The sequence below is a fragment of the Hemitrygon akajei genome, unplaced genomic scaffold, assembly GCF_048418815.1.
Source record: "Hemitrygon akajei unplaced genomic scaffold, sHemAka1.3 Scf000034, whole genome shotgun sequence".
NCBI lineage: Eukaryota > Metazoa > Chordata > Chondrichthyes > Myliobatiformes > Dasyatidae > Hemitrygon > Hemitrygon akajei.
The window spans coordinates 5,783,248-5,855,336 of record NW_027331920.1 but is presented as its reverse complement, the minus strand read 5'-3'; the positions used below and the strand labels follow the sequence as shown (position 1 = coordinate 5,855,336).

At 45.9% G+C, this 72,089-nt stretch overlaps 1 long non-coding RNA gene across 1 annotated transcript; it reads left to right on the top strand.

The window, feature by feature from the left end:
* The first annotated feature begins 37,927 nt into the window (after positions 1–37,927).
* Positions 37,928–40,178, top strand: LOC140720021 (uncharacterized). Its single transcript, XR_012097082.1, has 3 exons — positions 37,928–38,137; positions 39,950–39,972; positions 40,060–40,178. It is a non-coding gene; the product is annotated as an uncharacterized lncRNA (long non-coding RNA).
* Positions 40,179–72,089: the final 31,911 nt, after the last annotated feature.

The following is a 72,089-nucleotide window of genomic DNA, read 5'->3' as shown; positions in this document are numbered from 1 at the left end:
GAGCAAGTATGGCCACTCAATTCTATCGAATGCCTTTTCTGCACCAAGAGCGATAACACATTCAGGTTGCTTAGATAATGCAACCTGAATGCCCGTTTAATAAAGCCCGTTTGGTCCATGGAGATGATTTAAAAAAAAAATTTCCAAGCGTTTATCCATTATTTTTGAAAGAATTTTTGCATTCACATTTAATAGCGAAATTGGTCTATATGAGGAGCATTCAACAGGGTCTTTAGCTTTTTTTAAAAATATTAAGGAAATAGATGCCTCATAAAAAGAAGGTAAATTACCCTTCTCAAAGGATTCATAAAATATTTCCAAAAGATTCGGAGAAACTAATCTTTCAAATTTTTTGAAAAATCCCACCGAATAACCATCAAGTCTGGGAGGTTTACCTGATTGCATTGATAAAATAGCTTTCTGAATTTCATGCTCGGTAGTTGTAGCATCAAACATCTGTTGATCTTCATCAGAAATTTGTGGAAACTTAATCTTATGTTAAAAATTTTCCATTTTGGAGGAATTTGCTGATAATTGAGATCTATAAAGATCATAGTAAAAATCTTGAAAAGTCTTATTAGCATCCTCATAGTTACTTACTATATCTTCATTGTTTTTACGAATCGTTAAAATTTGCATTTAGCTCTAACTGCTCTTAGTTGGGAAGCTAAGAGCTTATTATTTTTATCCCCAGAAATATAAAACTGACTTTTCAATTTAAGCAAATATCCTTCAATAGGATATGTTAGTAATAAGTTATACTGTGATTGTAGTTCTACTTTCTTTTATACGAAACAACATTTGGAGAGATTGCATTAATGTTATCTAATTCTTTAATTTGTTTAGAAATTTTATCGAATTCCATTCTTGTTTGTTTCTTCAATTTAGGTATATACGATATAATTTGACCACGTAGATAAGCTTTTAATGTCTCCCAAAGTACTAACTTGGAGACGTTTCCTATATTACTAAAGAGATAAAACTCTTTTAGCTGAGTTTCAATAAACTCATCAAATTCTGCACTTTGTGATAAATGTTCTGGAAAACGTCAAAATGGTCTGGTAGAAACAACATCTTTAAATTCAAATATTAAATTTAAAGGAGCATGATCAGAGATAGCAATCGCATCTTACTCACATTTCTGAACATTATAAAATAGTCAATTCTCGAATATTTATTATGAACATGTGAGAAAAAGGAATATTCTCTATCAGTAGGATGCGTATGCCTCTAGATCTCAAATAAACATTAATCAATTAAAAAGGAATTAATAAGTGATGCAGAATGGTTTGGAAGTTGATGTTTTGGATGATGACATATCCATTAAATCATTTAAGCAAGTATTAAAATCATCACCCATTAATAACATATATTCATTTAAATCAGGTAATAGAGCAAACACTGCTTTAGAAAATGAGGGATAATCAACATTTGGTCCATAAATATTAACCAAAACTATTTTCTAATTACAAACTATTCCTTTAACAATTAAAAATCTACCATTACTATCGGCTATAATATCCTCCTGATTAAAAGGAATATTAGAGTCGATAAAAATAGAGAAGCGTCTAGTTTTACTCTGGGAATTTGCATGAAATAGAGGACCCTTCCCAAATTTAAAAAATCGATTTTTATCACATAACCTGATATGCGTCTCTTGAGCAAAAATTATATCAGGCTGGAATCGATTTATAACTTTAAATGTTTTCTTACGCTTAATAGGGTGATTCCAACTGCGGACATTCCAAGTTAAAACACTTAACTGTTTAGATGTCATCATGAAACTTTGTATCTAAAAAAAGTAGTTTGACGCATGTCAGGATAAAGTGATCGAAAATGGCGGAGATGAACAACAATAAAAATAATTAGCGTATACTCCAGGATTCCATAATTGGGATAGAAAAAGGAAAAAAGCACCCAACCTACAAAGCCCAGAAGCAAGTCGATGTCAAATGATGCAAGCCCCAAGAAATGCATTGACGCGAGTACAACTCCGCCTAGCTGAGTAATAAAAAATAATATTAATAAAATAATTTCTATCTCCCTCTACCGAATATAAATCTCATTACAGTCAACATATATCTCAGTATAATTAACCTGGAAGGATAGTGTTTTTCTTGTGAAACCAAACGACCTGCAATTTGAAAGTAACCTTCATAATATTAGATAAGGGAAGAAAAACACATCCAAAACAATTCTTGGAATATTTGCACAAAAGAAAAACAATCGCCATCTTTAAATTGTCCAATCTGTCTTTAAAACACAAGGAAATCCAAATAATTAATTTTTAAAAAAACTTCAATAAAGCATACGGAATAAAAAAAAACATCTGATTCATTTAAATACTGCAAAAAAGGTTCTAGACGTTCAAACTTAACTACAGCCTATCAACAGTTCTCGCGCTATATTTCCGAAGATTAAAAACCCTCCAATCCAGTTTATTTTCAAAAATAAGAATACATGTTAAAATAAAGACTTTCTGTGACCATCAAATCTTCCAATTTTATCAGCCTTTATGTCGCGAACACTCAAACCATTATAAGTCATTCAACTTCAGGCTTCAAATTCGTCGTCATTGAAATATTTGCACAGATCAAAAAAAGCCGCCGTCTTCAAATTGTTCAGTCTTTCTATAAAACGTAAGAAAATCCAGATAATTACTTAAAAGAAACTTTTCAAAAGATACGAAACAAAAAAAAAACAGTTGGTACATTCAGATGCTACAGAAAAAAATAAAGTCTAGATGGCTCAGAATTATCTATGGCCTTTCAACAGTTCTCCCGCTATATCTTCGGAGGTTAAAGCCCTCCAAACCAGACTTTTTCGGAGATAAAAATACATTTTAAGGTAAAAAAAAACTTTTATAACCATCAAATCTTCCAATTTCTTCACTTAACACCACGAGACCATCAAGGTATTATAAATCATTCAATCTTCAAACTTCAGATTCGCCATCGGCCTCGTCAGACAAAGAGTTAATAAAACGCAATGCTTCAGCTGGATCATGGCAAATACGATTTCCAGAATTTTTAATAATGATCCTTAATTTTGCTGGATACTGTAATAATGGAAAAAGCTTCTTTTGATAAACAAGTTTCACAGAAGGAGCAAAAGCAGCGTGTTGCTTAACAATTTCGCATGGGCGGGACGTCACTTGATGACGTAAGATCGACAAGTGGAAATCTAGCTCTCCCGTAAAAACCAATAAAACAAAGTTTAAGTGAAGAAGAGTTAATAAATACCTTCTAGAAACTACTAATAAACAATTCAGGATTATCTTTAGATATGCCTCCTAAACAGAAACAGAAGAGAATTACTACTTTGAAGACAGCGCGAGTTGGCGGGGAAAGAGGCCCAGCCGTTTTGGCGGAGCCTCGTACTCAAGTTGGATCTCTTCCCGGCGAAGTACCTGTCGCTTCCGTTGGTGCAGGGCAGGAGGCTGCGGCAATATCAACGGTCTCTAAGAAGAAACACCGGGAGCTGAGCATGAGTGAAGAAACGACTATGCACAAACAGGTGCAAACAAAACTACAAGTTCCAACTGCGACTGGAAGTGAAAATGAAAGTGAATCGGAAGTAGAATCAGACTCTCTGGGAAACACAGATCAGGAAATAGATGATGAAGAAGAAGAAGAACAGGAGGAAATTAAAGGTGGAAAACTTTCTGGATACATAAGAAAAGCCCTCATACAAATAATGCATGAATTAAAAGTAATAAAAACAGATATTAGAAATGTGAAGATTACGCTTGATAAGGTGGTGGAAAAACAAAAGAAGATGGGCAAGAAAGTTAAAGAGTTGGAAGAAAAAAATGGGAGACAACACTGAAAGAATGGACAAGATGGAAGATAATATCAGAAGATGGAATATCCAAAAGATGGAATATAACGTCAGAAAGAAAAACGGTTGTTGGAAAAAGTAGATGTGCTCGAAAATTTCAGCAGACGAAACAATGTTAAGATTGTTGGTCTTAAAGAAGGTATAGAGGGAGAAGATTAGATAAAATTCTTTCAAGAATGGATTCCGGAAATCTTGGAAATAGAAGAGGGAAGTCAGTTAATTGAAATCGAAAGGGATCATAGAGCTTTAAAACCAAAGCCCTAACAAGATCAAAATCCACGATCAATCTTGAAAAAATGTTTGCGATATCAAGATAAAGAAAATATCTTGAGGGCGGCTGCTCAAGGTGCCAGAAAGAGAAATGGGGCATTGACGATAAGAGGGAAAAGAGTTCTTTTTCTATCCTGATATAAGTTACGACCTATTGAAGAGGCGGAAGGAATTTAATAAAGTGAAAAAAAATCTTATGGGAAAACGGTTATAAATTTTATATTGAGCTACCCAGCAACACTGATAATTTTTTTGGATGACGAAGAAAGAAAATTTTTTACTGATCATTAGAAAGCGGAGGAGTTTCTACGAGAACTTGCTAATATTCGCGAGATGCGGTAAAGAATTATGGAAATGAAATGGATTGAAGATGAAGATTGAGATAGGGATCGGATCTGATGGACATTTATGTGTAGAAGAATATACAAATATACTTTAATTATATGATAGAAGGAGAACAAGAAAAAAAGAATGAGGAATATTAATTGGGAGTAGAGATTTCTTTCTTCTTCTTCACTTATATGTATCTTTTTTTTGTTACGGGGGAGCTGGAGGAGCTTCTGATCGCTTTCTGCGGGATTCACGTGTGTAATCATGGCGATTGCCATGACCCGTAAAACGGAGGGGAGTAATGTTGTGTTTCTATTCATGCACGACATCAGTGGGGGGGGGGTTATTTTGTTATGTTTTTCTTTAATATCTATCGTTCTTCTATTTTTCGTTTTTTGCCTGGATGATTGGGGGGTGGGGGAGACACATAGCAACATGGAGAATTTTAAAGAGATTCCCCAAGGTATTATGAATGAATAATTTACTTAATTTTTTAAAGTTTTACTGTTAATGGGCTTAATGGACCTGTGAAAAGAATAAGAGTTTTAACATATATTAAGAAAATGAAAGGAGATATAGCTTTTTTTGCAGGAAACACATTTAACAGAGTCAGAACATCAGAAATTAACGAGAGATTGGTTATGACAAAATATTAATAGGTGGAGATTTTAACTTTTGTTTAGACCCAGTTCTAGATAGGTCAACTAAGGCTGTTACAAAATCAAAAGTAATAAAGTTAACTTTATCATTGACGAAAGACTTAAATCTGATTGATATATGGAGAAGAATTAATCCAAGAGAAAGAGATTATTCATTTTATTCAAATGCACATAAAATTTCAAGGATTGATTTTTTCCTATTATCAATGAATATTCAGGATAGAGTGAAGAGTGTGGAATATAAAGCGAGAATACGATCAGATCATTCCCCCTTGATTATGACAATGATAATGATGGATAAGGAGGAATTGATTTACAGATGGAGATTTAATTCAATTTTATTAAAACGTCAAGATTTTTGTGATTTTATGAAAAAAACAGATGCAATTTTTTTTTGATACAAATTCATATGCGGTTGATGATAAATTTATATTATGGGAAGCGATGAAAGCATATTTGAGGTGTCAGATAATAAGTTATTCTTCTAAAATTAAGGAATATATGGTAGAAATAGATCAATTAGAAAAAGAGATTACAAAATTAGAAAAAGAATCCCAAAGATATATAACAGAAGAAAAACGAAGACAACTTGTCAATAAGAAGCTACAATATAATACACTCCAGACATCTCGAACAGAAAAAGTAATTATGAGAACGAAACGGAGAAATTATGAATTAGGTGAAAGATCACACAAAATTCTTGCTTAGCAGTTGAAAATAGAGCAGGCTTCCAAAACAATAAATGTAATTAAAACAAGTGCAAATAAAATTACTTATAAACCTTTAGAAATTAATGAAACTTTTAGAAAATTTTACTCCGAATTATATCAATCAGAATCACAAAATGAAGCTGCAGAGATAGAATGTTTTTTTATCACAAATAACTCTTCCAAAATTGAATTCGGAAGAACAGAAAGGATTAGATATGCCCTTTACATTAAAAGAGGTTGAAGAAGCTTTAGGATCACTCCAGAGTAATAAATCCCCAGGAGAAGACGGTTTTCCGCCTGAATTTTATTAAAAAAAATAAAGATTGATTAATCCCTCCTTTTATGGAGCTAATATATCAAGCGGAAAGAACACATAAACTTCCACAATCTTTTTCGACAGCGATCCTAATAGTATTGCCAAAAAAATATAAAGATCCTTTAAAACCAACATCATATAGGCCTATCTCTTTGTTGAATAGGGATTATAAGATAATAGCAAAAATTTTATCTATTAGATTATATAAATATTTATCAAAATCAATAATGTAACTCGGTTACTTAGCATAATTCATCTGGCACAAAACAAGGAGGAAATGAGTGTGGCAGTTGCTTTGGATGCAGAAAAAGCATCTGATAGATTGGAATGGGACTTTTTATTTAAGGTATTGGAAAAATATGGGTGAGGAAAATCTTTTATAAAATGGATTAAAACCTTAAATTCTAGTCCCAAAGCTAAAGTAGTGACAAATGGTCAAATTTCAACATCATTCCACTTAACGAGGTCAACTAGACAAGGCTGTCTATTATCACCTGCCCTATTTGTATTGGCGATAGAACCATGAGCTGAATTAATTATAATGGATCCAGATATTGTGGGCTTCAGAGATAACCAGGAGGAATATATGATTAATTTATTTGCTGATGATGTTCTGATTTATTTAACAAATCCATTGCATTCGTTGCATAAATTTCTTTTAGATTGGAAGAATAAGGGAAAATATTAGGGTATAAAGTAAACTGGGATAAAAGTGAAATTTTACCCCTTACTAAAGGAGATTATAGTCAATGTCAATTAGTAACTCAAATTAGATGGCCGACAAATGGTATAAAACATTTAGGTATATGAGTCGATAATGATATAAAGAATTTAAATAAATTAAATTATTTGCCATTACTGAAAAAAAATGCAAGAAGATCTTGATAAATGGATGATGTTACCAATAACATTAGTAGGTAGAGTTAATGCTGTAAAAATGATTATATTTCCCAGATTACAATATTTATTCCAAACATTACCAATACAACTGCCCCAGAAGTTTTTTCAAGAGCTGAATAAATGTGCGAGGACGTTTCTTTGGAAAGGTAAGATGTCAAGAATATCGTTTGAAAAATTGACATGTAAATTTGACCTAGGAGGGTTACAACTCCCAAATTTTAAGAATTATTATAAAGCAAATCAACTTAGATTTATTGCATCTTTTTTTGATGAAGAAAAACCGGCATGGATTGGAATAGAATTAGATAAGATAGGAGGAAATATACCAGAAGATTTTATATATAAATGGGAATCCAAACGGATACGGGAAAAGAAAGAATCTCTTATATTAAAACATTTGATTGATTTATGGAATAAGGTATTAGCAGAGAACCCTAATTCAAAACAAACTTATTCCTTTTACAATGGACAATCAACTTTTATACAACTGATTTCAAAAAGGGATCAGATATATAGGTGACTGCTTTGAAGGAGGTATATTGATGTCGTTTGATCAATTAAAGAATAAATATAAAATATCAAATCACACTCTTTTCTGCTATTTTCAATTAAAGGCCTATTTAAGAGATAAACTGGGTCAAACAATGTTAATGCCAAAACCTGATGAAATAGAAACATTAATTCCAAAAGGAAAAATTAAAAAAATACGTCTTGTATGTATAATTTGATTCAAAATCAGATAATTAAACCAGGAATTCATAAGTCAAGACAAAAATGGGCAACTGATTCGAATATTAAAATTGATAAAAAAAATTGGTCAAGACTATGTCTTGATAGTATGACAAATACAATAAATGTCCGACTTAGATTAGTACAATACAATTTTTACATCAATTATATATTACACAACAAAAAATAAATAGATTAAACCCAATTTTATCTGACCAATGTTTCCGATGTAATCAAGAAATCGGTACTTTTTTGCACTCCACTTGGTCTTGTTTTAAAATTCAAACTTTTTGGATAAATTTAAGACTTTTACTGGAACAAATTATTGGAATACAACTCCCACATAGCCCAATATTATTTTTATTAGGCGATATTGAAGGGATAATACCGAAACCTAAATTGGATAAATATCAGAAAAAAATGTATAAAAATTACATTGGCAGTAGCCAAAAAAGCTATTGCAGTTACTTGGAAATCAGATTCATATTTAACTATGGACCGTTGGAATAATGAAATATATAGCTGTTTCCCACTTGAAAAAATTACATAATTTAAGAAATGAATATGATATATCTTTGAAAATTTGGCACCCCTATCTACAAAAGATAGGATTAAATATATAGGTCCTTTGAAGATAAAATTATTAGTTATTTGTGGGAAAAAATAAAGATATATAGTAAAGTTATTTTGAACTCCATGGAGCATGCGGGGATCCTCCGATATCCAGGCAATCTTTCTTTCTTTCTTCTTCTTTCTTTTTTTTTCTTTTTTTCTATTTTTTTAGATAGCGATCTTAAGGGGGGGAAGGGTTAAGGGGAGAGGGAGGGTTAATATTAATTTTTCATTATTCTATTATTCTATTCATTTTATGTAATTCTCTGAAAAATGTAATAAAAAATGTATTTACAAAAGAGATAGTTTTGTGAAACAAACTCCGTACATTAATTAGAGATGACCCCGCAACCCCCATATCAGTTTGGAATCATAAATTGGATCTTGGAAACATAAATTAGACCCTGGAAGCATAAACTGGAAATAGATGTTCTCAGGGAAACGTACGGAAGAAATGTGACAAATGTTCAGGGGATATTTGCGTGCGGTTCTGAGTAGGTATGTTCCAATGAGACATGGAACGGATGGTGGGGTACAAGATCCGTGGTCTACAAAGGCTGCTGTAAATCTAGTCCAAACGAAAAGAAGAACTTACGAAAGATTCAAAAAACTAGGTAATGATAGGAATCCAGAAGATTATAAGGCTAGCAGGAAGAAGCTTAAAAATAAAATTAGGAGAGCTAGAAGGGGCCATGAGAAGGCATTGGCGGAGAGGATTAAGGAAAAACCGAAGGCATTCTGCAAGTATGTGAAGAGCAAGAGGATCAGACGTGAGAGAATAGGACCAATCTAGCGTGACAGTGGAAAAGTGTGTATGGAACCGGAGGAAGTAGCGAAGAGAGATCTAGGAATAACAGTGCATAGTTTCCTGAAGGTGGAGTCTCATGTAGATAGGGTGGTGAAGAAGGCTTTTGGAACGCTGGCCTTTATAAATCAGAGCACTGAGTACAGAAGTTGGGATGTGATGTTAAAATTGTACAAGGCATTGGTAAGACCAAATTTGGAATATTGTGTACAGTTCTGGTCACCGAATTATAGGAAAGATATCAATAAATTAGAGAGAGTGCAGAGATGATTTACTAGATTGTTACCTGGGTTTCAGCACTTAAGTTACAGAGAAAGGTTGAACAAGTTAGGTCTCTATTCATTGGAGCGTAGAAGGTTGAGGGGAGATTTGATCGAGGTATTTAAAATTTTGAGAGGGATAGATAGAGTTGACGTGAATAGGCTGTTTCCATTGAGAGTACGGGAGATTCAAACGAGAGGACATGATTTGAGAGTTAGGGGGCAAAAGTTTAAGGGAAACACGAGGGGGTATTTCTTTACTCAGAGAGTGATAGCTGTGTGGAATGAGCTTCCTGTAGAAGTAGTAGAGGCCAGTTCAGTTGTGTCATTTAAGGTAAAATTGGATAGGTATATGGACAGGAAAGGAATGGAGGGTTATGGGCTGAGTGCGGGTAGGTGGGACTAGGTGAGATTAAGAGTTCGGCACGGACTAGGAGGGCCGGAATGGCCTGTTTCCGTGCTGTGATTCTTATATGGTTATATGGTTATATGGTACTTAATGCATACGTTGCTTCAGTATTCACCACGGAAAAGGATCTTGGCGATTATAGAGATGCCTTGCAGTGGACTGAAAAGTTTGCCCATGTCGATATTCAGGAAGAGGATGTGCTGTAGCTTCTGGAAAGCATCAAGTTGGATGAGTGACCGGGTTGGGCGGGACGGGCTGTGACCCAGGCTACTGTGGGAAGAGAGGGGGGAGATTGCTGACCCTCTGGCAGTGATCTTTGCATCATCAAAGAGGACGGGAGAGGTTCCAGAGGATTGGAGGGTTGCGGATGGCATTCCCTTGTTCATGAAAGGGAGTAGGGATGGCCCAGGAAATCATAGGCCTGTGAGCCTTACTTCAGTGGTTGGTAAGTTGATGGAGAAGATACCGAGAGGCAGGATTTGTGAACATTTGGAGAGGCATAATATGATTATAGTCAGCATGGCTTTGTCAAAGGCAAGTCATTCCTTACGAGCCAGATTGGATTTTTTTGTTGATATGACTAAACACATTGATGAAGGTAGTGCCGTAGATGTAGAGTATATGGATTTTCGCAAGGCATTTGATAAGGTACCCCATGCAAGGCTTATGGAGAAAGTAATGAGGCATTGCCTTGTGGAACCAGAACGGGTATGCCCACTGAAGGCAAATGGGGTTGTAGTCGGGTCATATTCTGCATGGAGGCCGGTGATCAGTGCTGTGCCTCAGGGAACTTCGGGGAACCCTACTATTTGTGATTTTTATAAATGACTTGGATGAGGAAGTGGAGGGATGGGTTAGTAAATATGCTGATGACACAATGTTGGGGGTATTGTGGATAGCGTGGAGAGCTGTCAAATGTTACAACGGAACATAGATACGATGCAAAAATGGTCTGAGAATTGGCAGATGGAGTTCAACCTAGATAAGTGTAATGCGGTTCAGTTTGGTAGGACAAATATGTTGGCAGAATATAGTATTAATGGTAAGACTCTTGGCAGTATGGAGGATCAGAGGGATCTTGGGGTCCGAGTCCATAGGACACTCAAAGCTGTTACGCAGGTTGACTCTGTGGTTAAGAAGGCATTCGGAGCATTGACCTTCATCAATCGTGGGATTGAGTTTAAGAGCCGAGAGGTAATGTTGCAGCTATTTAGCACTCTGGTCAGACGCCACTTGGAGTACTGTGCTTAATTCTGGGCGCCTCACTACAGGAAGGACGTGGAAACCATAGAAAAGGTGCAGAGGAGATTTCCAAGGATATTTCCTGTGTTGGGGAGCGTGGCTTATGAGATTAGGTTGAGTGAACACGGACCTGTATTGTGCTATATGTTTTTATTCTATGTTTCTATGAGGAGGTGGACTTCGAGATGCATAACTAATCTAATCGTTTATTGATGTCAGTTGTGGGAAAGATGCTGGAGTCAATTATAAAGGAGGAAATTACGACACATTTGGATAACAGTAGAAGGATCAGTCCGAGTCAGCATGGATTTATGAAGGGGAAATCATGCTTGACAAATCCTCTGGAATTTTTTGAGGATGTAACTATGAAAATGGACAAGTGAGAGCCAGTGGATGTACTGTACCTGGACTTTCAGAAAGCCTTTGATAAAATCCCACATAGGAGATTAGTGGGGAAAATTAGGGCACATGGTATTTGGGGCAGAGTACTGACATGGATTGAAAATTGGCTGGCTGACAGGAAGCAAAGAGTAGCGATTAACGGGTCCCTTTCGGAATGGCAGGCTGTGACCAGGTGGGTACCGCAAGGTTCGATGCTAGGACCGCAGCTGTTTACAATATACAGTCATGATATAGATGAAGGGATTAAAAGTAACATTAGCAAATTTGCCGATGGCACAAATCTGGGTGGCAGTGTGAAATGTCAGGAAGATGTTATGAGAACGCATGGTGACTTGGAAAGGCTAGGTAAGTGGGTGAATGTATGGCAAATGCAGTTTAATGTGGATAAATGTGAGGTTATCCACTTTGGTGGCAAGAACAGGAAGACAGGTTACTATCTAAATGGAGTCAAGTTAGGAAAAGGGAAAGTACAACGAGATCTAGGTGTTCTTGTACATCAGCCAATGAAAACAAGCATGCAGGTACAGCAGGCAATGAAGAAAGCTAATGGCATGCTGGCCTTTATAACAAGAGGAATTGAGTACAGGAGTAGAGATGTCATTCTGCAGCTGTACAGGGCCCTGGTGAGACCCCACCTGGAGTATTGTGTGCAGTTTAGGTCTCCAAATTTGAGGAAGGACATTCTTGCTATTGAGGGAGTGCAGCGTAGGTTCACAAGGTTAATTCCCGGAATGGCGGGACTGTCATATGTTGAAAGGTTGGAGCGACTGGGCTTGTATACACTGGAATTTAGAAGAATGAGAGGGGAACTGATTGAAACATATAAGATTATTAAGGGACTGGACACGCTGGAGGCAGGAAGCATGTTCCCTCTGATGGGTGAGTCCAGAACTAGAGGCTACAGTTTAAGAATAAGGGGTAGGCCATTTAGAATAGAGAAGCGGAAAATCTTTTTTACCCAGAGAGTGGTGGATATGTGGAATGCTCTGCCCCAGAAGGCAGTGGAGGCCAAGTCTCTGGATGCTTTCAAGAGAGAGTTAGATAGAACTCTTATAGATAGCGAGGTCAAGGGATGTGGGGAGAGGGCAGGAACGGGGTACTGATTGTGTATGATCAGCCATGGTCACAGTGAATGGCGGTACTGGCAAGGAGGGCCGGATGGACTAACCGGGCACCTACTGTCTATTGTCTATTGTTTACTGAGTTATTTATCCTCCAGTTTGACCACTTTTGTGGCACCAAACCAATCTGAAAGCACGAAGGAAGTGTGAGCATTCCCCATACGGGAAAGATTATTGAATTGAACAATCAAACGAAATGCCTTCCTTAACCTCAGAATCTTAATGCGCTTCGCCTATTGTGACTATTGTTGATTATTTGAGGGTGATAGTCCACCTTGTAACGATATTGAGACTGAGGATTATTTCATGTGAAACGCACCAACTCTGTGTCAGAAAATTGTCATACAATATATATAATGTACAACGTTCTCGTTTGAAGGTGTGAATAAACAGAATTGAACATAATTGTTATTTTGTAATTCTTCCAAGAGAGCGATTTTCATTGTACGATGACGCAATTCATATAAATAGCTTACCTCAAGTGTTTGTTTAGTGGAATGCCACTGATGTGACTAACCACGTGGGATGATTTAATTGTCAGAGGACACTTTTCCTCACCTGAATAAAAACTTGCAAAGCAATCAACAGTAGCGATCAGTATCTGGACTGCTTTCAACTGATCACCAACTCACACAAAAAATGGGACATCCAGCAATTTACTACATTGCGAGAATTTACTATCCTGTACTGGCAGCGATTGGTATCCCTGGTAAGTAACTGGAATTGGCTCCGACTGTATGCGTGTGTTTTGCTCTTGTTGCATTTGTTACAGATGGTGTCTCCTCCGGTTCAGATTTAAAGTTATATTTTATGTTATTCTTTAATTTTGCCTTGGAATTGTTGCTCTTTTCTCAGGTCCGATCACTTTGTCAATATTAACAATTGATCGAGTGTTAATATTGATAGTGTTCCAGCATTTTACCTTTCTCGTCTTTGCAGCTTTACCATCACGTGTTGTTCCAAATCTGATTCTACATCGATACAGAATCTCAAATGTTTACTAAAATGAAAACAAATCCTACAGCATCGCCGCAGCTCTCTTTGCCAGCACCCCGGTTTTTCGGCAACACCCAGTTCCTTTTTTCTCCGTCTCAATGTCACTAGAAAGACTTCTTGTCTGTTTATTTATTGACATGTCTCTGAAATTGCTACGATAAGCTGAAAAACTCTTTTATTTTACCGTGTCCCCTTAGGCCCAGTTTTGATTTAAATAAAAATTTACTCCATTTCTTCCATTCAATATACAACATGAGGGAGCAAAATTCCTTATATTGCTTCTCAGTCGCAATGTACAAGATTGAAGTTTATTTGCCACCTGTACATCGAAACGCATTTAGCCGTCCTGTCCCTCCACTCCAAATGTCATCTCCCTGAGTCCATTTTATCCCTGCAATATATAAAACATTTAGCATTCTCAGCTGTCTGGATGAGTGAGTCGATAAGCCGTTCACCGATAACTTGCCGACAACTGGAAAGTTGCGGCTCAACTGTTACTCGGGTCCGTCGTTATCATCCAACCGAAGGACAGTGACGGAGCCCGTACGAAGAACATTTCCGCTCTCGGAGTTGAAGCCTGTCACACCCGAGATATGATCAGATGTCTGAGATTCACTCAATCCGATGTAACACATTTCTATGCGTGTATTCCAAGCTAACATGATCTGGGTGTCTGCGCATGAACCTAACTCTTCTTTGCTTCCTTGCAGTTAATTTAGTGGCGATTGTGATCCTGTCTCTGGGAAACTGCGGACTCTCTAAATGCATCTCCCGTTACCTGGTGGGAATGGCAGCAGCTGACTTACTGGGTGTTATTATTTCTGTTGTAATCGATCAGATCAATAATATTTATGTTTATGCCCTTCCTTTGCTCATTACGCCGGTTTGTGCCGTGACGCTTGTCCTGAGTGTTGGAACCATGGACTGTTCTGTTTGGCTCACGGTGGCTTTCACCTTCGATCGCTGCGTTGCAATCTGCAGTCAAAAGCTGCGGGACCGGTACTGCACCGAGAGGATGGCGACTATTGTGATCGTAATTGTATGTTTAGGATGTTGTGCGAAAAGTGTTCCATTCTACTTTGTGGTAGAACCTTACGTTATCATTGACAACATACCGTGGAGATGCATTTTGAAAATGGATTTCCTAACTTTACCAACATGGAAAGCATTCCAGTGGTTTAACACCATCACTACACCTTTATTGCCGATCGGTTTGATTCTACTTTTTAATGCTTTCACAGTCAGTCATATTATCGTGGCAAACAGAGTTCGCCGGGGGCTCAGGAACAGCAGTGAGAAAAAGAATGATCCAGAGGTGGAGAACCGGAGAAAGTCAATAATTTTGTTGTTCACACTGTCAGCCAATTTCATATTGTTGTGGATCCCCTATATTGTATATACTATGAACTGGCAAGTTGAGAATTACTCTTACACAGACAAATATTTGAACACCCCGACATATATCCTGCAACAGTTTGGGTTCATGTTACAATATCTCTGTACCTGCACCAACACGTGTATCTACACTCTGGCACAAAGGAAATTCAGGCAGGAGCTGAAGGCAGTAGTCAAACATCTGGTTACGTTATATGATCGACTCTGTCGCCTAAAACGCTGTTCGATTATATGCTTCGAATGAGTTCAAATGCATTTCAATGTTATTTCCATGTCTGGTAAATGTGTCTATATTCCAGCAGCCAGGGGAGCAAATGTTAGTAGTTTGCCGGTTCCAGTAAATTCAGCAAAATTACTTCAACAATACGGGGAAGAAACAACAAATGGGCTCTCTAAGGATCTCCAATCCTATTTACCCGTTCCCTCACAAAAATTACTATCGTAACGGTTCAGAAGTTCACCCTGACAACCCTCTGCTGAACCCTCACCAACATTGCTTTTGGTCCATTACAGAGGTCCGCAACCCCAGAGACTGGGAACGATACACTATGGGGTTGACAGAGACTAGGGACTATACAGTATAGGGGTGACAGAGACTGCAGACTATAGAGTATAAAGGTTGACAGAGACTAGGGACTGTACAGTATAGGGATGACAGAGACTGCAGACTATAGAGAATAGTGGAGTCAGAGACTGGAGACTATACAGTATAGGGCTGACAGAGACTGGACACTATAGAGTATAGGGGTGACAGAGACTGGAGATTATAGAGTATAGGGGTGACAGCGACTGGAGACGATACACTATGGGGTTGACAGAGACTAGGGACTATACAGTATAGGGATGACAGAGACTGCAGACTATAGAGAATAGTGGAGTCAGAGACTGGAGACTATACAGTATAGGGCTGACAGAGACTGGACACTATAGAGTATAGGGGTGACAGAGACTGGAGATTATAGAGCTTAGGGGTGACAGAGACATGAGATGATATACTATGGGGTTGACAGAGACTAGGGACTATACAGTATAGGGGTGACAGAGACTGGAGATGATACACTACAGGGGTGACAAAGACTGGAGACTATAGAGTATAGGGGTGACAGAGACTGGAGATTATAGAGAATAGGGGAGTCAGAGACTGGAGATTATAGAGTATAGGGGTGACAGCGACTGGAGACGATACACTATGCGGTTGACAGAGACAAGGGACTGTACAGTATAGGGGTGACAGAGACTGGCGTCTACAGAGTATAGGGGTGACACAGACTAGGAACTATACAGTATAGGGGAGTCAGAGACTGGAGTCTATAGAGTATGGGGGTGACAGAGACTGGTGAGTACAGAGAATAGGGGTGACAGAGCCTAGGGACAGGACAGTATAGGGGTGACAGAGACTGGAGTCTATAGAGTACAGGAGTGACAAAGACTGGAGACTATAGAGAATAGGGGTAATAGAGGCTGAAGACTACAGAGTACAGGGGTGACAGAGAGTGGAGAATATAGGATATAGTGGTGACAGCGGCTGGAGACTTCAGTATAGGGGTGAAGAAACGAGAGACTGTACACTTTATGTGTAACAGAATCCAGGGATAATTCACTGTCGGATTACAGAGTCTGGAGACTTGACAGTGTTGGGTGATAGAGAAGACAGACTGTACAGTTTAGGGGAGACAGAGACTGGAGATGATGCAGTGTCGGTGTGACAAAGACAGGAAACTATACAGTATAGGTGTCAGAGAATGGTGTCTAAGGGAGACAAGGACAGCAGAATATGCAGTATGGGAGTGAAGGAGACGATAAAGTTTCGGAAATACAGAGACCGGAGAATAGACCGTATAGAGATAACTGATAAAAATAACGATTCTGGACACAGTCATTCCAAACAGTTTCATTTATTTTCACTCACACCGTTACTTCGGTTTCCAGAGAGCAGAACGACCCCAAGAGACCAGAGAGACCTTTTGGGGTGTCCAGAGACAATACCCGGGTTAGTGGGGTCAGGCGCCCCACACCTTGCAGAGGTAGCACCACTGGTGGGAGGGCATTATTGTTTTATATTCTCCTGAGCATGTGGACACTGATCAGTGGGACATTTGTTGTGGAATCAAACTGTAACATGTTAGACCGCTGTTTTAAAAGGTCATTTTCTTCATCTACGATAATTATTCTGATCTGGTCACGTAATCCACACTCACCCCCACCCTCCCCCCGCCCAGACCAACAGTCCTTCTCGGCCAGGCGGAGGCAGATTTAAACCCTCAGTCTGCCTTTGCTGGGAGATGTGGCGGTTGGATTTGACGTTTGGTGGATAGTAATATGGGAAGGTTAAAAAAGAACAAAGTTTGTTATGAAGAAAGCTTTGTATATTAGTAATTTTTGCGGATATATGTTTGTTTTCATTTGCCTCCTTCACAACTTTTGAAGAGCTTTTGCACTATTTCCGCCTGGCACTGAATGAAACCCTTTGCACGAACGTGCTGTTGCGGCACGTCATCGGTTGCTTTTCAATTGGTGACCCTGGTCGGGTACGCTTCCTCAGCACATCCTCGTGACGAGTGACAGCCCCAAATGCACATTAGATTATCCCAGATCAGGAATCATTTCAAACAGTTCACAAAATAGTTGCCTCCACCTCACAAAAATAACGGAAACGATGTTCAAAGTTCTAACTGCATTTATCAGTAAAGTACCTCGAGAGTCATCACGCCTCAAATTGACCTGCGCCCCCTAATCTCCCATATCCGCCGACACATCCCCTAAACCTGCGCACAACCTCAGATCTGTGCGAACTCCTAAACCCACGGACACCCCACATGCATATTAGATCATCCCAGAGCAAGATTCATTTCCAAAATGCTGCCTGCACCTTAAACTAATGTCAAGAACAAAGTTCAAAGAGCATTTTTATTAAAGTATCAAAACTGAAACAACGTTGGGTTTTGTCATAACCCCAGGTCCGCAGACACCTTTAATGATGTTATCCACCGTCCGGGTGGTCATCGGTACTGAGGCCCCGGGGCTCTTGCACGCTGTGTGGCACCAATACGTCACATACCGGTTGTAGAGTGATCTACACAGGGGAGTAACCTGGGAACCTGCGTCAAGTATGTCTATAGCACAAATACCCGCGATACCTAGCGATAAGCTGCAGATTTGCCTCACTAAGCCTTCAGGAAGAGGACTTTACACTTCAGTGTTTTTCTTGATGTATTGATTGGAATGTGTCCCTATCGAGAGGCCATGCCGTTCCCTCACTGGGTCTCTCTGAAGTTTGCTGACTTCCCTTCCTGCCGGAGTGACCGCGGGCTCACTCTCTGAGGGTTTTCACGTTCTTTACACTCCCTCCTAAAGCGGTCGCTTTTTCCAGAGACCCCGTTCAACAGCGTCCCTCTGCTCAGTGTATCCCATCAGTGGGTCCGGCTCCCTGTCGGCTTTGTCATGCCTGGTGGCGGCAGCTACCCATTGTAGCCTGGACATCTCAGTTCACAAATCTGCCACAAACTCCTGTAACATCGCCGGTTGTGATATATCATTGTTCTCTTCAGCAACGGAGGCTACTGCCGAGGTCGTCACCCTGCTGGCGGAGGCCTCCCGCTCACCCGTCGCATTTTCCTCCCCTCTTACTTCTGTGATCAGCTCAACCAACGCGGCAGGGAGGGCTACGCGTCTAACGGACATTCGGAGGCAATATCGATCGTCGCCTGTGACTGTGTGCCTTTTTGTCACTTGATCCATCCTTAACTAATTCGCCTCAGCCATTTGTATGGCCCATCTCCGCCGCAAGCAACTCAGCCGTCTCTCTGGCCGAAAGCTGCAGGCAGAAAGTTTCTCTCCATTCTCCTGAAACATGTTCCCTCACTCCGTCATAAACTCCATTGGGCTTCAGACCGCGCCAACGACGTCTTTCAGCGCTGGCATGTACCCGCGGCAGTGGCCAAAGGCTCCGTCTTTCAGCGCTTGCATGTACCCGCGGCAGTGGTCAAAGGCTCCGTCTTTCAGCGCTCGCATGTACCCAGGGCAGTGGTCAAAGGCTCCGTCTTTCAGCGCTCGCATGTACCCACGGCAGTGGTCAAAGGCTCCGTCTTTCAGGAGCTCACAGCCTCAGCAGTCGGACTTCTCAGGCTCTCTACAGTGGCTGTCTTTTCACATCAGAAGCGCGGCAATTCATTCTCGTCTGAGAAGTTGCTCCGCCCAAGTCTCATATTCCTCCTCACTCTCTGAGGTGCGCTTCATTCCCGAGAACATTCTCACTCTCCAATAACCGGGACTCTCCGCCGGTGCGTACAGACATTTATTCGGCAGCTGAGGCCAGATACAACGCAGAACTGTCACCCTTCGCTGGAGGTCCCATTCGCTCTTCAACATCCGACCACACCTTCCCCTCACTCCGCCGAAACGACAGCAGCTTTTCTTTAAAGTCTCCGCGCACAGCTACAGGAATCTCCGCTTCCAATTCGGCAGCCTCGCCTTCACCCCCCTCTTCTCGAAAGGATGAAAGGCCCATGACCCACCCCCACTCCCGGGGCCGCAAGAGCACAGGACAGATCTACTGCCCTAACGAAAGCGCTAGTATAAACTCAAGCGAAATCTTTGCCTGCCATTTTGTCAAATCTTCGCTCCATGATCGCAACTGTTGCTAATGCTCTAACGGTACTTATAATCATAAGTAACATTTAATATGGGCTACGAATATCCATTCCATTCCAAACACAAGCATTAGCTACCGGTAATCTTTGATTCGCAACTACATTCAATCCCTGCAGCCTTCAGAATCCCGTCTCTCAATCACTTTACGGACAATTGTTTAACGCAGGTTTAAACACTCAACCCCACTTGTTCAATGCTCAGGGCAATCACACAGCAGCTCAGACACTCCATCCCGGACGAGCCCCAACAATGAAACCCTCTGTTTGCCTGGGCTGCCCTCGCTGGCAGTCCCATAAATCTTTCAATTACCTCGTATGTCTGGTGTATGCATACTACAGTCGCGCCAATTCTGTGCACAAGTTGGGGCTCAAATCTTTCAAAAGTCATATTCAGCGATCCACAGTGGACTACCGCAAACTGGCTCCATCAATAAAAGCACTTTAAATTTCAGTTTGTTTTGCTGCTATTTTTTTTTAGCGAACATGCTGTTATTTTGTGAACTATTTGATGTTTTTTTTCTCTCTCTGGGATAATCTAATGTGTAAGTGGGAATTGTTGACGGGTTGGAAGTGCCCACGGATTTGGGGTGAGAACTGATTTGAGGGTGTACACCGATTTCTGGATGTTGGTGAATTTTTGGGGTAATGACAAATATCAGGGTTGTTCTGTGTATGGATACTTAAATAATAACTTTGAACGTTGAAAAACATGTTCTTGCTACTTTTACTCTGGAGTAAACTATATTCTGAACTGTTTGAAATGTTTCTTTTACTGGGATAATCTATTGAGCTTGTACTGGGTCGCTCGTCTTTGCGGGTGCACACAGATTTGGGGATGTGCATGGCGAGTATGAGTGTATCCGTTTTAGGGGAGTTGGTAGAAGTGGATGTGTGTGACGAATCTTAAACGTGTTTCATTAGTAAATACGTTGATAGTAAATGTACACAGAACTTTTGACGGTGGAAGAAGCAATATTGTGTACTGTTTAAAATGATTTTAATGTGTGTGTCAGGTTATCAGAAGGTTTGGGGTTGGCATAGATATTGGGGTGCGCTCTTATTTGGTGATGTGCAGACACTATTATTGGCAGATTTAGGGGTACAGTCTTTGTTGAAGTGCATATTTAAGTTTGCATTCCCGAACATGTGGGTGCACACGTATTTGGTTGTGTCGGCGGATCAAGATTTGCAAACGAATTTTGGGCTTTTTAATGTCGAGGGATTTTCAATGTCCAGGCAGATATTTTCTGCCCTTCATGACACGATTATTGATCTGTGATGATCTAATGTGCATATCGTGCGGTCAGCGGGTTTGGGGTGTGCGCTGAACTGGGGAATGAGCACAGTTACGTATGTGCTGGCGAATATGCGTGTGCAGATGTGTTTGGTGATGCGCACGTATTAGGGAGTATATTCTCGACCATGGGGTGCGCACTGATTTGGGGATTGGGCTGATTTAGTGGATAGTCGTCATACGGCTATCAGGTACATCTGTGGACGCGTGTAGATTTAGGGGTTGTGTTGTCCCTACGGATTTGGAATTACATCCAGATTCGAGTGTGTGGGCCTATTTAGGTTGTAAGCCAATGGTGCGGTGCTAGGGCATTGTTTTCTGTTGATACAGACATTTTCTGAACTGGTTGGGAGTGTGAGCGTCTACACAAGGATTTCGTGATGTGCGCAGATCTTGGCGTGTGTAGTCGAATCTGAGGGTGCAGACGGATTTCGGTTTCCTGCAGTGTGTCAGCGTGTTTAGGGTGCGCACTGATTTGAGGAATGCGTAGAATTCAGCAAATATGGGAACGCGCACTGGTTTGGCGAAGCAACCAATTAAGGGGTGTGTCGCCCAATGTGGGATATTTGCGGGAAGCGGAGTAATGCAGATTGTACATTCGGAGTTCTGGCGTGTCTCAAGACTCTTTCATTTATCGATACTTTCATAATCAATACACTATGAACAGTCTTCTTGCTAATTTTCCGTGGAGGCCGTCTTTTTATGTCGAGGTATGACGAATATAAAAGGCTGTGACAAATCAGGTTTCCTCATTTATGGAAACCTTTTTAATAAATGCACATTGAACGGTGAATTTGTTCTATAATTTACGCCAGCTGCTTTGTGAACGGTTGAAATGATTCTTACCCTGGGATAATCTAATGTACATGTGGAAGTGTCAGCGGAATTGGGGTTGCATACGGATTTGGTGCTGTGCACAGATTTAGGAGTCTATCGGCAAATATGGATGAACGGGGCTTTGAGATTCCGTCCTGACTTGGGTGTGTGACGAATATAAAGCTGACTTCATTACTAAATACTTTGATCATAAATCGACAGTGAACTTTGAATTCTCTGAAGGTGAAGGCAGCTAATTTGTGAACTCATTAAAATGATTCTTACTTTCGGACAATAGACTGTGCATGTGAGGTTATCAGAGGGTTTCCGGTGCTGCGTGGCCGCGGTTCGAGATAGGGTGAGGGTGTAATTGCGCGGACATTAGGAAAATTATACCTCTTGGATTTCTTGATCTTGTTACTGGGGATTTAGTATCACACAACCATAAAACTTTGATCTGGCCGACACATTGATTAACCAGTTCCCACGCTTGCCTTTTTTGTGATCTACCGAACATCTTTTTCAGGGTGTAAGGTTATTAATATGGTAAAGTGACGGGTCTGTTACTTATCGCTGGTGTTGGCGTCGATTTTGATTACAGGAAATGCGTGCAATGTGTAGGCGTGTGTGGGCCACCGTTTCTGGTGGCGTCTGGACCACAGTGTATGGTGGTGAGTGGGCATTTATGGAAGTTGTGTTCCCTCCATGGCCCAAGATAATGAAAGGCTTGCCACTTTGAGCATTAGGGTATGTAAGACCCCGCTGTTAGTTTTTATTTTGACCATTTGTGGAGTACATTATGTTTTGAGGTCTAGTTATTTGGCTTCACCTCGCAGTAAGATGTAACCTCCCTGCATTTGTTATTTTCTGAGCTTTATGTTAAATCTGTGTGTGTCGGGGGCGGGTGTACCCGGGAGTAAATTGACAGAATTTACTGGATATTCAGTGTCACTTAACCCTGCAACCTGGGGTTCAGAGGTGACATATTTTCTGTGATTCCTTGATTTTTTATTGCCATCCCGTGGAAAAGGATAATGAAAAGCCTGTCACATTGATTAGGTGCAATTATATAACCATATAATATTTACAGCACGGAAACAGGCCATTTCGGCCCTTCTAGTCCGTGCTGAACGCTTACTCCCACGTAGCCCCAGCTACCTGCACTCAGCCCATAACCCTCCATTCCTTTCCTGTCCATATACCTATCCATTTTTTTAAAAATGGCAATATCGGGCCTGCCTCTACCTCTTCTACTGGACGCTCATTCCACACAGCTACCACTCTCTGAGTAAAGAGGTTCCCTCTCGTGTCACCCCTAAACTTTTGCCCCTTAACTCTCAACTCATGTCCCCTTGTTTGAATCTCCCCTGCCCTCAGTGGAAAAAGCCTATCCACGTCAACTCTATCTATCCCATCATAATTTTAAATACCTCTATCAAGTCCCCCCTCAACCTTCTGCGCTTCAAAGAATAAAGACCTAACTTGTTCAAACTTGTTTCTGTAATTTAGGTGCTGAAACCCAGGTAGCATTCTAGTAAATCACCTCTGTATTCTCTCTATTTTGTTGACATCTTTCCTATAATTCAGTGACCAGAACTATACACAATACTGCAAATTTGGCCTCACCAATGCCTTGTACAATTTTAATTATGCGGGCAGTGGGAAATTATCTACTGTTTCCTTATCTCCTAGTTGGACGTTCAGTGTCATCACGCAAACCTGCCATATTGCTCTGCCCCACGTCTTCATCACCAAAGTCAACACTTACCTTTACTGGGATCCTCCTCGTCCGTGCACAGATTTTAATGTTTATGTTTACAACTATGCCAATGTGGTGCTTATCGTTGGTGTCTCGGCAACGGTTGAAGGGTGAGTAGGTCAGGCGTTGTAACGGTGTGTGGGCCAGGGTTTCTGTGGCTGTGAGGGTCAGGTGTTGTGACGGTGTGTGGGCCAGGGTTTCTGTGGCTGTGAGGGCCAGATTTACAGTGGTGCTGGAAAGTTTTCTCTATTTCTGCATATATACGATCAGATCTTCATTAATGTCATAGCACTAGACAGAGAAAACAACTAAAGAGAAACATTATAGTTGTTCATTTATTTAATGAGGAAACATGATGCAATAATACATAGATTATGTGGGAAAACTATGTGAAACTCAGGGATAATGCCGTCTATAAAAAAACTATTTGGAGTCACGTGTTCAATGAGATGAGATTGGAATTGCTGGTTGTAGAGATGCCCTACAATTAAAAAAGATTCACGAAGTCAGGTTACCGACAGAGCCTGTAACTGTTTATATGGACCATGCCTCGAACAAAAGAAAACGTTCCGAGAACCTTAGAAGTTCGGTAGAGCTGCATGAAGATGAAAAATGCTACAAAAGCATTTTTAAAGTCCCGACTGTTCTTCAGTCCGCAGTAACGGAAATTATCTGCACCGGAGGAAATACAGTACTGTTGTCACTCTCCCTAGGACTGGACATCCTGCAAAGATCACATCAGGAGAATCCTGAACAAGATGAAAACTAGCCCAAGGGTAACAGCAGGAAACAGGCAGAAATCTCTAAAGTCTCATGTGTCCACTGTAAGAAAAACAGTGAGCAAGAATGGTTTTCATGGAAGGACACCACGGAGGAAACGACTGTTCTTCAAAAAACACTTTGCTGCACGTCTCAACTTGACAGAAGACCAGCTGGAGGCTCTGCAAGGCTTCTGGGACAATGTTCCGAGGACAGGTGAGACAAATGTTGAAGGTTTTGGCAGAAATTCACATTGCTCTGTTTGGAGGGAAAAGCGCACTGCCCACCAACACAAAAACCTCATCCTAACTGTGGAGCCGGATGGAAGGAGCATTGTGGTTTGGGACTGCTTTGCTGAGTCAGGGCCTAGACAGCTTGCAGTCGCTGAAGGAGCGATAAAATCAAAATTGTATTCAGGCATTGTATCAATTGTATCCATGTCAGAACAGTGAAGAGTTGGGAAGTTGATTGGTGAGAGATACAGGACCGGAAAAGGGGAATCTGATAGAGGACAGATGGGTATCGCCTCCGTCTGGTGTTCCAGCCCCTTTTTCTTTCTTCCATTGCCTTCTTTACTTCACCCCTACCCCCTCCTCCGGGTTGCACCTATCACCTTGCATTTCTCCCCATTATCCCCACAGCCTCTCAGCCTGACTCCTCATCGTTATTCCACCAGTCCTGCTGGTGTCTCAGCTGGAAACATCGACTGTCCGTACTCCCTTCCATAGATGCTGCTTAGCCTGCTGAGTTCCTACAGCAATTTTGTGTGTGTTACTAGTTACCCTGTCGCCCCTTCTCTTCTCGCCTGCCCATCACCTTTCTCTGGTTCCACTCACCCTTCCTTTCGTCAGTGATCCACCCTACTCCTCTATTAGATTCGTTCTTCTGCAGCTCTTTAACTTTTCCAACTCTCATCTCCCAGCCTCTGAGTTCAGTTCCATCCCCTCCCCCCAACCTTGTCCCTCATCTGCCAGCTTGTACTTCTCCCACTTTCCTCAATTTATCATTTGAGCATCTTTCCCCGTCTTTTCCGGTCCTGATGAAGTATCATTTCACAAAATGTTGACTGCCGTCTGTTAACTGTTGAGTGTTGTCCACAGCGGACCTGTCATTGCGGCAGCACACCACCGGGTGGGAGTGTTGTCAACAAGGGAGCGGCCATTGCCGCAGAAACCCTCCGGGTGAGAGTGCTCCGCACAGAGGACCTGCCATTCCGGCAGGACACCACCAGGTGGGAAAGTTACACACAGAAATTGCCGGAGGAACTCAGCGGGTGAGGCAGCGTCTATGGGAATAAATCAGCAGCTTACCTTTCGAGCTGAGACACTTTTCCAGGACTGGAATGGAAGGGGGAAGGCCAGAATAAAAATGCCGGTCGGAAGAAGGAGGAAAGATGTGATGTGATTGATGATGTCCGTTGGGTGGGAACAATAAAGGACTGGAGAGTAAGGCACCTGATTGGAGAGGAGAGGGTAGTTCATGAAATAAAGGGAAGGAGGAGTGGCAACAGTGGGAGGTGATATGCAGGTGAGAAGAAGAGGTAAGAGCCAGATTGGGGGAAAGAAGATGAAGGGAGGGGAAAGGATAAAGTTGACTGGAAGGAGAAATCGCTACTCATGCCATCTGGTTGGAGGTTATTTAAAGAAAATATAAGGTGCTGTTTTTCCAGCCGGAGGGGGGCTTCATCATGGCATAAGAGGAAGCCATGGACCGACATGTTGGAACGGGAATGAGGATAGGAATAAAATTGTTTGGGCACAGGGAAGTTCCACTTTTGGCAGCTGAAAAGGAAGTGCTGGACAAAACGATCCCCCCAATTTACACCGGGTCTCACCAATATACAGAAGGCTGCATCAGGAGCAGCGGATGCAATAGAGGAAGCGTTGCCTCACCTGGAAGAACCTCTTTGGGCGATGAATGGAGTAAGGGAGGAGATGAATGGGCAGGTGTAGTATTTCTCTCACTTTCAGGGATCAGTGCCAGGAGGAACAACAGTGGAAAAGGAGAAATGAAGGGAGCGATCTCTGCAGAAACCGGAAAGAGAGGAGAAGGTAAATATGTGTGTAGACCACAAGACACTGTGCTCTAAATGTTTTTGTTCTATTTGAGTTCCTTCCTGTAAAATGTTTGAATAACTTGTGTTGATGTTGTTGTGACCGCGGCTTTGCCATGTGTCTGTGACGCTGCTGCAAGTCTGTTTCTTAGCTCACCTTCCTTTGATGCCATTTTCCGTACACAACCGTAAAGGTAAAGACAATAATTGTTACTCCGGATCCAAAGCAGCAATAAAAAAGGAAACACACAGTCATTGTGGAAAATCATTTATTTTACCACAAGATCATTGAGATTCCACATTTGTGGAACTCTGGGTGAGAGGGAAATCAGCTTGTGTTTCGATCCAGCAGCAGACAAGTATTTGTGTCCTTAGCAGAACAGAGGTGTTAGTTCAGAATGTTCTTTCCCAACCGTCTGCACTTATCTCATCTGTACAGCTGTATTATCGCCCTACTGAGGGGTCGTGGTCAGCACAGTGATCTTAGTTCTGCAGGCTTGCAACTGAACTGGATAAATACAGGCTGTCAAGTCACAAAGCTTTAACAGCACACAACTGTTAAACCCTCTCTTCCCCCTCCATCCCCTTCTCTCTCTGCCACCCTCACCTTCTCTCTGCATCTCTCCCCCAGCTCTCTCTCACCCTCCCCCCCCCCCCCCCCCCCACTCTCCACCCTCTGGGTTAGAGGGAAATCAGCTCGTGTTTGGATCCAGCAGCGGACAAGTGTGTGTGACCTTGTCAGAACAGAGGAGTCAGTTCAAAACGTTCATTCCCAGCCGTCTACACTTATCTCATCTGTACAGCTGTATTATCGCTCTACTGAGGGGATGTGGTCAGCACAATAATCTTGGTTCTGCAGGCTGGCAACTGAATTGGATAATCACAGGCTATCGACAAAGTCACAAAAGTTTTAACAGAAAACAACTCTTAACCCTCTCTGCCCCCTCCTCCTCTCTCCACTGCCCACCCTCTGAGTTAGAGGGAAATCAGCTTGTGTTTATACCTGGGAACAATCCACAAGGCCACAAAACTTTAACAATACACAGCACTTCTGACTTTATATTTCAAATGTTCTTCCACAGGGCCAGTGACTTTAAATGCCTTGGTGCTACCAGTTCAGAGAGCTGACACGTAAGTGCTGTCACAAAGAAGGCACAGAGCTTCCACTGCTTGAGAAGTTGCACAAATTCAGCTTGTTGTCCAAAACTTTGTCAAACTTCAATAAATGCATGATAGACAATACCCTGACTGGTTGCATCACATCCCATGACAGAAACCAGTTCCCAAGAACGGAAAGATCTACAGAAAGTGTTGGACACTCCCAGCCCAGCAAAGAGAAATTCAGCACATCTACAAGGAGCGCGGCCACAGGAAAGCAGCATCAATGATAACCATCCCCACCCACTCAGACCACGCTCTCTTCTCGCTGCTGCCCTGGGGAAGCAGGTCCCACACGTGTGGACACATTTTCCAGGCCCCTGCAACTCATCGTCTCAAAATGATCAGTTTGTCAGTCTTTGTGTGGAGTTTTTTTATCGATTCTGTTGTATTTTTCTGTACTACTGTGGATGCCAGCAAGAAAATGAATATCATGGTTGTATGTGGTTACGTATGTGTACTGTCAGAATAAGTTTAATTTCAAATGTGAGCAAAGGCACAGAAACTAACAAACATCCATCCAGAGGAAGAGTGAGACACGCACTCACACACACACACACACACACACACACACACACACACACACACACACACACACACACACACACACACACACACACACACATTCACAGACACACTCACACACACACTCACAGACACACACACATTCACACACTCATACACTCTCTCACAAAAACACACTCACACACCAAGCCACACATGCTCGTGCAGTGAGGCTCACATTGGCATAAATGTGCACACAGGCCCTGAGACTCACAGGAAACACAGACACACACACATGGAGATACACACTGGTGCACGCACAAACACATATACAGCACATACACACTGACACACATTAATAGAAACAAACACGCACACAGACACAAATACACACACAGACACTCACACGCATACTAGCACGCAGAGACGATACATAGAGACAGAAACACACGCATGCACACACAGACAAACACACAAAGGCACATAGACACGGAAGGAGACACAAACGCATGCACCACGCACACATGCACACACAAACAACTCTCACATCTCCCTCTCCAGCTCTCCATTGTCTTTTCTGTGCTTTCAATGTTTGATATGTTTTATTCTTCGGAACTCTGAAAGTCCAGGCCTGGAGCCATTATTTATTTGGCAAAGCGTTTGGACGCTGCGTCCTCTCGGGGCAAACTAAAGGTGTTTTGTTTTTCTCTCTCTGCTTAATGTGTTTTATATAATCACAAGACTACAAGAACTTCGAGGACTGTTTGTCCGCTGCACAAGTCAGCTGCTTGTTTCGTCTCAAGGGACAATCTTAGATCTGGCAAATCTGTTGGAATTCTTTGAAGTAATAACAATCAGGATCGACAAAGGAGAATTGGTTGATGCTGTGTATCTGGATTTTCAGAAGACCTTTGACAAGGTGCCACAGAAGCGGCTACTTAGCCCATGGTATTACAGGGACTATACTGGCTGATTGGCAAGAGGCAAACAGTGGGAATAAAGGGAAACTTTGCTGCTTGGTTGCCGGTGACTAGTGATGTTCCACAGGGATTTGTGTTATGTCAATAATTTCGCTGAATTGACTGTTTTGAGCAAAGTTTGCAGCCAATACGAAAATAGGTGGAGGGACAGATAGTTTTGAGGAAATAGAGAGGCCACAGAAGTACTTAGACAAATTATGAGAATGGGCGAAGAAGTGACAGATGAAATACAATGTCAGGAAATGTATGGTCATGACTTCGGTATTTTCCCCAAATGAAGACACAACCATTTGAGGATTAAAGGGATTTGGGAGTAATGCAGGATTCTCCAAAGCCAACTTGCAGTCTGAGTCTATCGTGGGGAAGGAAAATGTGATGTCAGCATTTAATGTGATGCAATTCTGAGGTTTTGTAACTCACTGGTGAGGCCTCACTTGGAGGAATGGGAGCATTTTGAGTCCTTTAACAGAGAGGATGTGTTGAAACTGAAGAAAGTTCAAATTAATTTCACGAAAATGATTCCAGGATTTGACAGCTTGTCACTTGAAGGGCTTCTGATGGCTCTGGGCCGGGATTCACTGGGATTCAGAAGAACGAGAGTGACCTAATTGAAAATTATCGCATGTTGGAAGACCTGTGCAAAGGATGTGGTATGGCGATGAGGAAGGATTTCTTAAGCCAGGGATGAGTGAATCTGTGGAATTCCATGCTACAGCCAGCTGTGGAGGCCGTCATTGTTAATATTTCAGGCAGAGGGTGAAGATCTTTGGATGATCAGGGCATGAAGGGTTACGGGGAGAAGGCAGGAGACTTGAGCTGAGAGGGATAATGAATCAGCCATGATGAAATTTCGGTGCGAACTCCATGAGCCGAATGGCCTAATTAAACTCCTGTAACTTGTGGTCTTAAACAAACTCTCATTCAATGTCAGCAAGAGCAAGGAGCTGATTATTAACCCCAGAGGGCAGAAACAGGAGGTCCAGGAGACAGTCCTCATCGGGGATCAAAGGTGGAGAGGGTCAGCAACCTCAAACCTTTGGAATCACATTCGGCTCTTCATCTCACGGTGCTAATATTTATTATTTTTATATATATATATATATATATATATATATATAAATTTGTATTTGCATCGTTTGTTGCTGTTTTTGCATATTGTTTTGTTTTTCTTTTGTCCATCCTGTTGGGTTCAGTCTTTTACGGATTCTGTTGTGGATCATTGATTTACTGAGTTTACCCACAGAAAACGAATCTCAGGATTCTACATGGTGACATGCGTGTACTGTGATATTACGTTTACTTTGTAAATTTTAAATTGACGTGTGAATTTGTGAATGTTTCTCTCAAACACCAGATTGAGTTGTGAGTTCTAAAGTTTCACCATTGGCTGGGTAAATAATTTTGTTCTGATCGGAATGGTCGTCCTGTCACTGTGGGCCCTCCTTAGAGGCACCGCAGTTACTGGAAACATTCCTCAATCGGACTGGGAAGCCTTAGATTCTCTGATTGTTCCAACCACTCTCTCCCTCTCTCTGGAGCGCACGCACACACACGCACGCGCGCGCACACACTCACTCACACACACACACACACACACACACACACACACTCACACACACACACACACACACACACACACACACACACACACACACACACACACACACACACACACACACACACACACAAACACGACACTCATACCAGTACCCGTAAAGAGCAGGTGAACTGCCTCAATTACTAACCCCGGTGGCGCTCAGACCTCTGTGATGAAGAGCTCTGAGGGGTTGGTCATGACTAGAATCAACTCCTGTCTGTGCATGGACCTGGACCCACTGTAATTTGCCGATCGCCACAATATATCTACAGCAGATGCAATCTCACTGACTCTCCACTCAGCCTTAGATCACCTTGACAATAGCAATACACAAGTCAGGCTGTTGATTACAGCTCAGCGTTCAACACAATCATACCCTCAATTGTAATCAACAAGCTCCAAAACCTGGGCCTCAGTACGTCCTTCTGCAACTGGATCCTCACCAGGAGACCACAGTCTGTGTGGATCAGAAATAACATCTCCTCCTTGCTGACAATCAACACTGGCACAGTTGAACGATGGGTGCTCAGCCCACTGCTCTACTCTCTCTACACCCACGTCTGTGTGTCTAGGTTCATCTATAAACTCGCCGACAACACAACTATTGTTGCTGGAATTTCAGACGGTGATGAGGAGGAGTACAGGAGTGAGATAGATCAGCAAGTTGAGTGGTGTCGCAGCAACAACCTTGCACTCAACATCATGAAGACAAAGGAATTGATTGTGGATTCAGGAAGGGGAAGTCGAGGGAACACACACCAGTCCTCATCATGGGATCGGAAGTGAAAAGGGTGAGCAGTTTCCATTTCCTGCCTGTCAACATCTCTGAGGAACTATCCTGGGCCCAACCTATTGATGCAGTTACAATGAAGGCACAACATCGGCTATATTTCATTCAGAGATTGAGGGGAATCGGTCTGTCGCTAAAGACACTTGCAAATTTCTACAGATGTACTGTGGAGAGCATTCTAACTGGTTGCATCACTGCCTGGTGTGGAGAGGCCACTGCACAGGATCGGAAAATGCTGCAGAAAGTTGTAAACTCAGCCAGCTCCTTCATGGGCACTGGATTCCACAGCATCCAGGACACATTCAAAAGATGATGCCACAAAAAGGTGGCATCTGTCATTAAGGACCCCCAACACCCAGGACATGCCTTCTTCTCATTGCTACCATCAAGGAGGATGTACAGGACCCTGAAGAGACACTCACTGGTTTAGGAACAGCTTCTTCTCCACCGTCAGATATCTGCATAGACAATGAACCCATGAACACCCCCTCAGTATTTTCCTTCTCTTTTTGCACTACATTTTAAATATAATTACACATACTAATTGTAATCGGTAGTTTTTATTACTAAATATTGCAGTGTACTGCAGACACAAAGGAACAAATTTCACCACATGTGCCGATGATATTAAACCTGATTCCGATACACAAACACACACAGCTGGGCTCAGACATACAACACTCCCACATTCCTCCCTTTGTGACACCCTGCTTGCTCCGTGGCCCCCGGTATGAAGCTCAAACTGTTGCAACACCTGCCCTTTAAATTCATGGCTGAGGCTGTGTTCTGTCTGTTCACTGTTTGAGTTCGATAATAAATGAAGAGCATTGAATGGGAAGGAAGGTTTGAATACAAGAATAAATATCTCCTCTGAAGGTATATGGGGTCCTGGTGAGAGCGTACATGGAACACTGTGCACAGGTCTGGTCTCCCTCCCGGAGTCAGCCTGTGGGTGAAGGGAATGAAGAGAATGTTTCAGACATTGATTTGGTAGGGGGGTGGTGAGGTAGTGTCCTCAGTGAGATTACACTAACTGGGCCTGTCTCAAAATTTGGACAAATAACAGATGGTCTGACTGAGACAGACAGTCTCAGAGGGTACTGACAGGGTGGGGGCAGCAATGGCGTTTTTCCTCACTGGGTGTTGAATAAGGGGTCACAGACTCAGAATCCGATGTCAGCTCACAGGACTCAGATGAGGAGTGCGGAGAACCTTTGGATTTTTTCCCCACAAGTTTTCTAAATTCAAAAGGCATATTGAAGGGCTGAGCGAAGATGGGAACGTTGCAGGAAAGTGACGCTGAGGTCAAAGATCAGCCATGTTCTGAGTGAGGAGCAGAACAGCGCAACGGGCCGAACGGCAGCGCCCGCTCCTGTTTACCTTTGCGCCTTGTTCTGCCTTGGCCTTCAGCCTGTCCGATTGCAGCGTAGAGCCAACGGCAACCATTGCGGGCCAGATCCGGGCTCCCAGTAGCGCAGACAGGTCCGGGAGGTAACTCCCGACAACAGGCCCCGATCCTCGGCAGGGAAAGACCGGGCACCCTTCGTGCAGCTGAAACATCTCACGGAATCTCCGCCAGTTTCTTCACCTCTGCCATAGAAGGATTCACCCGGCCTGTGTTGCAACCTTTACTCGAAATTTAACTCCCGATCTCCGGTCTCTCCCGGGTCCACCCGCTCTCAGTTCCAAACCTCGGACCGCTCCGAACGTTCAGCATCCCTCCAACTGACACTCCTCAGCCAATAGCAGCACGACTCTCCCAGCTCTGCCGCTGATTGGCTGTGAGTGTATCTGAGAACGGGCTGCTACTGGTAGCTGGAGATGTCAGTCACAGTTTGTGACAGAATCAAAGCAAGTTCTCCGAGACTGAAAGTTCAAAGTAAATTTTATTATCAGAGTGCAGATAAGTCACCACATACAACCCCGAGAAGCAGTTTGCTGCGGAAGTGGGGAGAAAATCTGCAGGATAGTAACTATAACTGGATCAGTGAAAGACCAGCCAGAGTGCAGACGACAACAAACTGTGCAAATGCAAATATAAATAAATAGCAATAAACAACAGGAACATGAAATAACCGCAGGGGCTGCCGACAAAATGGGAGCTCTCACCGCTCCCCTGTGCATTCTGACAGGCTGAAGACCAGGGCAGAACAAGGCACAAAGGTAAACTCGTGGTTTAGAAAAAATGAAACAGGCTATTCAGCCCCTTGCGCCTGTTCTGCCCTTAACTCGGAACATAACACTATAAGACCATAAGACATAGGGGCGAAGTAGGCCATATGGCTATTCGAGTCTGCTCCGCCATTCAATCACAGCTGATCCTTTTTTTCCCTCCTGAACCCCAGTTTCTGGCCTTCTCCCCGTAACCTTTGATGTCATATTCAATACAGAACCTATCAACCTCTGCCTTAAATACACCCAACGAGGTAGCCTCCACAGCTGCATGTGGCAACAAATTCCACAAATTTATCTCGCTTTGTCTGAAGACATTTCTCCGATTCTCAGTTTTGAAAGGGCGCCCCTCTATCCTGAGGATGTGCCTCTTGTCCGAGACTCTCACACCATGGGAAACATCCTTTCCACATCTACTCTGTCTATCGGTAAATATTCAAAAGGTTTCAATCAGATTCCCCGCACGATTTTTAATACAACCGAGTACAGACCCAGAGCCATCAAACGTCCCTTTCATACCTGGAATCATCCTTGTGAAATTCATCTGAACCCTCTCCATGTCGGACCTTTGACCTCAACACCACTTTCCTGCAATGTCCCCAAAATTGCAGAGCCCCAGAATATGTCTATTAAATTTAGAAACCCTGTGGAGGAAATTCCAAAGATTCGCTGCACTGGTGAGGAAATTTCTCCTCATCTCTATCCTGCTGAGGTTCCACAGCCCAGCCAGGGGAAACATCATTCCTGCCCCAACCCTGTCAATATCCTGTGAGATTGAGCCTGTCCCTTTTACTGCTTAAATTCTGAGACAGGCCCAATGCGATCCGTCTCAGTCAAACCACCTCCAATTTCACTCATTTTGTTACGATGATTCGTTGTGGGAGCATCTCAATGGACGGTAAGTGAGTGTAGTCATCCTGTGTTGTTCCCGAGCCTGATGGTTGACGGGTAGCAACTGTTCCTGAACCTGGTGTGCGGGACCTGAGGTTCTTGTACCTTCTCCCTGATTTCAGCAGCGAGAAAAGAGCCTGGCCTGGGTGGTGAGCATCTCTGATGATGGAAGCTGCTCTACTCCGACAGGGTTTCATGTCGATGTGTTCAGTGGTTGGGAGGATCCACCCGGGATGTACCGGGCCGAATCCAACACCTTGTGTCGGTTCATTAGGAGGGTGATGAAATAGTTTGATCATCGTGCCAATCTTTACAAGGCTGGGGGTAGTAACTGTTTCTGACGCTGGGGGTGCGAGTCCTGAGGTTTCCACCCGAGTGCAGCAGCGGGAAAAGAGCCTGGCCTGGGTGGTGAGCATCTCTGATGATGGACGCTGCTCTACTCCGACAGGGTTTCATATCGATGTGCTCAGTGGCTGGTTGGGCTCCAACCGGAGTGCACTGGGATGAATATAATAGATTGTGTCGGTTCATCAGGAGGGCGATGAACTACTTCAATCATCGTGCCAAACCGTAACTGGCTGGGGAAGAGGGACTCTCCCAGTCTGATCCTTGCTGCATGCCCGGAGATCACTCCCACAGCGCGCTGCCCCGAGATTACTGCAGTGGAGACGAGAGGGCCCCTCCCAGTCTGATCCTTGCTGCATGCCCGGAGATCACTCCCACAGCGCGCTGTCCCGAGATTACTGCAGTGGAGACGAGACGGTCACTCACCTCTTTGCGGACTGTGGGCAGGCGAAGATCTGTGGAGTAAGATGCAAAGGCCTGTGCCACAGCAGATGCGTGACAGAAGGCTCACTGATCCTCGGGTAAAGACATTGCACGGTTTATCCCTATGACTATTTCATGGCAAATAACGTCTGGGCTCTGTCCAGATTTGTGGAAACTGGCCTTTCACTGGAGCTGGGACAGACATGGGTAAAGTCAGAAAGTTTCTTCAGGACTTCACCAACCAAAATAATGTTTCCCACCCTGTGACGTGGAATGTCCAGTCCCGTACTTTCCCCTGCAGTCACAGCATCCGTCTTGTCACGGCACAATTTTTAAGTTTTAAATAGTTACTTAACCCCTGTTTTACACCCCAGTCTGACTCTCTTTACACCGAGAGAGAAAAAAAAATTAAAAAACGAGCCGTTGGAGTAACTGAACGGGTCAGGCAGCATCTGAGGGAAATGGCAATCGAGATTTCGGGTTGAGATCTCGAAATGAAAGTCGATTTTACATTTCTCTCCACAGATGCTGCCTGTCCCGCTCAGTCCCTCGAGTTTCTTACTCGAGATTCCAGCATCTGCAGTCTCTTGTGCCTCTCTTCAGAACTTGCCCCCTTTCAGTCCGGCCTCAGACTGAACCAGGCTCTTCTCTCCGGCTTCATTTCTGTTCTGCTTCTTCTTTAGCCCATCACGCCTACTGGGATACAGGCCGTCAACAGCAGCTCTCCGAGGGTTGAGCGGCCCTGTGGTCTCTGTTTTCCCCACTCGACTTCAATCGCCTTCCAGGGGAAGGTCCTTCCGACCGCAGGGATAAGGACTTTGGAGATTCAGTGACGTTTCTGCAGCACTAGGCTTTTACGGGATGGGGTTGTTAACCTCATGCCCTACCCTCCTCCTTTTGCAGCCGGGCTTGGGCAGTCCATGGCCGAGTTTTCATTTCTGTTCCGACCTGCTTAATCTGTTTCTGATCCCTCCCTGATATAGATTCCGCAATCGCTTCCCACAGACATCAACATAATGTTCATTTCCTGAGTCTGCAGCGCGTGTAGTGGACAATCGCGGTACTGCAGGGGATCAGCAACTCCCCGAACGTAAAAGGATTCTGAATCAGGAAGTGCTGGGAGTCAACATGGCTTCGAAAGGACAGGCCGAGAGTTTGAGCGAGGAGACAATTTGTCCCGTCTGCCTGGATTTCTTCATCGATCCGGTTATACTGGAGTGTGGGCACAACTTCTGTCGCTCTTGTATCACACGGTGTTGGGAAAGGGAGGAGAGAAACTCCTGCCCGGAATGTAGAGAGGTGTTTGCTGACCGCACCCTCAGGGTGAATCGGGCCTTAGCAAATCTGGCGGAAAAAGCTCGAAATCTAAACCTGAATCGGAAAGGGAAGGAAAGTAAACGTCACTGCGAGGAACATGAGGAAGAACTGAAGCTGTTTTGTGAAACGGACAAGACACTGATCTGTCTGGTCTGTAGAGACGCGCAGGAACACAGAGAGCACCGCTTCATGCCGATTAAAGAAGCTGTTAAAACCTACAAGGTAAAACTAAAGTTAATTTGATACTTAACACATTTCCTTTGTCCTACGTACCATCACCTCGCAACTTCCGCCATCTCCAACGGGATTCTACCAGCAAACGCATCTCTCCCTCCAATAGCCCAGACCCACCCCTCCCCACAACTCTCCGCTCTCTATACGGATCTCTCCCCGTACTGTATCGTCCTGATCCACTCTCTTCTCCCCACTGATCTTCCTCCTGGCACCGACACCTGCAAGCGGGACAAGTGCTACACCTGACTCCTAACCTCCTCCCTCGTCACCATTAGGTGCCGCAAACAGCCCAGTTCCTCCCGTTTCTTCCAAAGTCGATAGTCGTCTCGTATTAGATTCCTTCTTCTCCAGCCCTTTAATTTTTCCACCTGTCCCTCTCAGCTTCTCACTTCATCACCCTCCCCCACGTTCCCCCTCACGTTGACTCACCCGTCACCTGTCAGCTGGCTCTCATACCCAATCTTTTCATTCTGGCTTCTGTCCCATTCCTTCCCAGTCCTAATGAAGGGTCTTATCCCGAAACACCGACTGTTTATTTCCACTGAATAGATGCTGCCTGACTCACTGAGTTCCTCCAGCATTTTGTGTGATAATCGGGTTTGATCACCTGTTTCTTTTGATGCATCTTTGTTTATATTTCCTTCACTCTCTGACTTCCAGGATCAGCTAAAATCTTCCTTAGACACTCTCACAAAAAAGAAATCAGACTTCCAGGAAAAGGAGCAGAAACAGAAAGAGAAGATTTCCGGAGTTCGGGTGAGGCTTCCTGAGCGGAATTTCTGATATTACTGTCGAGTTTTGCTCCATTTAATGCAGAATAGCCGAGTATCGCAGCTCCAGTGACCTGGGTTCGATCCTGACCTCTGCTGCTGTCTGTGTGGAGTTTGCATGCTCTCCCTGTGACCACCAGAGATTCCGACACACCTCAAGGACATGCTGGATGAATGGGAAATTACCGTTAACCCTGTAAAGGTGGGGAGGGTGTGCGTGAATCAGATAGGGGTTTATGGGTCAATAAGTGAGAATAGGTTTCAGGAAAACGTGAGGGAATGGTGTTGACGGGAATGCACTCAGAAGTAGCATGGACTCCAATAGACCGAACTTAACGACAAAAGGAAACAGAGCACAGCAATGCAGTATATTAATCTTCACCTTTCATTCGACAGGAACAGTCACACAGCCTTCAGTCCCACGTCACATCCCAGTTTGCTGAACTGCGCCAGATTATCACTGAGAAAGAGCAGAGCTTACTCAGGGATCTCAGGGAAGAAGAGAAGAGGATTCTAAATCCAATGGAGAAAAATCTTCGGGAGATTCAAGAGAATATAAGGTTTATTCAGGAGGAAATCTCAAAGTTAAAGGAACAGATGGATCGAAAAGACAGTGTGATATTTCTCACGGTGAGGGATTATATTTCAATTTGTTTCTGTCAAAGGGCACTAAATGAACAGTGGTATATTCGAAATAAACACAACACAGAGGCCGATTCTAACAAATCAATTGCCGCTGCTGGCGACCTCACACAAACTGTTATACCTGCATGATGCGCCCTCCAATCACTCCAATAATTACATGTCAAAACGTCCAAGATACGCTTTCAGTCCTTCATTAGCAAAATACAATCTTGAAGCGATGATACTTCAGGGTAATTCATTATAACGTAAGCTGCAACACAGCGGTCAAGAACAGAATGACATCCGCCCGTCCCCAGCTTAAATCTGCCCAGAACAAAGTACGGATACATAACTTTTTTCCCTTCGCTTTTACCATGTCCCCACTCACGTGACTGGTTATCTTAATAAACACATAACACAGAATACAATGCAGACAGAAAACAGATGCGTTGCTCCTACACACAGCATTTACAAATGGCAGTAAACTGTTTCTCACCAGACAATTGATGCATCTATTCAGGGTTGTTGTTGTCCCATAATAATAATATTATTAAGTGATTGGACACGCTGGAGGCAGGAAGCATGTTCCCGCTGATGGGTGAGTCCAGAACTAGAGGCCACAGTTTAAGAATAAGGGTAGGCCATTTAGAACAGTGATGCGGAAAACCTTTTTCACCCAGAGAGTGGTGGATATGTGGAATGCTCTGCCCCAGAAGGCAGTGGAGGCCAAGTCTCTGGATGCTTTCAAGAGAGAGTTAGATAGAGCTCTTATAGATAGCGGGATCAAGGGATGTGGTGAGAGGGCAGGATCGGGGTACAGATTGCGTATGATCAGCCATGATCACAGTGAATGGCGGCGCTGGCTAGAAGGGCCGAATGGCCTACACCTGCACCTGTTGTCTATTATCCCAAAACTGAACTTCCGCAACTTCTGTACATCCCAGGACAGAATGCAAATGTCTCCGAAATTATTTACTCTGATCATAACACAGAGCTGCTGACTGTGTCCTTAATTCTACATTAAATTTCCTCTAAAACTCTCGTTAACTCCCATTTCCAGTCACAGGCTGTGAGTGTATCTGGTGCGGTTGGTGATTGGGTCTCTTTGTCAATCAGTGAGCACAAAGAATTTGACCCACACATCAGACTTATCTTCTGTATCTGGTTTCCATCAGATTAGGGAAACTATTATTGTCTCTTTACTTTTACAGATAACATTCAAATGAACGTTCAATCGTTCAAAACATAACCAGGCCATTCGGCCAATCTTCTCCTCTCAATTTCCCTGCTTCACAATCCTCCTGCCATCTACTCACCACAACCAGCAACAGTGCCCCGAAATCAATGGTCCCTCTCGTGTTTATCCAGCCTCCCTATTACATTCAATCTCTGCTGTTCCATTTCAACCACTCCTGTGGCAGCGAGTTCCACATCCTCCTCACTAAATTTCTTGTGGAATTTGTTAAAATCCATCTGGAATTACATCTCCCCACAAGTCTCCCCATAAATAGAGGTACTTCCTCCACCCGCACACAATCACATACATCACTGATCTTAAATTCCTCCATCCTATCACACTGACGTCATATCCAGATGAAAATGCACAGCCTGTCCTGTCTTCCCTGTAAGTTTCATCCTCTCAGTAATGGTCTGACATTCAGAAACTTTCCCTGTGATATACTCCGTGGTTCTGTATTGTCCGTGTGTGTGAGTGATTGCGGGAGTGGGAATTTTCAACACCTTGTAATGCTTTGGATGATATTCAGGATGTGGACAGTAAGTCCCAGTCTAATCAGATTTGTGTTTTATTTATTTCAGGAGGAAGCTTGTCGGAACAGAAGGTAGGACAGGCTCTTCACTGAAACCCTGAATGGATTTGTAAGATAGTTCAGAGTAGCAATTTATAACCAGCAGTTTAATATTTACAGGATTAATGACGATATCCAGGAATTGTCAGTGACAGATGAGACCCTACCGGTTGAAAAATTCGATCACCTCTTTTTGTTGAACACAGTGCTGAGAGAAACACTTGATGCCATTAATCGAGGTAAAACTTACAAAGATTCATTTCTCCTTGTTTATGAAGCACAATTTAGTTACAATTTGAGGCAAAGATTGTCTGTAATACTGAGCTGAAGGGGAACTGAAGTTTATTTCACAGCAACCCCACCGATTGGGAGGCATCACTGTCGCATGTCAGACCCCTGGACACACCAGCACAGGGTCACAATACAACCAATACACGGACTGGTAGATGAACCACTGTGTTCCAATCCCAGGAACACTGCACTAACACACCAGGACATGAGTTTGGATCTACCAGAGGAACTGGGAATTTAATACCGACGATAATATTGTAGGGAATAAAAATGAGTATCAGTGTGGTGACCGGGATTGTCAGGAAAATACACAAGTCCTTCATGTGCCCTGTGAGTGCAGACTCTGACTGACACAGGTCTTCCCCCTTCTGGATCAGCAACTCTCACTGTTGTTAGAGGCAGAAGAGGGGAGTGGTCGTGATCGGGGACTGAATCGCCAGGGGAACAGACAGGAGAATCTATTGATGTGAACGGGACACCCGAATGGTATGTTGCCTCCTGGGTGCCAGGGTCAGGGATGCCCCGAATCGTGTCCACAGCATTTTAGAGAGGGAGGGAAAAGAGCCAGATATCTTGGTAAATTTTGAGACAATGACATTGGAAGTAAAAGCAATTAGATCCTGAATATAGAATCTTGGATCATTGGGATCTGCTCTGGTGGAGGAATGACCTGCTCAAACGGGATGGGTCGCACCTGGATCCGAGGGAGAACAATATTCTCACAGAGAGGTTTGATAGAGCTGTTGGGGAGGGTCTGAACTAATTTGTCGGGGGGGGTGGTGCTCAGGAAGTGGAGTGAAGGGATAGGATTGATGGTCAAATGCAAAGATAGCGTGCATTCAGGCTGTCAGATAGGTCGGACAGATGCGAGGACAAAATTACAGCCAGCAGGGTGAGTATCAGTGCATTAGGGATGCAGAATTAAAAAGGGTAGCAGATACAGTACACAAAGTGTTATATCTCAATACATGCAGTATGAGAAATAAGGTGGATGATCTTGTGCTCGATTACCGATTGTCAGGTATGATGTTGTGGCCATCACGGAATCGTGGCTGAAGGATGGTTGTAGTTGGGAGCTGAATGTCCAAGGTTACACAATGTATCGGAGGAAGGAAGGAAGGCTGATGGGGTGGTGTGGCTCTGCTGGTAAATCAGCAGCTAGATGAGACATAGGATTGGAAGATGTTGAATCCTTGTGGGTTGAGGTAAGGAACTGCAAAAGTAAAAATGACACTGACACCAGTCATATACAGGCCTCCCAACAGTCAGTGGGTTGAGAACCACAGTTTACAACTGGAAATAGAAAAGGCTGATGAAAAGGACAATGTTATGATAATCATGGGCGATTTCAACATGCAGGTCAATTGGGAAAATCAGGTTGGTAAAGGATCTCAAGATTTGTTGAATGCAATGTGATGGCTTTCTGGAGCAGTTTGCCGTTGAGCCTACTCGGGGAACAGCTCTACTGGATTGGGTGTTATGTATTGAACTAGAGGTGAGTAGTTAAAAGAACCCTTAGGAGGCAGTGCTCACAACATGACTGAGTTCAACTTGAAATGTGATAAGGAGGAAGTAAAGTCTCACATTGTAGTATTTCAGAGGAGTAAAAGAAATTACAGTGGTCTGAGAGAGGAGTTGGCCAAAGCAAATTGGAAGGAGATGCTGGCAGGGATGAGAGCAGAGCAGAAATGGTGTCAGTTTCTGGGAAAATGAGGAAGGTGAAGGATAGATGTACTCCAAAAATAAATAAATACTCAAATGGCAAAATAGTAAAACTGTGGCTGACAAGGGAAGACAAGTTAATGTAAAGGCAAAAGAAAAATGAGCAGGAAGACGGAGGATTGGGAAGCTTTTAAATATCTACAGAGAAGAACTGAAAGAATGATTGGGATGAAAAAACTAAACAATGAATAGATTTGAATTGAATTGACTTTATTACTTACATCCTTCATATACATGAGGATTAAAATTCTTTATGTTACATCTCCGTCTAAATGTGCAATGTGCAATTGATAGTAATTTGTGATGAACAATATGTACAACAGGCTGGTTAATATAACATAGAAATTCAGTTGTGTCCACACGAGTTAATCAGTCTGATGGCCTGGTTGAAGAAGCTGTCCCGGAGCCTGTTGCTCCTGGCGTTTAATCTGTGGTTTAGAATAACATTCAATTCAAGAGCAGGGTTTTATAAGGCACTGGTGAAGCCTCACTTTGAGTATTGTGAACATTTTTAGGCTCCTCATCTAAGAAAAGGTGTGCTGGCATTGCAGAAGGTTCATTTCATAAGGATGGATCCAGGATTGAAAGGGTTCTCATACGAGGAACGTCTGATAGCTCTGTGTCTGTACTCGCTGGAATTTAGAAAGATGAGGGGGGATCTCACTGAAACCTTTCGAATGCTGAAAGGCCTAGACAGAGTAGATGTGGAAAGGATGCTTCCCATGGTGGTGGAGTTTAGGACAAGAGGGCACAGCCTCAAGATAGAGGGACGTCTATTTAAAACAGATGCAGAGAAATTTGTGCCAGCAGCTGGTGAATTTTTGGAACTTGTTGTGTGTATTTAAGGCAGAGCTTGATGGGTTCTAGATTGGACACAGCATCAAAGGTTACGGGGAGAAGGCCAGGTAGTGGGGCTGAGGAGGGAAAAAAAGAATCAGCCATGATTGAATGGCAGAGCAGACTCGATAGGCAAATGGCCTAATTCTGCTCCTATGTCTTATGGTTATCAGACCACCATATTGAAGCATTGTGAGAATGAGCTCGGACATACCAACAAGCAATGACATGGGTCAAGATTTCATCTCGGGAGAAGCACACACAGAATAACCGGCCTGGCAAAGCTCCCTCACACACATACACAGGAAGGACTGGCAGATTGTAGTCAGAGCCTCAGCAATGTACGTTGTTATTTCCCTCAGTAACCTGGAAACCAATCTCTTCAGAGACAGTCATTTATTAATTTAAACAATTCAATCACGTGTGACACATTGTCAACACACACCAGACATGTGAGGACACACTGTAACATACAAATTCTTCAATGTGCAAACTCTCCTTCAATGTGTATACACACCACACGGATATTTACCACAATCAACACACACACACACACACACACACACACACACACACACACACACACACACACACACACACACACACACACACACACACACACACTATCAGAGCGTGACACACGGCCACAGAAATAGGCACAAATGCCCATTTAGGATTGAAATCTGCCGTCCTTAACCAGTCTGTCTGTTCTGTGTCACTGAGCTGCCCTCTGACGTGACGTCACATCAACACTTCACAGACAGACTCCGGGGTGAGATTCCTCAGGAGGATGATCTGGGAGAGTTTGATGGATGTTGAACTCACGGCCCACTTCATCAATCTGCAAGACTAAGATGTCTTCTTGAGCACGGCCCATTTGTGTGTGTTTGCCCCCCCCCCCATCCCTCTAACCATTTCCCATCTGTGTACCTGCCCAAATTTATTTTAAAATATTTTATTTTTACCTGTCTCTACAGTGTTTGAGGGCAAATTCCATTTACCAACCTCCCTTTCTATGAGAATGTTACCCGATAGACCACTCGGAAAAATTTACCATCTCACTTTCAATCTGAGGCCTTTGGTTCTGTACTCCCATTTCTTGGAAAAAGAAACGTTATTTAAGCTCCTTATGAATTATTTCCCTCGATAAGGGGACATACCTGAACATCGTACACTACAGCTGAATAGTCCAAGCTTACCCACTCTCTGCTTTTAACCCAAGCCCCCAGTCCTGGTAACATCCTCCTGAAGCCACCTGTCCAGTGTAATGACATCCTCCCCAATTTCGGGAACCGGAAATGCAGACAATACTCCAAGTGTGGTCTATCATCAACATCAAAGGCCTTGCTGAATTTCATGTGGACAGTGTGGAATAGGCTGATGAACACAGGACTGAAAGTGTTTTTTTAGATTGGGACAAGACGGGCGGCGTGGGAGCTAAATTCTGAAGGAAGGCAGTTTTTTTAAAAAACGCGTACAAGAACGGCGAGACTGCGCAGGACAGCGCGGAGAGTTTAGAAAGATGACCACCCTATACAGCGGGCAGCGGAGTGTGTGGCAGCAGAGTGTAGGGCTTTGGCTCAACGGGCTTAGGCGGTAACGGGAAGAGCCGAGAGCGAGGCACCGACTCTTTTTTTCTCCCCTTGGCAAATCGGCCCGGACGGACGGGGGAACAGCAGGGCACATTAGCTAACGGTTTAAATAGTTCGTGTATTTGGCGAAGTAGGTGGGTAAGTAGAACTATCTTTCTATGTTTCATTCTTGTAGAATTAGGTAGCATGTCTGCAGGGTTAGTGCTTTGTTCAGGGTGTCAGATGTGGGAATCCTGGGAGACCTCCAGCCTCCCTGATAGCCACATCTGCACCAGGTGAACCGAGATTCAGCTCCTCGGAGACCGTGTTAGGGATCTGGAGCTGCAGCTTGATGACCTACTGCTTATTAGAGAAAATGAAGAGGTGATAGACAGGAGCTACAGGGAGGTAGTCATCCCTAGGCTACAGGGGTCAGAAAACTTGGTGACTGTCAGGAGAGTGAAGGGAAATGCCCGGATAGTGGAGAGCACCCCTGTGGCTGCCCCCCTCAGCAACAAGTATATCGTTTCGGATGCTGTAGAGGGTGATGACCTGACGGCGGACGGCCACGGTGACCGGGTCTCTGGCACTGAGCCTGGCGCTGTTGTGCAGGAGGGAAGGAGGGAGAAGAGGAATGCGGTAGTCATAGGGGATTCCATAGTCAGGGGAACAGACAAGAGATTCTGTGAGCCTGGTAGAGATACCCGCATGGTGTGCTGCCTCCCAGGTGCCAGGGTACGGGATGTCTCTGATCGGGTCCAGAATATTCTGAAGGGAGAGGGCGAGTAGCCAGCTGTCTTGGTACATGTTGGTACCAATGACATAGAGAGGAAAAGGGAGGAGGTCCTGAAGAGAGATTTCCAGGAGTTAGGAATGAAGCGGAGAAGCAGGACCTCCAGGGTAATAATCTCAGGATTGCTACCTGCGCCACGTGCTAGTGAGGGCAAGAATAGTAGGATCAGGCAGATGAACGCGTGGCTGAGAGACTGGCGGAGGGGGCAGGGCTTCAGATTCTTGGATCATTGGTATCTCTTCTGGGGGAAGTATTACCTGTTCAAAAAAGACGTGTTACACCTGAACCATAGCGGGAATGTTTAATAGAGCTGTTAGGGAGGGTTTAAACTAATTTGGCTGTGGGATGGGAAACCGGAATGACAGAGTGGAGGAGAAGGAAAACAGAAATAAATCTAAGATAGTGAGCAGTAAAGATGTCAGGAAGGACAGGCAGGTGATGGGGCAAATTTGCAGCCACTGGGATGAATTGCAGTGAAATCAAAACAATAAGTCCAAATACTGGACTTATGGTGTTATACTTAAATACACACAGCATAAGGAATAAGGTGGATGATCTTGTCGTACAGCTACAGATTGGCAGGTATAATTTTGTGGCCATCACTGAGACGTGGCTAAAGGATGCATGTCTCCGAGAGCTGAACGTCCAAGGATACACGGTGTATCGGAAGGATAGGCAGGTAGGCAGAGGGGGTGGCTTGGCTTTATTGGTAAGAAATGATATTAAATCATTAGAAAGAGGTGACATAGGATCGGAAGATTCTTTCTGGGTTGAGCTAAGAAATCGCAGGGGTAAAAGGACCCTGATGACAATTATATACAGGCCTCCTAACAGCTGCAGTGAGGTGGACTACAAATTACAACAGGAAATAGAAAAGGTTTGCCAGAAGGGCAGTGTTATGATAATTGTGGGGGATTTTAACATGCGAGTGGATTGGGAAAATCAGGTCGACACTGTATCTCAAGAGAGAGAATTTGTGGAATGTCTACGAGATGGCTTTTCAGAACAGCTTGTTGTTGAGCCCACTAGGGGATCAGAGGTACTGGATTGGATATTGTGTAATGACCCAGAGGTGATTAGAGAGATTGAGGTGAAGGAATCGTTAGGAGGGAGTGATCGTAACATGATTGAGTTCACCGTGAAATTTGCGAAAGGGAAGCCGAAATCCGATGTGTCGGTATTTCAGTGGAGTAAAGGAAATTACAGTGGCGTGAGAGAGGAACTGGCCAAATTTGACTGGAAAGGGACACTAGCGGGAGGACTGTAGAGCAGCAGTGGCTGGAGTTTATGCGAGAAGTGAGGAATGTGCAAGACAGATATATTCCAAAAAAGAAGAAATTTTCGAATGGAAAAACGATGCGACCGTGGCTAACAAGAGAAGTGAAAGCCAACGTAAAAGAAAAGGAGAGGGCATTCAAGGAAACAAAAATTAGTGGGAAGATAGAGGATTGGGAAGTTTTTAAAAGCTTACAAAAGGAAACTAAGAAGGCCATTAAGAGGGAAAAGATGAACTATGAAAGGAAGCTAGCAAATAATATCAAAGAAGATACTAAAATTTTTTCAAGTATATAAAGAGTAAAAACAGGTGAGAGTGGATGTAGGACCGATAGAAAATGATGCAGGAGAAATTGTAATGGGAGATAAGGAGATGGCTGAGGAACTGAACGAGTATTTGCATCAGTCCTCACTGAGGAACATATCAGCAGTATACCGGACACTCAAGGGTGTTAGGGAAGAGAAGTGTGCGCAATTACAATTACGACAGAGAAAGTACTCAGGACGCTGAATAGTCTAAGGGTAGATAAATCTCCAGGACCAGATGGAAAGCACCCTTGTGTTTTGAAGGAAGTAGCTGTGGAGATCGCGGAGGCATTAGCAATGATCTTTCAAAAGTAAATAGACTCTGGCATGGTTCCGGAGGAGTGGAAGATTGTAAATGCCACTCTGGTATTTAAGAAAGGGGCAAGGAAGCAAAAAGTAAATTATAGACCTGTTAGCTTGACATCGGTGGTTGGAAAGTTGTTAGAGTCGATTGTCAAGGATGAGGTTACGGAGTACCTGGAGGCATATGACAAGATAGGCCAAACAATTTTCCTTAAAGGAAAATCCTGCCTGACAAACCCATTGAAATTTCTTGAGGAGATTACAAGTAGGCTAGACAAGGGAGATGCAGTGGATGTTGTGTATTTGGATTTTCAGAAGGCCTTTGACAAGGTGCCGCACATGAGGCCGCTAAACAAGATAAGAGCCCATGGAATTATGGGAAAGTTACATATGTGGATAGAGCGTTGGCTGATTGGCAGGAAACAGAGCGTGGGAATAAAGGATCCCATTCTAGTTGTCTGCCGGTTACCAGTGGCGTTCCACAGGGGTCCGTGTTGGGGCCGCTTTTTTTATGTTCTATATCAACGATTTGGATTATGGAATAGATGGCTTTGTGGCTAAGTTTGCTGATGATACAAATATAGGTGGAGGGGATGGTAGTGCTGAGGAAACAGAGAGTCTGCAGAGAGACTTGGATAGATTGGGAGAATTGTCAAAGAAGTGGCAAATGAAATACAATGTTGACAAGAGTATGGTCATGCATGTTGGTAGGAGAAATAAACGGGCAGACTATTATTTAAATCGAGATAATAGAACGGAGATGCGAATAATTTTTTTTAGCCAGAGGGTGGTGAATCTGTGAATTTCTTGCGGCAGCGGAAGCCAGGTCATTGGGTGTATTTAAGGCAGAGATTGATAGGTATGTGAATAGCTAGGGCATCAAAGGTCATGGTGAGACGGTGGGGGAGTGGGACTAAATGGGAGAATGAATCAGCTCATGATAAAATGGCGGAGCAGATTCGAAGGGCCGAATGGCCTGCTTCTGCTGCTTTCTCTTATGGTCTTAATTGAATGCACCAGTATACGTAATAAGGATCTTGTAGCACAGGTAGAGTTTGGCAGGTACAAACTTAGGCAGGTACGACTTTGCTCGAAGGAATTAAACGCATAGACAATTCTGTAAACAGGGCGAAATTCAAAAATCAGAGGTGCAAAGGGACATGGGTGTCCTTGTGCAGGATTCCCTGAAGGTTAACTTGCAGTTTGTGTCAGTGGTAAGATTGGCAAACTCAATGTGAGCATTCACTTCGAGAGGATTAGAGTACAAGAGCAAGGATGTAATTCTGAGGTTTTATAAGACATTGGTCAGACAACACTTGGAGTATTGTGAGCAGTTTTGGGTCCCTTCTATCGGAAAACATGTACTGGCATTGGAGGGGGAGCAGAAGATTCACAAGAATGATTCCGGAAATGAAAGAGTTAACATATGAGGAGTGTTTGATGTTTCTGGGCCTGTACTCACGGGAGTTTAGAAGAATGTCTGATTTATTATCCCCATCAACCCTATTCTCCCGCCTCCTCCCCATAACTTTTGAGACTCTGACCAATCAAGAAGTTTACTTATTAACTTCTGCTTTAAAAATCAAACAGGAGAACATCTGTAGATGCTGGTAATCCAAGCTACACAGGTCCTGATGAAGGGTCTCGCCAGATCTCTCTGACACCTGTCTGGAGAGAGTTGATGTTGGGAGGATGTGGGTGGGTCGAGGACGGTAAGCACAGCATCCGACTATAGAGATGTCCATTTCGGACAGAGATGAGGAGGAATTCCTTTATCCACAGGATAGTGAATCTGCCACAGGCAGCTGTGGAGGCCAAATAATTGAGTATATTTAAAGCAGAGTAACACACACAAATTGTTGGTGGAACAGCAGGCCGGGAAGTTTCAATGGAAAAGAGTAAACAGTCGACGGATCAGACTGAAACACTTCGTCAAGACCTGTGTTGCTTAAGGGTTCCTGCAAATTCATCCCCTGTACTAATGAGGGGTTGCGGGGGATGGGGTTGTGGGAAAGGGGACAAAGTCATCCTCATCTGCCATCTTTGCCCACTCTAGCTTCTCATTACGTCTACACACACAGTTCACCCACGGGGTTTCCACCCCTCCCGCTCCTGGTCCAATCTGATTTTCATCTCTCCCCTACTGGTTCCCATTATCACCTCCTTTACTTTCTCAAACCATCACACTCCCCCACTTCACACTCACAAATGAATGTGAACATTGAATGACGAGCCTGTTCCTGTGCTGTACTGCTCTATGTTCTCTGTTCCCAGTTTCGAAGAATGAGAGGAGATCTCATGGAAACACAAAATTCTTTCAGGGGTCAACAGGCAGGAGTGAGGGAGGATGTTTCCCCTGTCTGAGGAGTCAAGGGCCAGGGGTCTCTCTGCTCTCCGTCCAGCGGAAAACCCCCTATCACCGGGGCCGCTCTGCCCGAGTCTCGCCCACCGATCCCCAGGGACCCGCCGCCCGACTCTCACCCCCGATCCCCGGGGCCCCGCCGCCCGAGTCTTCCGCGCCATCCCCGGGGCCGCGCTGCCCGAGTCTCACCCCCGATCCCCGGGGCCGCGCTGCTCGAGTCTCCTCCCGATCCCCGGGGCCGCGCTGCCCGAGTCCCCCTCCCCATCCCCCGGGCCGCGCTGCCCGAGTCTCGCCCCCCGATCCCCGGGGCCCCGCCGCCCGAGTCTTCCTCCCCATCCCCGGGGCGCGCTGCCCGAGTCTCCCCCCGATCCCCGGGGCCCCGCCGCCCGAGTCTTCCTCCCCATCCCCGGGGCGCGCTGCCCGAGTCTCCCCCCCGATCCCCGGGGCCCCGCCGCCCGAGTCTTCCTCCCCATCCCCGGGGCGCGCTGCCCGAGTCTCCCCCCGATCCCCGGGGCCGCGCTGCTCGAGTCTCCTCCCGATCCCCGGGGCCGCGCTGCCTGAGTCTCCTCCCGATCCCCGGGGCGACGCCGCCCGAGTCTACCCCCCATCCCCGGGGCCGCGCTGCCCGAGTATCCCTCTGATCCCCTGGGCCGCGTTGTCCGAGTCTCCCCCGATCCCCGGGGCCGCGCTCTCCGTCTCCCCCCCACCCCGATCCCCGGGGCCCCGCCGCCCGAGTCTCCCCCCCGATCCCCGGGGCCGCGCTGCCCTAGTCTCCCTCCCCATCCCCGGGGCCGCGCTGCCCGAGTCTCCCCCCGATCCCCGGGGCCGCGCTGCCCGAGTCTTCTCCCGATCCCAGGGGCAGCGCTGCCCGAGTCTCCTCCCGATCCCAGAGGCAGCGCTGTCCGAGTCTCCCACGATCCCCGGGGCCGCGCTGCCCGTCTCCCCCCTCCCGATCCCCGGGGCTGCGCTGTCCGAGTCTCCCACGATCCCCGGGGCCGCGCTGCCCGTCTCCCCCCCCCCACCCGATCCCCAGAGCCGCGCTGTCCGAGTCTCCCCCCGGTCCCCGGGGCCCCGATGCCCGAGTCTCCCCCCGATCCCCGGGGCCGCGCTGTCCGAGTCTCCCCCCGGTCCCCGGGGCCGCGCTGTCCGAGACTCCCCCCCCCCCCCCGATCCCCGGGGCCGCGCTGCCCGAGTCTCCCCCCCGATCCCCGGGTCCGCGCTGTCCGAGACTCCCCCCCCCCGATCCCCGGGGCCCCGATGCCCGAGTCTCCCCCCGGTCACCGGGGCCGCGCTGCCCGTGTCTCCCCCCCGATCCCCGGGGCCCCACTGCCCGATTCTCCCCCCGATCCCCGGGGCCGCGCTGCCCGAGTCTCCCCCCGAAGCCCGGGGCCGCGCTGCCCGAGTCTCCCCCCGATCCCCGGGGCCGCGCTGCCCGAGTCTCCCCCCGATCCCCGGGGCCGCGCTGCCCGAGTCTCCCCCCGATCCCCAGGGCCGCGCTGCCCGAGTCTCCCCCCGATCCCCGGGGCCATGCTGCCCGAATCTCCCCCCGATCCCCAGGGACGCGCTGTCCGAGTCTACCCCGATCCCCAGGGACGCGCTGTCCGTGTCTGCGCCCGATCCCCGGGGCCGTGCTGCCCGAGTATCCCCAGATCCCCAGGGACACGCTGTCCGAGTCTCCCCCGATCCCCGGGGCCGCGCTGTCCGAGTCTCCCCCGATCTCCGGGTGCCGGTCTGCCCGTCTCCACCCCCCGCCCGATCTCCGGGGACGCGCTGTCCGAGTCTCCCCCTGATCACCGGGGCCGCGCTGCCCAAGTCTCCCCCCGATCGCTGGGGCCGCGCTGTCCGAGTCTCCCCCCGATCCCCAGGGACGCGCTGTCCGAGTCTCCCCCGATCCCCAGGGACGCGCTGTCCGAGTCTCCCCCGATCCCCGGGGCCGCGCTGACCGAGTCTCCCCCGATCTCCGGGTGCCGGTCTGCCCGTCTCCACCCCCCTCCCCCGATCCCCGGGGCCGCGCTGTCCGAGTCTACCCCCGGTCCCCGGGTCCGCACTGCCGAGTCTACCCCCGATCCCCGGGGCCGCGCTGCCCGAGTCTCCCCCCGATCTCAGGGGCCGCGCTGCCCGAGTCTCCCCCCCACCGATCACCGGGGCCGCGCTGCCCGAGTCTCCCCCCCGCCGCCCGATCACCGGGGCCGCGCTGCCCGAGTCTCCCCCTGATCCCCGGGGACTCTCTAATTCTCTGCTTCTCCCCCCAGTCTCTGTCACTCTGGATGTGGAAACGGCGTATCCAGGACTCGAAGTGTCTGAGGATCGGAAGAGTGTGAGATGTACCGGGACACAGAGGAATCTCCCTGACACCGGGAAGCGATTCACACACTGGGAATGTGTGCTGGGATCGGAGGGATTCACATCGGGGAGACATTATTGGGAGGTGACGGGGAATCGGGACTGGGGATTGGGAGTCGCCGCAGAGTCTGTGAAGCGGAAGGGACCGGTCAGTCAGAGTCCGGAGACCGGATTCTGGGTCATCGGGCGGGATGGTGACGTGTTACATCGGGATTATGACGTGTTCGGTGGTCTCCTCTCCCCCGGGGCCCGTCTCGCTGCTGGTCCCATCCCAGGGAGGGTGGGAGTTTATCTCAGTTACGAGTCCGGGACAGTTTTATTTTACAACGCGGAGACCAAGTCCCATCTCCACACCTTCACTGGGAATAAATTCACGGGGAAACTTTATCCTTTCTTCATGACCTGGGATGAAAACCAGTGGCTGAGAATCTGCTCCGGTTCGGCTCCGGGTCTGTAAACGGGTCGGGTCCCGGGACCGGCGTCGGGAGTAAAGTCCCTGTAAATATAAATGTGCGGAGAGTGCAGCTAAATACGTGGCTAAGGAGATGGTGCAGGAGGGAGGGCTTCATGTTTCTGGACAATTGGGCTTTGTTCCCGGGAAGGTGGGGCCTGTTCCGACGGGACGGTTTGCCCCTGAAATGGAGGGGGACTAACATCCTTGAGGGTAGATTTGCAAGTGCTGCTCGGGAGGAGGGGTAAAATAGATTTGCGGAGGGAGGGGGTAACCAGAGTGTTATAGCAGACAGTGAGGTGGAGGAGGATAAAGGCTATGCGAGGACTGCATGTATAGACAGAAATCAAAGGTTTGTACATTCGGTTGTAAAGTAATTTTCAGAGCTTTAGAAATTGTAGAAAATAAAGATTTCCAAAAAGATTTTGATGAAGAACATGACCAGAACATATGTGAAAATGTGGCTACATCAGTTTTACACCTTTCGCAATAATTGTCTATGTTAGGAAATATTTTGGATAGTCTCTCCTTTGTTAAATAGTAACAGTGAACAATTTTAAATTGAATTAAACACTGATTGGCGCATATTAAAGAAGAATTGACCATCTTCATTAACAAAGGTCATATTTAGGTCTTTCTCCCAATGTTGTATACTTTTTAGTGATTAAGGGGATCAGTATTTTTGCATTTATTTATTTTTATTTTCATTTATTTTGTGATGGTCGATTGAAGACTTTTGAAGAGTTAATTAGCAAATATTCTCTCTCTCATACACACTTACTGCAATATCTTCAGGTCAGACAATTTTTACAAAAATAATTATCTAAGTTTCCATATAAGCTGTTACGTACCCGTGACACGTGACAGTGGTACCCTTGTCACGTGACTGATGTTGAAGCTATACTGGACTTGAGGTAATGGTCTTGTGATGGTGGAGTGATGTCATTTTCCCGCCAGTAGAGATCATGTGACAGGTTTTTTTTACAGGTTATAAAAGGAAGACCCCACCCTGTGAGGAGGGGCAGTTCGTGGCTGGATTTGCCATGTTTACTTCATGCCACTGCGTGATTTAATGTGATGACGCAGTTTAGTTGAAAGATGAAGTTTTATCTAATGCCTAAAGTTTAAAAGGTCATTACCAGCAGTTTCTTTACAATACTGTTGGTTAAGAATCAGTGGAGAGTGAAGATTGGAGTTCGGGAGTTAAAGATCGAGGAGAATCAAATTTCGACGATGAAACGGGTTCGACCTTATTTGATCCTTATTCGAAAGGAATTCGTTGACTGTTCTCGTGTTAATCTCTGCGGGATAGCAGAAGATTGAGGACAGTGTGATAAAGGAAAGGTCAGTGCCTTTAAGCCGTTTTGTTTCATAAAATTCTTCGTGGGAAGAGTTCGACTTTGGAAACTGAAGAAAAACGACGGGGAAGAGAATTTAAATCGCCTTAAAAAGTCTCTCCTTTTAAATGGACAGTGAGCATTTTGAACTTTTGGCAATACCATTTTAAAGAACTGTTTTTGCAACATCGCTTTAAGAACTGTTAAGCTGCTTCACAGCAGCTCATTTCCGGTTACTTTAGTGTTTGTTTACTTTTGGGGGGTTTGTTGCCTGAATACGTAACAATGCAAGAATCAGATTTGTTGGATACTATTTTGAATATGAATCTTTTAGTAAGAGGTTCCGTTGGTAGAATTTATAATTTATTTTTAATACATTAATACAAAAAGATAACCTCCCACCTAAGGTTTAGACATGATAGAAATATTCGTTGTTTCAGACGTGATAGAGGGGGAGGGATGAAACGGGGTGGAGTGGCATTACTAGTCAGGGAAAATATCACAGCTGTGCATAGACAGGACAGACCGGAGGGCTTGTCTACAGTGGCCATATGGGTGGAGCTGAGGAACGGGAAAGGTGTGACCACACTAATAGGGGTGTATTATAGACCGCCCAATAGTCAGAGAGAATTGGAGGAGCAAATCTATATAAAGATAGTCGACTGATGTAAGAAACAGGAAGTTGTAATAGTAGGGGATTTTAACTTTCCTCATATTGACTGGGACTCCCAAACGGTAAAAGGGCTAGATGGCTTGGAGTTTGTCAAATGTTTTCAGGAAAGTTTTCTAAATCAATATATACAATGTCCTGTGTATGTTACTAAAAAGGGCTTCTTTGCTTTGTTACGAGTAGGAATGTTTCTTTGTCTGTTAAATGTTTCTCTCGCTGTTGTTTCGCTTTAGAATGGCTGATATGGTAATTGTATTTATTTGTTAATCAATGGGGAATGTTATTGTGTTTTGTGAGGCTGGGAACTTGGGGGAGGGGTTGCGCGGGCTTGGGGGTGAAGGGAGTCGGGAGGGAGACGCCGAGGAAGGTGGACCTGCGCTCGGAAGACTACCGGGGAGTCCGAGGTGGAAGACGTGGAAGTCGGAGGCAAGCGACGAGGGGTCGAATGGGTCGCTGGTTGAGCTCCAACGAGTGCACTAACTGACTGAACTTTGATAAGTTGGCGCCTTTTGTTTTTTCTTATATATATATATATATATATTGTATTGTCTAATACTCTTTTAATTTTAGTAAACTCTTTAAAGTGTATTTCATAACGGTATTTGTTGTGGGTTTGACACTGTTGGCGGGCGCGAGGCATAAACGCGATTATCACAGCGCCTCCGTGTACGGGAGGTGGGTTGGTGAGTTGCTGGATCTCCTTTTCCCCTAGACATATACCAGCCTTTTGGGTAAGTGTTACATTTGTGGGGTGCTCGCCCCGGATTGGATTGTCAGGGGGCTGTGGAATCGCGCAGGCAGCAGAGCGGAGATGGACAGAGATAAGATTGTTAACTGGTCCGAGTTGGAAGATGTACCGGTGCAGTATGCCTGTGTAGTGAGCGGAGTGGATTTTCGAGTTTCGGGAGACGTGTTAGTGCGGGGGTTAAGTTTGGTAAAAGGTATTGGGCAGGTAGAATTGGTAGCTAGACGGTTTGGTAAAGAGGTGGAGTCTAGCTGGGTGTTGGTTCGTACGAGTGCTGACGTCAGGACGTTGGAACTGCCGGCGACGGTCAGTGTACCGGGGGAGGAGGGGCTGTGGGGGCTCCACCCCTTCTCCAAGGATGAGGCTGAGGAGACATCGGAGGAGGAGCTAGAGCTAGAGGAAAACCCCAGAGAGGTGGCAGGCACTAGCAAAGGGAGGAGGGAGGAGGGAGTCGTGACTAGGCCCCGCCCCCCACGTAGGGGGGAAGCCTCGGAGCTGGCAGCCGCACTTAACTCCATGGCGGGAGTGGCCGAGAGGCCACGGTTGAAGCTGGGGGTGTTCTCCGGAGCCAAGCCTACTCCGGACGGGGAGGTGGACTATGAGACCTGGATCGAGCATACGTCCTTGATGTTAGAGGAGTGGCCAGGCTCGGAGGAGGAGAAGCGGCAGCGATTGGTGGGAAGTTTGAGGGGTTTAGCAGCCAAAACAGTTCGGGAGTTGAAAGCTGAAAAGTCTGGGGCCTCAGTGGAGGAATGTATAGAAGTTTTGGAGGGAGCGTTTGGGTTGTCAGGGGAACCCTGGCTGCTTTTAGCAGAGTTCCAACGCCTGGAACAATGGAGAGGGGAAAAGCTCTCCGAGTACATATTTAGGATGGAGGGGATGCTCTCGGGGATGTGGCTAGCGTGAGGATGAGTCAGATATTCAGTGGCTCTCTGGAGGAGGACAAGGTGGCGTGGACTATCCGGCAGGCTTATAGGAAAGGCCCTCCTCCATCGTTCGGGCCACTGATTAGAGAGGTGCGGGAGGAAGAGAGAGCGTTGGGGCGAAAATGGGGCGCGGGCCTACGGGAGCGATCCTCAGCGATACAGGAAGTGGTGGCTGGGTGGAGGAATGACAACCCACCGGGGGGTAGAGAACCCCCTCTGGAGGGGAGCGACAGGGGAGGAACCCACTCTCAGGGGCGACCAGTGCAGTGGGTTGGGAGCGGGAGTCGTCCTGGGAGAGGAGGGGCGGCAGGCAGCATGTGCTTTAACTGTGGGAAAGAGGGGCATTTCAGGCGAGACTGTGGGCGGCCGAGGGTGTGCTATAGCTGTGGAGAGGAGGGACACTTTAGGTGGGATTGTGAGAGACAAGGAGTTCCGTGGAGGACAAGCCCCCTGCGACTAAGAAGGGGGAGGTGTCGGGAAACTTAGGAGAGGCTCAGTGAGGGAACGGACTGGAGCCTCTGGAGGAACACGTTCCCAGAGATCAGCCAGGGGACCACCTGGTGCCCACGCCTCTATTCCAGATGGGCTGGTATGACCCCGTGCCAGTGTGGTTCTACGGATAGAGGGAGTTGACGCAAAAGCCGTTCTGGATATGGGATCGCAGGTGACCTTATTGTACCGGTCTTTCTACAACCAATATCTAAAGCATTTGCCCGTAACCCCATTTGACGCCCTACAGATTTGGGGTGTGAGCGAGGGTGACTACCCGTACGATGGGTACCTATCGGTGAGATTGGAGTTCTCGGAGGGCGATGTGGGAGTGTCGGAAGCTATTGAGACGTTGGTGTTGGTGTGTCCTGACCCGGGGGAAACCGGTGGTGCTGCCCTCCTGGTGGGGACTAACTCCCCTGTGGTGCGACGGCTCCTGGGAACTTGTAAGGAGAAAGGGGGGGAAGACTTTCTGGAGACCCTCCCGGTGCATCCAGTGTTTCGAGCAGTGTTCGAAGAAGGGGTTGCCTCCCTAGGACTGGACCCGGAGTGTAAACGAGGGACGGTGTGGTGTACGCAGGCGAGGCCCAAGGAGATCCGACCCGGGGAGGTAGCACTAGTGATGGGGACCCCCAGATTCCCAGGAGTGCCGACGGGCGAAGCCCTGTTTGTAGACGCCCCGGACGATCTTGAAGGGGAGACACGATTTCCGGCGGGGGCGCTGGTGAGGCCCGAAGTGCAGAGACCAGGGGTGGTACATGCGAGGCGTATAGCTATAAGTGTCAGGAACACCACGGCAAGAGAAATCACCTTTAAGAGGGGAATCCCGCTGGCACATCTGTTCCCGGTGACGGTAATGTCTAGCGCACCAGTGAGGACCCCTGACGGGGAGGGATCGGAGCATCAAAGGGAGCTGACCGCTGAAGTCTTTAACTTCGGGGATTCCCCTGGGTCGCCGGAGTGGAAACATAGGCTAGTGGAGAAGATGCTGAAGATGGAAGCTGTTTTTTTCTCTGGGCGAGTTTGATGTTGGCTGCTCCAAAAGCACTCGCCACACCATCCGAGTGACGGAGGACACCCCGTTCCGAGAGAGATCCCGGCGGCTGGCTCCGGCAGATGCTGAGGACGTGCGGCAGCACTTGTGCAAGTTGAAGGAGGCCGGAATCATAGCTGAGTCCCGAAGTCCTTATGCGTCCCCAATAGTGGTGGCAGGGAAGAAGAATGGGCGAGTGCGCATGTGTGTTGACTACAGGACGTTGAATCGGCGAACTGTCCCTGATCAATACACTGTCCCAAGAGTCGAGGATGCGTTGACCTGCCTGAGCGGTGCGATTTGGTTCAGTGTGCTGGATTTAAGAAGTGGGTATTACCAGATCCCGATGAATGCGGGCGATAAAGAGAAGACCGCTTTTATCTGCCCACTGGGGTTCTTTCAGTTCGAACGAATGCCCCAAGGCATATCAGGAGCCCCAGCCACCTTCCAGAGGCTCATGGAGAGAACTGTGGGGGATATGAATCTGTTAGAGGTGCTAGTGTACCTGGACGATTTGATAGTGTTTGGATCGACTTTGGAGGAACATGAGGAGAGGCTGTTGAAGGTGTTGGGCCGGCTTAATGAAGAAGGGTTGAAGCTTTCCCTGGACAAATGCCAGTTCTGCAAGTCGTCGGTTAGCTACGTTGGTCATATCATTTCGCGAGAGGGAGTGGCTACTGATCCAACCAAGATAGAGACCGTGACCACCTGACCGAGACCCCAGAAAGTGGGCGCTCTGCGCTCATTTTTGGGGTTCTGTGGGTATTACCGGCGATTTGTGAAAGGATACGCCAAAGTGTGTCACCCGTTGACTCAGCTGTTGTGTGGCTATCCCCCGATGGGAAAGAAAAGGACGGGGGACCAGAGGCAGGACGTTGGAGGATACTGGAACCCGGCGGAACCTTTTGGCTCGAGATGGGATGATCAATGTGAAGAGGCGTTCCGATCTTTGAAAAGGGCACTGACCCAGGCCCCGGTGTTGGCTTTTGGATCGAGATGGGATGATCGATGTGAAGAGGCATTCCGATCTTTGAAAAGGGCGCTGACCCAGACCCCGGTGTTGGCTTTTGGATCAAGATGGGATGATCGATGTGAAGAGGCGTTCCAATCTTTGAAAAGGGCACTGACCCAGGCCCCGGTGTTGGCTTTTGCCGATCCCCAGAAGCCATATGTGCTGCACACGGATGCCAGCCGAGAGGGTCTCGGGGCTGTTCTGTACCAGGAGCATGGCAAAGCATTGAGGCCGGTAGCCTTTGTCAGCCGAAGCTTGTCGCCATCGGAGAGAAACTATCCCACTCACAAATTGGAGTTCCTGGCGCTGAAGTGGGCGGTGGTGGACAAGTTGGGCGATTACCTGTACGGAGCCAAGTTTGAGGTGCGAACGGATAACAATCCGCTCACTTATATTTTGACTTCGGCAAAGCTGGATGCCACAGGACATCGTTGGCTGGCGGCCTTGTCGGTATATGATTTCAGCCTGAGGTACCGGCCCGGAAGCAAGAATGTCGATGCGGATGCTTTGTCTCCTCGGGAGCCGGGGGAACAGGAGAGGGATGAGGAGTCGGAGAGTGTCCCTGCCCCTGGAGTGAAGGCGATGTGCCAGTTTGCTATCACCGTGAAGGCCGAGGGAAGAGGGAGGCTGGAACGAGCCGTGGACCATTTGGGGGGTTTTGACGACGCCATCCCCCTAGCTTACTGTGACCTGACCGCACTACGGACTAAACAGTTGCCGGAACTGAGTCCGGGGGAAGTGGCAGCTGCTCAGCAAAATGACCCGGGCATTGGCACAGTGTGGAGAGCGGTCGAGAGGGGGAATGGGGCGTTGGCTGAGAAGGAGAAACACCCATTCGTGCCCCTGTTGTTGAAGGAGTGGTCTCGGTTGAAGTTAAAGAACAAAATCTTGTACCGGGTAACGGCGCCTCCGGACCAACCCCACTGTTGGCAACTGGTCCTGCCGGAGGAGTATCGGCAGGCGGTACTCCAGGCCCTACATGATGATTCTGGACACTTGGGGGTGGAAAAGACCTATGGATTACTCAAAGACCGGTTCTACTGGCCCCGGATGACGGGGGAAGTCGAAGAATACTGTAGGGACTGCAGTCGTTTCATCCGGAGGAAGACCCTGCCCCGCGTTGGCGGCTCCACTGTCGCACTTGCAGAGTGCGGGACCTCTGGACCTGGTGTGTATGGATTTCCTGTTGATTGAGCCTGACACCAGCAACACCGCGAATGTCTTAGTCATCACCGATCATTACACTCGCTATGCTCAGGCATTTCCCACTAAGGATCAGAAGGCGACGACAGTGGCAAAGGTGTTATGGCAGAAGTATTTTGTTCATTACGGCCTTCCCAGGCGAATCCATATCGATCAGGGGCGGGACTTTGACAGCCGCCTTATCCATGAATTACTGACTATGCTTGGGGTTGAGAAATCCAGGACTACCCCGTATCACCCACAGGGAGATCCGCAGCCAGAGAGGTTCAACCGGACCCTGTTGGATATGCTCGGGACGCTGGAGATTGGGCAGAAAAGCAGGTGGAGTCGTCATATTGGACAATTGGTTCACTGTTACAATTGTACTCGCAATGATGCTACAGGATATTTGCCCTATTATCTGATGTTCGGGCGGGAAGCGAGGTTGCCCATTGACGTGTTTTGGGGGTGAAGTGGGTGAATTACCCAGGAAGTCCCATCTAAAGTATGTGTCCGACATGAAGAGGGAGTTACAGCGGGCGTACGAGTTGCCCGAGGCGGCGGCTACCAAACAGAATCAGAGGAATAAGATGCGGTATGATCGAAAGGTGAAGTTTGTTCAATTATTGCCGGGCGACCGGGTCCTTTTACGGAATTTGGGACTCCCTGGTAAGCACAAGTTGGCAGACCGATGGGCGGCCAGCCCCTATGTAATAGAGAGCCAGATGCCGAACCTGCCAGTTTACCGGGTGAAACCTGAGGATGGGAAAGGGCCTATCAAGGTACTCCATCGGAATCACCTGCTGCCCCTGGGTCAAGCAGTGCAGGTGGATATGGAGCCAGAGTGAGAGGTTACGCCCAGTACAAGGACTCTGCGAGGGCACAGAGAAAGGGAAGAGACCACTGCTGAAGAGCGGGGACGGGTACCTAGCCCGGAAATGGCTACTGATTCGGAAGAGGACGACTCAGATGAGTGGCCCCTGTTCCCATTCGCTGGTGCTCCAGTACCCGGAGAGGAGGCTCCTGGCCCTTCCCATACTGAATTGGGTGAGAGGAGGGAAGGTCTTGAGGGCCAGATGGAGAGGCAGCCAACAGTGGTGGGAGAGAGGGTGGAGCCTGAGCGTGAGCCGGAGAGATCTCAGGTGAGGGAGGACCCCCGTGAGGAAGTGGGTGAGGGTCTGTCAGGAAGACCTGGGGTGTCCGAGACAGTGGGTTCGCAGGTGGAGAGGGAGCCCAGGGGGGCAGAAGGGGTATGGAGATCTCAGAGGATTAGGCGCCCCCCAGAGCGGTTGACATATGTGGTACCCGGAGAACCGAATGTGATTTCTACTGCTCTGGGTAGTTATGCCACTGCTTTCTGCACCTGGGTTGGGTTTTGGGTGTTGCAAGAAGCTTTGGGGAACTCTAGTAATGCCATGAGGGCATGACATTTGCTGGTGGGGAGAGAATGTACAATGTCCTGGGTATGTTACTAAAAAGGGCTTCTTTGGTTTGTTACGAGTAGGAATGCTTCTTTGTCTGTTAAAAGTTTCTCTTGCCGTTGTTTCGCTTTTGAATGGCTGATATGGTAATTGTATTCATTTGTTAATCAATGGGGAATGTTATTGTGTTTTGTGAGGCTGGGAACTTGGGGGAGGGGTTGCGCGGGCTTGGAGACTCCGGAGGGAGACGCCGAGGAAGGAGGACGTGCGCTCGGGAGACCACCGGGGAGTCCGAAGTGGGAGTTTCGGGAGGACGACCACCGAGGAGTCGAATCGTTCGCTGGATGAGCTCCACCGATGTGCACTAAACTGACTGAACTTTGATAAGTTGGCGCCTTTTGTTTTTTTTTCTTATATATATATATATATATATATATATAGTATTGCCTAATACTCTTTTAATTTTAGTATACTCTTTAAAGTGTATTTCATACCGGTATTTGTTGTGAGTTTGATACTGCCGGCGGGGGCGCGAGGCATAAACTCGATTCTCACAGCACCTGCGTGTACGGGAGGCGGGGTTGGGGTGTGGCTGGATCTCGTTTTCCCCTAGACATATACCAGCCTGTTGGGTAAGTGTTACACTTGGCTTTTCAGAAGGCGTTTGATAAGGTGCCACACATTAGGCTGCTCACCCAGATAAAATCCTATAGCGTTACAGGAAAGATACTGACATGGATAGCGGATTGGCTGACAGGTAAGAGGTTGCCAGTGACTGGTGGTATTCCTCAGGGGTCTGTATTGGGACAGCATTTTTACATTGTTTATCAATATTTTAGATAATCGAATTGAAAAGTTTGTTGCAAAGCTTGCGGATGATGTGAAGATTGTTGAAGGGGTCGGTAGCGCTGAGGAAACAATGTGTTTGCAGCAGGACTTGGAGACGTTGGAACAATAGGCAAAAATTGTGGCCGGTGGAATACAGTGCTGGAAAATGTATGATAATGCATTTTGGTAAAAGGAACAATAATGCGGACTATTATCTAAATGGAACAAGGTTCAAACATTAGGGGTGCAGAAGGACTTAGGACAGATAATTGCCGTCTTCTCTTTGTCGGCCTCACTCATCGGGATCTGGCAACATCCACTCCTCAGATCCAGCACATTAAACCACTTCGCACCACTCAGACAGACCAGTGTTGTGTCCCTGATTCCTACAGCAGAGCTAGAAGTATATTCAGTAGTGAACTAGGGATTTCGGCTCATCAATCGCCTTCTCCAATTCAGCGTTTGGTCTGTTGCCTTGGTGATTCAAATGCTCATAGAGATGGTCTTTAAATACCAACTTTAAATACCTTTTTAATTACCATCCCCTCAGGCATTATGTTCCAGATGGTAACCTTCAGAGGCAATTATTCCTCAGATCCCCTCGAAACCTCACACTCTTCTTCTTAAAACTCTCCTTGTCATTCAGACCTCTGTCTGGAATCACAGAGTACCAATGAACATAAGGTGTGGTTCCTTCCAAATGGCCCCTGCCCACTTGAATTTGCCCCATTTGCCTGAATTTGAACCATAACCCTCTGAGCAGGTACTATCCATTAGCCTGTAAAAATATCCTTTAAACCCTCTAGCCGAACCCAACCCTACCACTTTCTATAGTCGCTCCTCCAACATCCCCATCATTGTCTGTGGATAAAATATCCCCTTTTAGTCTTTCTCCTCTTACGCAAAATCTATGCCCCTGAGTTTTACAACCGCCCCCTCGTGCTTGAAAAGGCGGTCTCCATTTACACTACAGATGAACCTCATATTCTTTATCTTCTTTAAGATCACCGCTCAACATTGGATGCTCCAGGAGAACATTGCTCCCACCAATGCGGTCTCTCCTTGTACCTCAGTCCATACCACACATTCTGGTAAATCTCCAGAGCAATTAAACATCTTCTGTCGTGTGACACCAGAAGGATACACTACTCAAGCTTTTCAAACAATTAATGTTTTAAGAAGTCCTTCCAAGAGTTCTGTTCAGTACTTTCCTAATAACGACAGGTATCCCACTGGATGCCTTCATTCTATTTACCCGTCTCAACACCTTTACGTACCGCTGTACCTCTGCGTCAATGCTACGCCCTCTGCAGGAAATTCAGAAGGCGCAGGATAGATACATCTCGAAGAAGAAGTATTTTAAAGGGAGGATGAGGCAAAACAAAAGAAGGGGCATAGAATATAGCAACTATTTGTCATGGTTCCAGTTGGCCGTTCCCCTTTAACACTTCTTTCTCCCTGATTTTGCCCCAATTTCAGTCATTTACTGCTAGTTTACCCAATAATCGTACACCTGGCTTTCATCAGAGACTTGGATATAAGTACGAGGACGACATTATCACAGGTTGCCAGTTTGTTGGTCCATTCTCGTGTGATACCTCGTACCCTGTTCCGATTAGAAACGTTAGTTCTAAGTTCCGCTCTAGTTTCTACATAGTCCCTGTAAATCCCGTCACGTTGTGAAGATTCCTCCGGTTTCCTATTCTCCGGTCAGGTTTTCGCCAGCTTCCCCAAATGAGTCGACGTGCCAGTATCCCGCACGTGGGTTCTCCTCCGTCGCCCCCTTGCAACATGGAGTTAACTCACTGGTTCTTCACTCGAGATTCAGTATTCAGTATCTCGCAGCCCTGCCATTTCTGTCTGGCCGATGCATTAGTATGTGCTCCGATTAGGATTTACGGATAAGGATGTGGAGATTCCGAGTTCAGGTTATATTTAGAGTCAATATGTGGGACGTCAGAGGTCATACTAGTGTTTGGGAACATGGTTGTGGTGGGATGTAGGTCAGGGCAGGGTTTAGGTTCACGTATGTTGGGTATTAGACGTCAGATTATATGAGAGTTTCGGTTTAGTGATGTGGGGTGTATGAGGACAGTGGTGTGGAGATTTAGGGTTGAGATTATGGCTTCGGTTCAGGGATGTGTAGAGGCAGATATTAGCGGTTAGTGACCCGGCTGTGGTGGTTTAGAAGTCTGGTTAGCGTTTTGGGACAGGAAAGTGGGGTGCGGGAAGTCAGTCTAACCTTAAGGGACGATGAGGAGGGGGTTAGTGTTCGGGTAAGGATTTTTGTAAAGGGATAAAAGGAAATTAACGTACATATGAGGGCAAGGTGCAGGGATGTAATGTTGTGAGGGGGCACATTCACGTTTGGGGACAGGGATATGCGGGGACGTAGAAGACGGGTTAGGGTTTAAGGACAGGGATTTGGACAGGCAAAGTTCAAATTATGTTTTAGGATCAGGGAAGTGGGTGACAGTGATAAGATTAGATTAGTTTTGGGGTCAGACATGTGGGGTGTTAGATATCAGATTACATTAGGGTATAAGGACAGTGATGAGGGGTTTTAGACATCAGATTAGGTTTAGGGACAGACAGGTGGGTTGTTCGATACCAGATTACATTAGGGCTTAGGGAGAGTGATGAGAGCTTCTAGAGATCAGATGAGGTTTGGGGACAGAGATGTGGGGGTGTTAGAGATCAGATTACATTAGGGCTGAGGGAGAGTGATGAGAGTTTTTAGAGATCAGATGAGGTTTATGGGCAGAGAAGTGGGGTGATTGAGATCATATTACATTAGGGTTTAGGGAGAGTGATGTGAGATTTTAGAGATCAGATGAGGTTTAGGGACAGAGATGTGGGGTGTTAGAGATTAGATTACATTAGGATTCAGCAGCTGTGATGTAGGGTGTTAGATATCAGAATAGATATAATTACAAGGATATGGGAATTTAACGTAGGATTGAGTGGCAATGATGCGATGTTGTGAGAGGCCAGATTTAGGCCTGGGGACAGGGGTCTGGGTGTAAGAAATTAGCTTGGGTTTAGAGACAGGTATGTTGGTGACTTAAAGCAGTTTATGTTTCGGGACAAGCATGGTCGTGAGTTAGAAATCATTTGGGCTTACTGGAAAGCATATGGGTGAGTTAGAGTTCAGGTACAAGCAGGTGGGTCACTTAAAGATCAGCTTGGGTTTGATGGGAGGCATGTGGATCAGTTAGAGACCGGATTAGGTCAATGAAGACGAAGCTTAGGAAGGTTAATGGCGCCTGACGGCGACTCGTTTGCTTACGTCTTCAGAAACAGCTCTACTTCCATCTTTAATATCTCTATTTTTCCCTTTCAGGGTTCTTTTGAAAACCCTTACCTGGCGGTACAAGCCGACTACAGATCTCTGCAGGAATGGGTCCCAGCCTTGGGCTTCCATAACTGCCCGTTGTTCGGCACTCCAAAGGCTCGACCTAAGAGTCCGGCTCCAATTCGGAAGCCTGGGATCTCTGGGCTGTGGAGACGGGCGGATTAAGGGTCGGTGTCACGACGAGAGACCCGCGTGTCGTCGGGGGTGTCGAATGTGGTTGAGGGACCTGGCATTCAGGTTATGATTTCCGGTGACGGATGCGGGTTGTTGGAGGTCAGATTATGATTTCGGGAGACTGATGTGGAGAGTTGGATATCAGATTAGAGATTGGGGATTGAAAATGTGTTGACCTGAATTGTCTACGTTTTATCTTTTTCCACAGATGATGACTGCACTGCTGAGTTCCTCCAGCATTTTGAACGCTGTCTATCCAACCCTCTGGTGATTTTAGTCGTTTTGGCTTGTTTTCCTCTCATTCTACTAAGCTCGATGCCTGTCCAATCCTTCTCTATGACACAGGTCAGGTTGTCCTGGCAAAGTTCTCGTAAATCTTTTCTGCACTCTCATCAGTCTTTCTCTCTCTCTCTCTCTCTCTCTCTCTCTCTCTCTCTCTCTCTCTCTCTCTCTCTCTCTCTCTCTCTCTCTCTCTCTCTCTCTCTCTCTCTCTCTCTCTCTCTCTCTCTCTCTCTCTCTCTCTCTCTCTCTCTCTCTCTCTCTCTCTCTCACACACACACACACACATATGTACACACACAATCTTTCGCGTCCTCCAAATCTCCCCCTCCCCTCCCCTCAATCATGCACCTCACTCAGCCAATCTCTCCCGTCACTCACTCGCAAGCACTTTCCTATCTCCTCCATCATGTCGTGGTCCACACCACTGTTGCTTCCAATGTCCCAGTCAATCGGACAGCCTCCCGGGAATAATAACTTGGAGACTAGATGGGTGAATGAGAAGATCTGGGGCCCGGTCTGGATAGAATGAAGGTTGCGCTCAGGGCGCGTATTTATTAATGAACTGAAACACCGCGGTGATCGGGTATTTCACCGCGCTGATTACCTGCTCCCTGAATTTCGACTGAGTCACCGCGTAAATAAATGTGTTCGTGCATAAGCTGAAATTCCTCAGCACAACCCCGAAGCGGTAAAATATCCATTCGGAATCATTGAAATTGAAACCATTTCCTTTGACTTGATAATATATGAAATTTACAACGTTTGTCATCCACAGGAAGATGAAGTTGCAGGATAGGGTGAAAAGTAAAACCACAGATCTTTTCCTGCTCTCCATCTCCGGATCACTGCGGTTCTCCCCCTTGCTCTGACCCTTCAACCCCTTACGGACCTGACTGGCCACTAGAATGTGCCTGACTGTCAGAGCGTTGAACAGCAGGATCCCAGCGAAAGGGAGGAACGGAGTTAAAACAGTATCCAGCCAAGCTTGTCCTACCCACCCGGGGTCAGTGGTAATATTATCCATGAGTTGACAGAACCATGGTATATTGTCGATGATCACTTTGGGTTCCCAGAGGAAGTAGCGGGGAACGTTCATAAAACAGGACAGTATGCCGGTAGTTGTTAGAACCACAGCCGCAGTTTTCCCGGTACAATATTTTGTTTTAAGTTTCTGGCAGCAAATGGCGACAAACCGATCAAAGGTGAAAGCGACGGTGAACCAGACAGACCAGTATGTGACGACGAACCTCAGTACCTCGATAACACTGCACACCGGAGTAATGTTCATGTAACTCGACAGAAGGTAATATTTTTTCATTCGAAACAAAATGACCTCGAAGACAATAGTCAGCAGATCAGCCGCTGCCATGGCCACCAGGTAGCGAGTGGTGCAGGTAGAGAGGCCGCACTTTCCCCGGGACAGGATCACAATCGTCACTAGATTCACTATATATATAAAGATAAAGAGATAGATAGATAGATAGACAGGGAGAGGGGAGAGAGGGAGAGAGAGAGAGAGAGAGAGGGTGGGGGAGGGAAGAGAGGCATTACTGAACACATTCTCCTGGAATTAACACGTGATCGGGTTTCAGCTAAAATATCAAGAGTGTGAGAATGCGTAAACGGCTGCTAAGCTAACATCTCAGATTCAGATTCAGATTCAGTTTATCGTCATTTAGAAACCACAAATGCAATGCAGTTAAAAAATGAGACAACGTTCCTCCAGAATGATATCACAAAAACACAGGACAAAGCAGACTACACCAGAAAATCCACATAACGTTTGGCAATCCCCAATCCAGAATCCGGAGAGGCTGCTGCGTATTAATATCGCGCTCCCGTCTTAGCGCGTTTCCCGGAAAGGAGCTCCAAATCCACCAGACAAAACAAGACCAAAAACTAAAGTTGCAAGACCTGCACAAAACCACATATTTATAACAGTGCAATCAATAGCATAATTGATTTTTTAAAAAACAGACAATGGGCACAGTAAAAATAGTCCAAAAATGTTAAAGAACTGTAAGTTCAAAAGAAATCACCACACAGTTTTCACAAGTCCCCCAAGGTCCCGACAGACTCGCCATCTCGCCGACGGCACAAGGGAATACCCCCGCTATGGATTCCACGGCGCCGCCCGACTCAGCCTCGCAGACGCAGCACACAGTGAAAGCTCCGTCGAACCCAGCCTCGCAGACACAGCACACAATGAAAGCTCCGTCGAACACACCCTCGCAGACGCAGCACACAGTGAAAGCTCCGTCGAACCCAGCCTCGCAGACACAGCAAAGACTGAAAGCGACGTGATCGCAGCGGAATTCTACTACGTCGACCTCCTAGCCGACGACCATCCCCTCCGGCACAGCTCCGAGCACCATCCTCTGCCGAGCCTATTAAGACGCCCCCGCCAACGGCCATCGGCAACGCGACCCCGAGGACTGGGGGTCTGTTCTTCCCAGCAAAGTCCCGGACCTCACAGCAGCAGCAGCAGCAACGAAGTAGGTCTTCCTGGAGATTTTCCGATGTTCTTCCGTGTTCCCACGTCCGTTTTCAATCGGCTATGATTGCGCACGGCACCCCTCTTCACAAATAACAGATATTCAGCTCCGGAGTGGCCGCTGCAAGCTGCGTCGCGCCGCCATCTTAGAATCCTTCCGCCATCTGACACGGGTCACACTGCCTCTGCCCTCCATTCTTCACTGTGCAAATAAGAGGACGTGTTGCTAATCGTCAGTTCTGAGCATGAACTGCATGAACGATCTGCGGTGATGGTGTCGGGTTCTCTGAATTAGCTGGGACTGAGCATGCCACGAGAAACTCGGCCTCTGGTGGGGCGCGGTGGTGGAGGGGGGGGGCGGGTCTGGAATGAAGCAAAGCACACAAAGCACTGGAGGCATCCGGCGGCTCAAGAAACATTTATGGAATTGACCATTCACTGAAAGTTGCGGGGTGACACCCTTCCTCAGGACGAAGCGATGTGCCATTTCACCACGGGTCTCGGAGGGAAGCTGGGTCTACTTAGTAAACAGATGCTGGGAGCCTCAGTTAGTCGATTCATTCTACAGCACAGTGCAATTCGATAAAAAAAAAAACTTCAGCATGTCGGTGGACACGGGTTCAGGTGCTCAGACCCAAGTATTGACCAAAAGGCAGTGAGATCCGAATCCAAAGAGGTGTCATTAAAGGCACCAACCAAGATCGGGTCGATCCCCCGTGGCAGAAGAGAGACAGACGTTTTGTTCCGTTTGTCATTAAATATGCAACATCAGCAAATCGAATTGACAGGATCGATATCTCTGACGGATAATTGTATAATGATCATCAAGTTGGAAGATTGTAAAATGAACATAAACACGTTCACAGCGGTTAACACACAGAAATAGCAAACATGAATTGCTCTGCTCACTCACCAGGAACTCCAATGACCGAAATGAACACGTACAATACTTTCTGCACACTCTCGTACCTATCCAACATTGCAGACATTTTCTCTGTCCCCTGTGCTACAGGCTCTCGGAATGAAATGTCAAAGCAGCACATGCCTGTGTTTTAATACCATTTAGTGACTCCCAAGGGACAGGCTTCAACAGATTTAGAAACAAAGATTTTCAATTTGTTTCCAAACCAATTACGTCAGACATGCGTAATCCCCAAAATGACAGATTGTGATCAACTTAGTGAATTAATTGTGAAACTGCAAACAGTGGATAATGTGATGGTACTACGGGATGTAAATTGGGAGTGACATTCATTCAGCAAAGAGAGCTTAGTTTAAAACATCATCAGACCCAGACTATCACCTCTTCTTTGTGTCGGTGTGACTTTCGTCCGTCAGTTGAGGGATTGGTATAACAGATGCACTGAGACTAAAAAGGCCGTTCCACTCTGATTCTACACCAATTCCTATCGCATCTGAATGCAACCTTAAACACGAGAAAATCTGCAGAAGCTGCATATCAAATCAAAACGCACATTTCAATACCACTTCCTATTCCCACGTCAGTCCACGGCCTCCACTGGCGATGAGACACACTCAGGTTGAAGGAGCAATTTATATTCCGTCTGGGTGGGATTCCTGTTTATCATTAACCTTCTTCAGGTTAGCAGAGGTATACCAAATTTTTGCGCTGGATCAAACACATATCTATGTTCATCACCATTGCAATAAACGTTTGCTCTGGGAAAAGGAACGTCACTTCCCTCTGTTTGTCTACATGGAACAGAGAAACGTACATCACAGGAACAGACATTTCGACCCACAGTTTCTGTGCCAACTATGACTTCACAATAAATGGATTCTAACTACCTCTACATGACCGGTCTCCCTAATGAGTATTATGAGTGATGAACAGACCTGGTGGAAAATGGGGTAAAGAGTTAACCATCCCCCCCCCCCCGAGAAACACGAACTATTACTGTTGCTATGCTGACCATGATAAAGAGACGAAAAACAGGCAAGAACATCTGCGACACATAAGAGAGAGGGGGAAATTGCTGATTAACTGTGTTGTGATTCTTTTTTTGAATTATTTACTGTTTCGCTGCAAGGACAATAGTTTGCTCATGAACATTCCTCAGTGGACTGAAGGAGTGGCCTGATTTGATGGACATAGTCATTCAGGATTGATTGATAGCTGAGACCCCGTTAGTAGGGATAAAAGACAGGTCTGGAGAGACACCCTCCAGGCACGCCAGTGGACACTGATTGAGTGTTGGAACCCACAAGAAAGGTGGGGGCTTCGAAGACAGAACCAGGAGGTCGGTCAGTAAGGCTATCTGTGTAAACGCAGGGCCGGTGGGGGCTTGTGTGTGCGTGTCCACTCGTGCCAGAGTGACGAGTCCACCACAGACGAACGGTCTAGCAGAAGACCAGAGGGGTCATAACTGAATGACCACAACGATACGACGGATTAAGAAAGCAAAGGAAGGTTTGGTTGCAGTAGCTGTTACATCTCGCTCTCGCTCTCTCTCTCTCTCTCTCTCTCTCTCTCTCTCTCTCTCTCTCTCTCTCTCTCTCTCTCTCTCTCTCTCTCTCTCTCTCTCTCTCTCTCTCTCTCTCTCTCTCCAACGATTACAACTCAACAACCATAACTACATCAGCACTCATGAATTGAACTGAACTTTATACTTTTCTATGACAATTTATTTACCCCTAGACATCGGTAGAGCTTGTTTATTATTGCTTATTATTATTATTTCTACACTTTTAGGTTTATTACTGCTAACTTGTTTTATATGTATATTTGCATTATTGATATGGTTTTGCTTATTTTTATTAATAAACACCTTTAGTTTGGTACCGCCAGACTCCAACGGATTCTTGTTTCTCTGCTGGTCAGACACCCAGTTACGGGGTACGTAACATTATATTGCCTGCCTGTCCGTCTGTCAGTATTTAATCGCCTACTATTACCAATATCCTTCCAATGATAAACTCTTGATGTAGTTTGTACCGAGAGGATGACTGAGAAAATGTGTATTTGTGGTGATGAATAAAAGCTATCACACCAACCTCACCTGGACCCACACCAAACTACTCCGTGGCTTGCAAATACAACAGTCTAAGCTGGGGAATGAGAATGTGTTAATAATAACACATCGTAAGCTCCATGGAACACGACGGAGAGCTGGAGAGGCGGAGAAGAAAGTTCAGTTATCGATGCGTGTACATCTGTGGGTGTGTATCTATGTGCTTATACCTTTAACCATATATAACAATTACAGAACGGAAACAGGCCATCTCGGCCCTTTTAGTCCGTGCCGAGCGCTTCGTCTCACCTAGTCCCAGCGACCTGCAATCAGCCCATAACCCACTGTTCCTTTCCTGTCCATATACGTATCCATTTTTTTAAAATGACAATATCGAACCTGCCTCTACCACTTCTACTGGAAGCTCATTCCACACAGTTACCATTCTCTGAGTAAAGAAGTTCCCCCTCGTGTTACCCCTAACGTTTTGCCCCTAACTCTCAACTCATGTCTTCTTGTTTGAATCTCCCCTACTGTCATTGGAAAAAGCCTATCCCCGTCAACTCTGTCTATCCCCCTCATAATTTTAAATACCTCTATCAAGTCTCCCTTCAACCTTCTACGATCCAAGGAATAAGGACTTAACTTGTTCAACCTTTCTCTGTAACTTAGGTACTGAAACCCAGGTAACATTCTATAAATCTCCTTTGAGCTCTCTTTATTTTGTTGACATCTTTCCTATAAGTCGGTGACCAGAACTGTACACAATACTCCAAATTTGGCCTTACCAATGCCTTGTTCAATTTTAACATTACATTCCAACTCCTATATTCAATGCTCTGATTTATAAAGGCCAGCATACTAAAAGCTTTCTTTACCAAGCTCTCCACATGAGATTACACCTTCAGGGAACTATGCACCATTATTCCTAGATCACTATATTCTTCTGCATTCTATAATGCCCTACCATTTTCCA